Source organism: Talpa europaea, assembly GCF_964194135.1.
Source record: "Talpa europaea genome assembly, chromosome: 15".
In the NCBI taxonomy this organism is placed as follows: domain Eukaryota; kingdom Metazoa; phylum Chordata; class Mammalia; order Eulipotyphla; family Talpidae; genus Talpa; species Talpa europaea.
In genome coordinates this window covers 78,577,715-78,643,967 of record NC_140083.1, presented here as the reverse complement: position 1 = coordinate 78,643,967, position 66,253 = coordinate 78,577,715, and the positions used below count along the sequence as shown (strand labels likewise).

General features: G+C 49.5%; 2 protein-coding genes across 12 annotated transcripts in view; both read right to left on the bottom strand.

The window, feature by feature from the left end:
- Positions 1–5,654: 5,654 nt before the first annotated feature.
- On the bottom strand, positions 5,655–39,247 carry ACVR1B (activin A receptor type 1B; the record flags this gene model as incomplete). Of its 8 annotated transcripts, none has more annotated exons than XM_084256374.1 (9): positions 39,070–39,247; positions 20,192–20,431; positions 19,147–19,395; positions 16,064–16,294; positions 12,663–12,830; positions 11,724–11,880; positions 10,238–10,362; positions 7,649–7,779; positions 5,655–5,780 (listed from the first exon to the last, which is right to left on the bottom strand). In XM_084256374.1, the coding sequence occupies exons 1-9, from the start codon at positions 39,158–39,160 to the stop codon at positions 5,655–5,657; spliced, it is 1,518 nt and encodes a 505-aa protein (XP_084112500.1). In that variant the 5' UTR covers positions 39,161–39,247. The 8 variants fall into 8 exon arrangements, with proteins under 8 accessions (XP_084112500.1, XP_084112501.1, XP_084112502.1 ...); XM_084256375.1 differs by having other exon boundaries at positions 7,649–7,776; XM_084256376.1 differs by having other exon boundaries at positions 16,064–16,153.
- A 24,563-nt stretch (positions 39,248–63,810) lies between these two features.
- ACVRL1 (activin A receptor like type 1) overlaps positions 63,811–66,253 on the bottom strand; it is a gene marked incomplete at its 5' end in the record, with an annotated part of 7,556 nt that continues 5,113 nt past the window's right edge. For all 4 annotated transcript variants that reach the window (XM_084256393.1, XM_084256390.1, XM_084256391.1 and 1 more), the window contains 2 exons: positions 63,811–63,965; positions 65,126–65,256. In XM_084256393.1, coding sequence (XP_084112519.1) covers positions 63,831–63,965; positions 65,126–65,256 — 266 coding nt within the window. In that variant the 3' untranslated portion in view covers positions 63,811–63,830. The remainder of the gene's footprint in view (positions 63,966–65,125; positions 65,257–66,253) is intronic.

The following is a 66,253-nucleotide window of genomic DNA, read 5'->3' as shown; positions in this document are numbered from 1 at the left end:
GGAATGCGTTTTCTTTCCTAAGTCCCGCGTCTGAGCTCCCATTGGCACAGAGTATTGCTGTGATGGGACTTGCCAGCTCCACCTTGTTCTCTGTACAAATCCTGCCGTGAAAGGCAGGAGCTAGATTGGTCACCTCTGTACTCTGCCCACTGCCTCCCATGCTCAGGGGGCGCAAAGGCTCATTAAATCGAGTCCCGTCTGTCCTACTGCTCCTTCGATCTTCCTACCCCAGCCTCCCCACCCAGATTCCAAAGAGCACTCCCCGGTGGACCCCAGGATGTTGTGTGTATTCCCTAAATCCCTTTCTATTCTGGGGGGGGGCCTATAGGATTCCCAACAAGTTTTAGGGTCTGGTGCCAGTTTGGCCAAACACCAGATGTTGCTGTGAAGGTTGTTTTGGATATGAGCGTTTAACTCTGAGGGCTCAGAGCGGAGATTGCCCTCCGTGATGTGCATGGGCTTCTCCCCATCCACCGAAGACCTTGAGAAATCGATGTCCTGAGGAAGGAAGACTTCTGCTTCCAGAGTACCTTCGGACCCAAGACTGCAATATCAATTCTTTCCTGGTTCTCCAGCCTGTGGCCTGCCCTGCCCAGTTTTCAGATTTGCAGCCTCCTTAAGAAGTTGTGTCAACTCCTTAAAATTATCTATTATCCACCCACCCATCCAGCCACCCACCACCCACCCATCCATCCATCTATCCACCCACCCACCCACCCACCCACCCATCCATCCTATTGGGTCTGTTTCTTTAGAAAACCTCAACACACCATTCCTGGCTTACTCCACCGTCACGCTGCATCCCTCATCTCTCTCATCCTGAGTGTCTCCTGAAGTCTACAACTCTGCTCCTAATTTTGTTTCAGTTGTATTTAGCAGACTCGTTTCCCAGACTGTGAACTTCAGAAGACATGAACTGGGAGGACAGAAATTGAAGATGCGGGAAACAAAGGCCCAAGTGACACACCGCTCAGGAATGGCCTGGTGTGTGGGCCTTACAGGGGTGAGCCATTGTTGGTCACCTTCAAAGGCACATGAAGAGGTAGCAGCACAGTTGTCTTCCTGATTTTCAAAATGGTAAAAAGTTGAACCTGCCATTCAGAGCCCAGTGATCTTCAGAGCCTAGTGGATTTTAGATCCATGCCTGACAAGATGACCAGTAAGTCACAGGCTGGTTCTTAACTGGATGAGATTCACTACAAACCACTCATCTATACCTTTTCTCTCTACAGACAGGTAGACCAGAAAGGCAGCTGTCACTTCAGCACGTCTGTTATCTATGTCCATGAAAGGATTATGGCCAGGGCTCAAGAACGAGTGTACAGCTGATCTGGGTTATTAGAGGTAACTTAGAGGTAAGTTTTCTCCAGCTGAACAGTCGCAGATGGGAGAGCAATGCAGAACACTGACAGATGGCGCAACGGACCTGTTCTGTGACAAAATTGAACAGGGCAAACATGTAAAGGCTCTGCACTTCCATTCCAAATACTAGCTTCTCACACGAAGGGTGGAGGGAGGTGGCTGGACTGTGCTCAACCCAGGACATGAGATGCAGCCCCCAGGGGTAGCCTGCAGGCTTGAAGCACGTCCTGGGATTCCCTGGCACCCTGGTGGGAGCTTATGTGCCCTTGCTTGCCCCAGGCCCTCGCTCTGCTCACTGGAGAGCAGCCACCATGAACACAGGACCATGGAGGCAGGCAGTGAGGGGCTCAGAGGCTGCATGTGGGTGGACATCCTGGACCCAAGGTCTTTGCAGCTACAAGGGCTGTTTGTCTTCTCTGACCTTCAGTTTCCTAATGGAGGGGATAATGCTGCCCACTTTATATGCTGGTTTCAGTGTTAAAGCAATTAACACACACAAAGCAAATTTTGGCGCCCTGCTTAGCACACAGCAAGTTTTCAATAAGTATTTGCTAATGTTACCTGAGCAAACTCTGGGCTTTGCACAATTCCTGCCGGCAGGACAAGCGCTCTGACCTGCATGTGGAGACTGCGCAGTTCCACGGTCAGAGCAGTTACGGAGTGAGAGGCTCACCGCGGGGAGTTGTGGTCCTGCTGTCCCCATGAGACCTGCACCCACTTGACAGGGCGCTGTGGGGAGGCACAAGCCTGGTAGATGGTAAACCAGACGTCCCCCAGGGACCCATCTAATTCGGGATTTTGTGATTCTAGGACTTCCTGTCCTGGGTTCCGCGGCCTAAGAAATGGTCTTTTTTTTTTTATAGAGGCATGTTTTATTTATTTATTTATTTGTTTGTTTGTTTGTTTTGTTTATACAAGCACTGGGTACAGTCAGAAGCGCGGGAGGGTGAGAGAATTCACCAGAGCCAGAGCGGGGAGCAGAGCAGGCAGAAGGACCGAAGTACACTGCTGAGGGGAGCAGCGGGCGGCAGGAGAGGTCTGCGCGCCATGTGGGACCCTCCTCTGGTGTCCGGGGAGCAGCCGGGGATCGAACCGGCGCCACAGAGGCCATGGGCAGCTTCGCAACCCAGCGCTCAACCACTGCGCCACCGAGGAGGCCCAGAAATGGTCTATTTCTTTCAAAAAAAACCCCAACAAAACCCACAAACAGTAAAAACAAAGCCCCCCAAATGTGTTCAGCCTGTCTCTTCCCTTCCCTCTCACATGCAGCCCGCCCCCCCCCAAGAACAGAGGACAGTCTCCGAAGGGGCACCCCTCAGATGGCTCCTCTCCTGAATGTGACCCGCTGAATGTTAACACCAACCCCACAGCCAGCAAGGGGGATGTGCTACCTGAGAACAGGCCCCTCCCCAGGCCCCCTGGCAAAGGCGGGGCAGCCCGGCTACAGACGCGAAGCAAATGGCACCGCAAAAGTTCTGTGAATAAAACTTTAATAATGTACAGCAGAAATTGGACAGGCTCATTCTTATATTAAAACAAAAGATTTCCTATATTACACATATTTACATTTGCATACTGAAGAGGTAAAGTGTCTAAGTGGCTATTTTACAGTCCTTTCTAATAAAATGTACAAAAACAAACAGAAGTACCGAGGACGCCGTTCGGGGGCCGTGATGGCGACAGCAGAACGGGCTTGGACTTGGTCGGAGAATCCAGAGGCGCAGGTAGCCCTATGGATCAGGGTTAGCCTCAGGGGCCAACAACCACGGCTTTAGTTTCTCCCCAACTCTCTAACTCCTAACTTGGGGTATTAAGAGTGGTGGGGGGGGTGGGAGCTTCCCAAAAAGCTGCTCAGTCTCCCCCAGAGGTGGAGCTGGACTGCGCGTGTGGTAAGGGCAGAAGCGCCACCTGGCAAGTGGCTTGGGAGTTCCCGGGTCGAGGAGTGTCGGCAGGTCCCAGAGGCTCGTAGTGACGGGGGTGGAAGTCTCAGTTCCGTTATCACCTATAACCCACCAGATTCTGCTACAGGGTGGCCAGGTGGGGGTCAGCAGGATGGGGCAGGAAGGGCCCCCTCATGACACAACTGGTAGTCAAGGGAAATTAGTGGCCAGTAAATTGACCCAAAGGTTTAGGGGAAGATCTCCTTTAACGCAAGGAAAGCAACACATTAGGAAAATAAATAGGAAAACCAGGAGCACTGGGGAGCCCAAGGTAAGCAGGAGAGGGCTGGGCTCCCCTCTCCTCCACAAGCTTTGGCAGAGAATCGCTGGGCTGGAAGGCAGGGGCACGCGGGCGTGCACAGTCTTTGCCTCCTCTGGGGGCAGGGAGGAGGCTCAGCACGAATGCAGTGACGGGGGGGCGGGTCTCGTGCCCACCACCAGTCCCTCTGGCAGGGGGCAGGCAGCCTTGCTCCTCGATGGTCTCACACGAGGACAATCATTCCCGGCTCACAAGGCTCTCAGAATCCACAACACAACTTCTGGTCTCCAAGCAGGCAACCACATACTTGACCCAACCCCTGAGTGCCCCAGGAGCAGGACCACGCCTGTCTCGTTCACAGAGGTATTCCCAGCGCTTGGCACGGCGCCTGGCACCCAACCGGCACTGGACAGAGCACAGAAAGCTGAGGTCCAGCGCAAAAGCCACTCACGGAGTCGGGAGGGGGGGCGAAGACTGCAAGAGACCAGCCCCCAGGGTGGAGAACTCACTGAGGGGGGAACAGGCTCAGGTACAAGGACAAACATTTCCAGTGTGATCGAGCTATGTGCGTTTGGGGAATTTTTTGTGGTTGTTTTTGTAGTGATTTCTTTAAAAACAAACAGATTGAGAGGTAATCGTCACAGAGAGATGGGTTTCTTTTTATAAAAACAATATTAAAAAAAGTTAAAATCCAGACCCTCCCAATAAAATTAAGAAAAAAACAAAAACAAAAAACCAAACCACTCCAGTTAAAAGTTATGGCTTCAAAGTTATTACACAGCTAAGGTTTGCTGACCAGAGCCCCCGCCGCACGGCTACCTGTCATTGACGACGACGTCGGGCTCGAGAACGGGCGCCGCTCGGGCACCCTGTTGGCAGGGCTCCTCAAGGGGCCAGTCCCGCGCCCCCGACCAGGGTCAGGAAATCCAGTCACAGCCCCAGGCAGATGGCCCTCCCCCCCACCCCCCCACCCTGAACCCACCACCACCAAAAATATACACTGCTGCTTCCAGAACCTGGGGCAGGGAGGACAGATGTGACATTCCAATCCGAGTCCCAAGGTCTGGCTTCAAATTCTTGGCCCCTCCTTGCCGCTGCTGAAGCCGCCCTTGGGAGGGTCACCCCCACGGCAGCTGCTGGCCAGGACCCCCGAGAATTCTGCCGAGATTCTTCCCCTGCCCGCCCCACTTCTCCGTGGCATCTGGACCCGACACCCTGCCCGCCACGGACAGCCGGGTCGGCGCTGGGTCCAGCGTGCCGTGGAGGGGGAGAGGGAGAACTGTGCGGGCACAGGGTGAGCAGAGCGGCCTACTGGGAAGGGCCCCGCCGTGGCCCGGGGCCGGGGGCGTCCCGCGGGGAGGGCACCAGGGCAACGAGTCGCTGCTCACTACCGAACAGAGGCACCAGCGCAGACGGCAGGACGCCCACACCCCCGACCCGCACATGCACAAGAAGCTCAAGCAGGTAAGTGTGCACCTACAGACACACACGCGCACACACACACACGTACGTGTAAGGGCGTGGCACGGACCAGGCACAACAAGGGACGCACCTCGGCACATGCACACACGGCTGGACGGACAGGCGGCAGGCTGTCCCGCTGGCAGTCCCTCCCGGTGTCTGCTGCGGGAGGAGGAGCGCAGCCGCCTGCGGAGGGACCGCCGTGGTTCCTCGGGGCCACCTCCGTGTGCTGGGGTTGGTCCCTGGAGGAAAACCCTTAGTGCTGCTAGCACTGGCGCCCCTTGGCTTTTCCTGGCTCCTCCCAGGCTGCCCTGTCACCACGCGCGGCGACATGCCAAGATGCACCGGGGTCTGTGGGACTCCCCACCACCACCAGCTCGAGTTGTGGCATTGAGTTCTCCACACCATTCGCTCTCAGAGTCTCCATGCCATTAGGAGGTAAAATAAAAGGTGTCTGTGTCTCAAACCCAACGTGGGAGTGAGCGAGTCTCCCGGGCTCTGTCCCTCTTGCGGGCCAGGGCTCCTGGCCAGAGGGCTGGGCAGAAACGAGAGGTAGGCCTCCATCGTACGCTCAACACGGCAGCTGTGTAGTTCTCGCTGCCCAGGGTTGCGTGTAGGGGGAGGGGAGCAGGTTAGATCTTCACGTCTTCCTGCACGCTGAGCTGTGAGAGGGTCTTCTTTATGCGCAGAGCTGTCAGGCGGGCTGCACCGTTGGCGTACCAGCACTCCCGCATCATCTTCCCCATCACCCGCAACGCCTGCAGAGAAACCGAGAGGGTCACTTTGGCCCTGGAAGCCTCTCTTCTCGTCCCTGGCTCTTCCTCTCTCCTCAGGACAGTCTGTCAGCATCTCCCCTCCTTCTCCTCCGGCGCTGGGGAAATGCTTTACCACCTTCCCTCACCCAAGGGCTCTTCCTTCCTTAAAGCACAGGGCGTAAAGGCCAAAGGAGAAACTGCGGCCTGGAGGGGGAGGCCTTCTCTGCAAGTGCACTCAGCCATTCCCCGTCCGACGCGGGGGTCTGGAAAGAAGACTGGCAAACAGCCTGTGACCTGAACGTCACTGCTGCAGGGGTTTGAGAATCCATTTTTATGACGACTAACGAGGTTCTCTAAAAGGAGAACCAGGCACGAGAACGACACAGCTTGGCATGTGCATTCGGGTGCACAGAGGCTGCGCGGGATACGATCCCAGGGGCACAGAATCGGGGTGGGGAAGCGGCAGGAGGATAATAGCCCCCAAAGAGTAATTGTGTTAGGCAGGAAGCTACAGTGCCCCTGCCTGAACCACGCAGGCCACCGCGAGGCCAAGAGGTGGATTTGGAAGGCCACCCAGGACTGCTGCTGGTTACTGAGGGTTACAAGTTTCCGCAACGACTGCCCGAGGCCAGTGCTTTTCACAAGGGCTTTTAGCAGCGGAACCCATTTTCTCAAGTCGAGTCCTCACACATGAGCAGCACGGACTGAAGAAGGAGCTAAATATCGCTTCTTTCAGTTTTACTCTCCTCCTCTGAAGTAAATCCTCAACTAAGGGTTCCAAGGAACGTTTTGAAAAAACGCAGTTCCATTATGCAATGAGAAGGCAGGATCTACAACGTGCGCTACGTAACTGTGTTCTCACAGGCAGCAACGCCCTCTCGTGGTTGTCTCCTTAAACGCAGTCTTGAATGAAAAATGAGGCCTAAGTGCACCTGGCTAGGCAAATCACGGTCCCCTTGAAGGCGATGAGACCCCAGAATCCCATGAATCTGTCTTCAACTGTTCCCACCAAACACTGTCCTCCTGCCCACTTCATCTGCCCTCTTGACCAAATCTACACGAAGCATCCACTCCCAATCCTTTCACATGTCACCCTCTTCCCTTCTTCTGATTTTCTAGAAAAGTTACTTCCCTCACAGACATGCCTTCTCTAAGCCCTGTACCCCATTCCACGCCCAGTCTTTTGCTTTTATAGATTTCTCTTCTTTATTTATTTATTTATTTATTTTTTTTTATAGAGGCATGCTTTATTTATTTGTTTGCTGGCTTGTTTGTTTTGTTTATACATGCACTGGGTACAGTCAGAAGCGCGGGAGGGTGAGAGAATTCACCAGAGCCAGAGCAGGGAGCAGAGCAGGCAGAAGGACCGAAGTACACTGCTGAGGGGAGCAGCGGGCGGCAGGAGAGTTCTGCACGCCATGTGGGACCCTCCTCTGGTGGCCGGGAAGCAGCCAGGGATCGAACCGGCGCCGCAGAGGCAGCGGGCAGCTTCGCAACCCAGCGCTCAACCGCTGCGCCACCGGGGAGGCCCTAGATTTCTCTTCTTAACTCTTCCACAGAATTCAGCTCAGCCCTGCGGACTGTCACTTTCCTAGTGAGACAGGTCTGTGTTTGTGCTTCTCTCTTTTGACCTTGTCTCTCTTATTTGTGTCTAGGGACAAAGCCTTTTCTTCTACTAGGTTGTGAACTCCTAAGCGGTCCTCACAGACCCCAGGACCAGGGCCTGTGGCTCACCAGGCTGCTCACATTATATAAGTAGCACCCAATACTACATAATAACTGACCCCTGGGGGTCAGCGCCATCGTTAGTGTTCCCTTTTCCGAAGTAGAGAGATCAGACAGATGGAAAGTCACAGGAGGGGGCTTCCTACCTCATAGCTCTGCCACCAGTTGGGGATGTTAGGACGTAGTTTCTGGTCGCATACGACCTTTCGCATTTCCTCAATGGAAGGGTCTGAGGGCACTAAGTCATAATATGGCAGCTGATATTCTTCATGCACTCCTGGGGGAAAGAAAATACCACGTGAGTTATCAATAGAAGGATGAAATTACTCAAAAGCCCACACTGTGATCTGTAAATACCACTTCCCATTCCTCTGAGAGGTTGGTCGATTCTAGATATGGAATAAGAGATACACAAGGTTAGCCAAGAACATCTTTTTCATACCAAAAGCAAGGGAACCATTAAAGACTACTGAGGTCAGGTAAAGGCATCAACCTGAAAAGCTCCCAACTGGGCAAAAATGAGAACATTTAAACAATAGTTGAGACTAACAACTTCAATGGAAACACATATTTTAAATCTGCCAATTCATAATGATGCTAAACAAACCTCAGTCACCTTTGCAGGATGCTGGGGAACAAATTCATTCTTTTGAAAAATAGTTAACAGATGGAAAGACGAGTATCTTTTCTGACTTTCTGATTCATACTACACATCTTGGTAACCACATGATTAAAAAAAACCTTCTCTTTAAAGAAGAAATCCTGATATAACATGGAAGATTGACAGGATCAGAATATCAGCATTTTCCAACTTGGGTTTTGACAATGATCACCGATGGCTATTAACCTCACAAAAAGACACAGGACTGGCAATACGTGCCTCGTGATGAAAGGATTTTTGGAAAACAAAATATGGTTTCCAGTCACTAGATGTTAACCATTTTAAATTTATTTATTTTTACTTTTGCGTAGAACTGGGGTGTAGGCCAAGGTGTGGGGGGGAGGGAGGGCGAGAGGATTCACCAGAGGCAGAGTGAGGAACAGAACAGGCAGATCTACTGAAATCCACTGCTGAGGGGAGCAGCGGGCGAGACAGGAGAGGTCTGCTGTGCCATGTGGGTAGCTCCCTGGCTGAGGATGGAGGTGGGCCTTCATGGTGGTAGCGCTGAGACTTAACCCCTAGGCACCAAGGAGGCCCTAGATGTTAACTATTATAAGAAATTCATAGGAAGAGCAAGAACATATAAACGCCACCAGAGGCAATCAGCAAAATCTAGACAGCAAAACTTTACAGGACAAATGATGTAGATTCACCAGTAAAAAAATCACAGAAGGAAAAAAAAAAAAATGGAGGTAAGCCTGTACGTCACTTTAAGAGACCTCAAAGGAACATCAATCAACTGTGATGGGTGGATATTATTTGAACTCTTGATTTCAACAAATTAAAAATTAGGTGACAACTGGTAAGATTTCAACTGATGTTAAATGATAACTAAGAATGTATGCTTATTTTTTAAGTGAGATAATGGTATTTTTCAAAAAGTCTTATCTTTTAGAGTTCCAAACTGAAATATTTCCCATAATGTAAAGTTAAAAAAATCCAATATAATTTTCTCATCTTTTTCAAGAAAAAATCCTGCTATCCCAAACTAATGGGACAGATTTTTAAATAAAGTTTGACATAATAATTACCTAAGGGGTGGTTAAGAGCTTATTAACTTGGCCTCAACCCACCAGAATGCGAATCCAATTTATTAGCTGTGTGACCCATTACCTATCCTCTGTGACTCATTTTTTTTCATCTGCAAATGATGACAATCACAGAACCCAACTCATAAGTTTATAGTAAGGATTAAATGAATTTATGTATGACAAGTGATGAGTAAATGTTAATATTATTTTTATATACTTAGTCTCAATTTCTGGATGGCCTAAGAGAAAATCAACTTACTCACATGTAAGACCTGAGTGAACAGATTTTCCTTAATCTGTTTGGTCTGCACAAAATGATGAAATTTTAAAATGTACAATTCCATGAATCATATACCCCGGGTGCCTCCTCCATAATTTGGATCTTTCCAAACATATACACAGGAAGAGGTAATACTACATAAAGGGTCTGCTGGAAGAGTCAATGGTTATTTTTAACTTGACCATTTCCACTGATCTGGAATCTTTCACATCAGAGATAAATGGCTGAGACAGAGTCTGAGAAGTTCTTAAAGTTGATTACACAGCAGAATATTTGGAAGTCACCGTAAAACACTGATGTACTAAGCTGATGGTAAAAAAAAAAAAAAAAAATGCTTTCTACTAAATCGGATACTAGCTTTTACTGGTTCTGACACTGAGCAGTTGCAAAAGTCAAGGATTTAAGAAAAAATTATAGGAGAAAAAACTCATTTTCAGAAAAATCTCTGCATTAGTAGCTTTTACCTGTAAACAGAGAAACTACCACCATTAGTTATCAATGAGGCATGTGGCTTGCGAACAGTGTCTGACTGCTGCCTCCTGGGTGAAGGAGACCCGCATTAGTCCCGTGTTACCCCAACCCAGGGCTTTCCCAACCTCCACAAAACAGGAGAGATGTGCTTAGAGTGTGACCACGGCTCTGCACTAGGCCCCTGACCATGGTGAGGAGAAAGGGAAGGTGAAGTGGAACCCCAGCACCCGCAGGGGATCCAGCACTCTGGCTGAGAGGCAGGTGGAGCAGGAGACGGAGGGAAGGAAGGTACCTCCAGAGTTGCACCTTCGCGCAATCTCCCAGTACACAAGGCCCAGGGCGTAGATATCAGCACATTTAAAGGAGTCAAAGTGCTTCATGTTGATGGTTTCATCAAGCACTTCGGGGGCCATGTACCTGAAATGGCAAAGGAAACATCATCGTGCATGGAAACCCAAAGTCTTGCTCCAGGGGCCCCCTGGATGTGAGAGAGCATCACCCCAAGAATGTCTTTTGGGGAGCAAGAACAGTCAACTCTCTTTATTGCAAACTCCCAAATGTTTGGGATTCGCGTCTAAAAACTTCAGTGCAGATCTGCTGATGCTTGGCTACTCCTACTTGTACCTCTAGTTTTTAGTGTTCAAGATTAAATACTTTTTTCAAAGATTTATTTATTTATGCATACAAGAGCTGGGGTACAGGCCAGAGGTGTGGGGGGTGGGTGAGAGGATTCACCAGAGTCAGAGTGGGGAGCAGAACAGGCGGATCTACTGAAATACACTGCTGAGGGGAGCAGTGGGGAGACAGGAGAGGTCTGCTGCACCATGTGGGTCAGCTCCCTGGCCAGGGATCGAACTCATGCTGCAGAGGCTGCCGATAGCTCCAAAGGTTGCGTCTCAACCCTCTGCGCCACCAGGGAGGCCCCTCAAGATGAAATATTTTAAGCACATTTTGATTTCCTGGCAGAGATATCGTAGTGTGGGTCATGGGGCAGTAGCAATACTTACTATCTGGTTGGTACTGGGGTCTTGGACTTTACTGACTGGAGCCAGAGATAAGCTGAGCTTAAATTTCTTCCTGAACTTTTGTTTTCTTACCTGATCGCAGATAGGTGAAAATTCTAGACAATCACCGAATTCACCCTCAGTTATCAGTACTACTCAAGTCTCTCTGACAACAGTAGGCAAACCAGGGGATCATCCAGGCCTCACACTTTGGGGAGTAGGGAGCAACAATCATTCGGGTCAAAGGAAGGGACAAAGTTGCAGCACGATTTAGTGAAATTCATTTAGACTCCATAGATAAACAGACCTCTCTTCCATCCTTTTGAGAAAGTTCCATTTCCTTCTCATGAAGTCAATCTACAACCTACAATCACAACTCAGGACAATCTTTAAGAAGTGCTCCCCCATCCCCACCCTAGATGACCTCTACCCAGCTTGGCAAACCTGCTCTCTAAACCCTAAGTAGAACACGGACCCTGCCTCTTCAGGGGTCTCTGCACAAGTCACTCCTCAGACTCTAGTATTTTTCCCTCTTCTTGCCAAACCTGCCACCTGACCCCCATCTGAATCTTGCTCCAGATTCTCTCCGGCTGCTGCCTCCCGTGCCTGGCACCATGGCACTTTTGGCACTCGTGTGTCTGCCTGACACAACCTGGGTAGCTTTTGTTGTCTGGGAGTAAGGTCCACACCTTCCTCCCCTGTGCATACAGCAAGGGCACCCACGGGCTGCTCAGTACAAATGCTGGCAAGGGCAGAGTTCCAGGGCCTTCCTACCGTTTGGTTCCCACCCTCTGATTTGGGGCGATATCAATGGTATCGGTGACTGCATCATGACGGACGGCCAGGCCCAGGTCTGCAATAGCACACATGCCATTTTTCTTCACTAGAATGTTCTTTGACTTTAAGTCTCGATGAGCAATTCCAGGCTTCCCTGGCAGAGAAGAAAACAGGGATTATTAAAGAAAGACAGCCGAAGTGTTAAAAGCATAGCCTCTGCAGCCGGTCTGCGTAAGTTCAAGTCCTCACTTTGCCTCCAGCTAACCCTGGAAAAATGACTTGACCACCCGGACCTCAGTCTCCCCACCCATGCAATAAGACCAACACCAGTACTTACTCTGTGGGCATGTTGTGAGGATTAAATGCAGCAATGTAATTAATTAGGAAGGCCAGTGTATTAGCAAAGATTACTGCTGATACGACCACCACTTGCCTCTCCTGTACTGACAGGCTCTGGCATTGATACACTGAGGAATTATTTAAAAGTTGCTTCATTGAAACAGGCAAAAATGGGGACTGCCCATCAGCTAGGAATGGGATCCGACTTAAAGCCAGCTCTGGATCAGGGCCAGCAGGAACGACGACCCTGGTCACCAGGCATCAGGGAACACACCTGCCACTGTGACAAGCTCCAGGACCTCCTGATGAGTGGACACTAGTTACAGCCTCTTTGCTCTGGGAAAATCGTCCTGGGTCAGTATAGCCAGTGTCTAATCCACCAGGCAGTCTTCAAATAAAGTTCAAGCCTCTTTCTTCTAGACTGCAGTTGCTAAAGCCTAGCTCTGACATTCTCAGTAAGAAAGAGTTGTGGAAAGTAAATCAGGTGGTACAAGATAGGATTTAAAGTCTACCTCACCAAAAAAAACCAAAAAAACAAAAACAAAAACCAAAGTCAACCCCACACCCCACTTCACTGCACCAGGGCTGGCCATTTACCTTGCGTCCCCACGATCTCCATGTGTAAGTGCGCCAGGCCACTGGCAGCCGACAAGGCCAGTTTAATCATGCCCTCAATTGTCACCGTGTACCGGTTGAGGTAATCAAAGAGGGAGCCATGCTCATGATAGTCAGAGACGAGCCACAGCTGAGTCCAGGTGCCGTTATCTGCAGAGAACCACAGGAGAGGTCCAGAAAAGGCTCACCCACCAGCACAGATGCCCAGGCAGGTAAGGAAACATATGTGCAACACAAGCTCAGGCTGGACTCCTGAATTTTTACTTTTCACCCCCATATTGCAGCCCCTCAATGTCCGTTTCATCTACAGTTGTCCACAATTTTTAGGTTCCAGTAAGGACAGAACTTCCTGCTAAACTTAGTCCCCGGGCTTCTTGGAGGTGGCCGTAGGATTCTGAACCGCACCCCATTATTACACCAAGTTTGAGATGAAGCAGGTCTCTCAGGGGAAGTAAGAGCTATTTTTTTTTAAAAAAGATTTATTTATTTAAACAAGAACTGGGGTACAGGCCAGAGGTCTGGGAGGGTGAGAGGATTCACCAGAGACAGAATCGGGAACAGAACAGGCAGACAGACTGAAATACACTGCTGAGGGGAGCAGCGGGTGAGACAGGAGAGGTCTGTCGCACCATGTAGGAGTCTCCTCGGCCGGCCAGGAATCGAACCCGCGCTTTAGAGGCTGTGGACAGCTTCACAGCGCTATGCTCAATAGCCTGCGCCACTGGGGAGGCCCGCTATCATTTGTTTTGTTTGCAAAACTGTTTGGGTCCTTGGCCAGGCCTGCCCATCTACTGGTTAGCAAGCATAGCAGCTGCATCCATCACCACCCAGGAGGCAGACTTTTTGTCCAGCCTCTGTGCTCCAAGACCCTCTGAACAGAGCTCAACCCCAGAATCTGTCTTGCCTTGCAGCCCATTACTCTTACCAGGCAGTGAGCTCTTGTGAGAGTAGGAAAGAACTCCTTTATGCATTACTGCAAAACTGTTTTCAGTGTGTCAAGAGTACACTTCCAAGTATTCCAAGTATTTATTCTATTTTTTTAAAGATTTATTTATCTATGCATACCAGAACTGGGGTACAGGCCAGTGGTGTGGGGGGGGAGTGAGAGGATTCACCAGAGACAGAGTAGGGAGCAGAACAGGCAGAATGACTGAAACACACTGCTGAAGGGGGCAGCGGGGGAGACAGGAGAGGTCTGCTGCGCCATGTGGATAGCTCCCTGGCCGGGGATCGAACTAGTGCTGCAGTGGCAGCAGATAGCCTCACAGTGCTGAGACTTTACTCCTGCGCTACCAGGCAGGCCCTATTCCGAGTATTCTTATACGCAGAAGACAGTGGAAGGTGGGCAGCATGCACTTGTATTTTCTCTCTTTTGCACATGGGGGGCAGGGGCAGTGGGAAGGAGCAGGAGCAAGGAGGAGGGAGGAAAGAAGGAAAAGAAAAACCAGAACCTGGCAATCTTCTCACTTATGCTGCTACCAACAGGAAAACTGGAGTGAGATGGTCCAAATGCCGGCTAATGCTAGCTCTGGGACACTGTATTATATACATTATGTGAAAAAGGCAAGAATGAAGGAGTCTGGTTTTCTCCTCCTTCGGCCCTGGCACAGGCCTGGAAGGCCAGCTCTCTGTTCACGCAGCTGCCAGGGTCGATACGGGGAGTGGCTCCTGGAAAGGCAGGAGCCTTTGATTTGGCTTATTTGATTTCAAACAAGGGTCCCACTCACACGCCCCTTTCTCACTCAATAATCAGCCCCAACATCTTGAGGATCCCGCCCATAAGTTAAAAGGGAAGATATCTTGGATCTTTTAAAGCATATGTAAGATTCAACTTCTTTTTTTTTTTTTTTTTTAAAGATTTATGCATATAAGAGCTGGGGTACAGGCCAGACATGCTGGGGGTTGAGAGGATTCACCAGAGACAGAGCGGGGAGCAGAACAGGCAGATTGACTGAAGTACACTGCTGAGGGGAGCAGCAGGTGAGACAGGAGAGTTGCCTCGCCAACTGTGCCTCACCATGTGGGTTGCTCCCTGGCCGGCCGAGGATCAAACTCATGCTGCAGAGGCTGCGGATGCTTCATAGTGCGGTGCCTAAACCCTTGGCCACCAGGGAAGCCCAAGATCTAACTTTTATCCACAGGTGACATTATTTTTTAAAAAGGAACAGCTGGCTTACAGGGAGTGACAATCTCTCTTCCCCTTCTTCCCTTGTGTCCGAGACGCCTGAGCTCACGGGCAGCTGAGGCCATTACAAACCCTACATGACACGAGGGTGAGCAGTCCATTGCCACCTCAGGAAGGACAGATAAACCCTCAGCATCTTCCCGAGTGGAGACACTCAGATTGTGCAGTGCAACAAACTGCCTCATGGCTGCCAAAGACTTCTAAAAATGTACAACCTGGTCTCTCTGATTTCAGGCGCCCAGGAGACTGTTGTCCCCTCTCACAGAGGTTTGGACACATCAATCAGTGTTATGGCATTAATGAAAGACATTCCAATTATTACCCACACCCTTCAGAATGAAATACAATCTTCTCAAAAAGACCCTTCATAAGCCGGCTTCTGCCCACCTCCACCCACATCGCAGTGCTTCAAGCGCCCTCCCTCCTGGCTCTTCTTCCTGACCAATTCCTGCCACCTCTGCTGCAACTAAGCTCAGATGTGACCTCTCTGACCTGCCATTTCACCCCAATTTGTGCTCACCAGAACTGCTGCTGTCTGATGACTTCCCACCGTTACACCCCTGTCATTAGTGCACTTGTCTTTTTGCTAGTGGGCGAGGTCCTCAAATATATAATGACGCGCCTGGACCCACAGCCTCAAAAACTGAAGCAAAAGCAGAAGGGAGAGGAAGGAGGAAACAAGGAACCTCAGGTACAAGCAGACCAAAACGAAGCTTAAAACCACAAAGCAGCATTTCGGTGGCAGTGCACAGGCAGGGCACTGCTCTGCCAGGTCTGCTCCACACACGAGCACGTTTGACACTGGCTACAGCACAGAACGTGGACTCCATTTTACCTTGGGGCTGACCCTTTCTTGGCAGGTGTACAGGCCCCAACTCTGCATTCCAGTGGTTTTCAAGTCAGACTTGCTAGAGCCTCTGCGGGGATTATTCTGGGGCAGGATCAGGAGAGTGAGGGAAGGGAAGGTGGACAGGCGGGACGCGGGGTTTACCTTGTTTTTCTGCTTAATAACCTGGGTTTCTGTATGATCTTTTCATGGGAAAAAAAAAAATGAAAACAATTGTCTTATTCAGATTCCCCTTCTATGGGCACTAACTATGAAGACAAACAGAACCGTGCTGTTCAACTGTCCCATCATTCCCTCTACCTGGGACCGCTACTGCTTCTGGAGACCTTGCGTCCAAGCCTAGACCTTTACCTTTATTGTCAGCGGCAATAAATCCAAGGATGTTTTCATGGCGCAGCATAACTGTCTGGTAGATCTCTGCTTCCCGGAACCAAGACCGTTCTTCTCGAGAAGAGAAAATTTTCACAGCCACATCACCACCCCTCCAGCGGCCTCGCCACACTTCCCCAAACCGGCCCTTGCCAATAATCTCCTGTAAAACGATGGTTCGCGCCACTGTACGCTGGACGAAAAGGGGTAACCCTGTGGACCAGAGAAGAGAAAGCTGACATTGTAAAGTTGCTAAACTCTGCGACCCCCACTCTCCCTGCCACACTGGAAAAGCCTTTCCCACAGCGTCTCCCTTCCATACTGGTCCACTGACCGTGGAGAGCTGTGGCTGCCCTGCCCCATGCCCAGGCAGTCCACCAGAAGGCCAGGCCAGGGAGCGAGTGGGAGTGAGCAGCAAGGATGAGCTGTTCCTTATTGAAGCAACTTCTCTCACTTAGTGTGGATGACAGATTTGAATATAAATGTCTAACCAGATTTACCAATTCTGCAGCCAGTTTCCTGTAGGCCACACCACTCACATCTGCTCTATGCCCAGGGAAGAGGAAAGAGGGCAGAGAAGAGGACAGTGGAAGGAACCGACCGGTCACTGGCCACTAGAGGGCGGTGCTGTGCGGCCTATGAGAGCCAACCTGGGTCAGGGCATGTCAAGTTCCCACTCCAGAGATCACAGCTCTGCTCCCAGGAGCTCCTGACACGGAATGAGGGACTGTGCATGCTTATTCTAAGTTTGCAGGACCCAGCTACTGCTTCATCTGACTCATCAATGTCTCTGTGTCTCTCCAATCCTCCTTATCATCATGACTGATGCTAACTTTCTCCCTCCCTCTCCTTGACCAAATAAATATGCTATTTATCCCTAAGTCTTGTGGATGTGAACTACCATTTACTATGCATTCAGTCTTTACAAAAGTTACCTCATTTCTTCACAACCACCTTTAAGAATTAGTCCTACCCCCCATTTTATATATGGGAAAACAGAAGAGGAATGTAAAATGACTCATTCAAATTTATACAAGCAGTAAGTGGCAAAGCAGAGATTAAAATCTAGGACTGTCTGACTTCAAAGTTTATGCTTTTAACTGCAACAGTACAGAACCACCAAAATGTTTCTCAAATTAGATCCCTCCTCTCCATTCCCTCTGTGCCTGTCCTAGTTCTGGCCCTTCTTTAAGAGACTCCCAACTGGTCTTTCTGCCTCCCATCTCACCCTGCTGCTGCCCTACACACCCACACACATCCAGCTTTACCGCCCCCCAAACAGGAGACTGGTAAGTAAATGAATTCAACCTCTGCACCAGGAGAACTCTTTCCACAGGAAAATATGAACATTTATTTCCCCAAATGTAACCCTTTAGTAGATGCCTCTCCTCTTACCAGATCAAATATGGCACCCAAGGTCCTACACCTGGGCCAGCTTCCTGTTCCCCACGTGGGGGGGTGGTGGGGGGAGGGGGCGGTGGCAGCTCAGCATGTTAGTCTAGCGCGCCTTAAACACAGTGAACTTCATGCCTTTTGGCCCTCAAGGTGTCTTCCTTGGTCTGGAATGTTTCCTGCCCTGTCACCTCTCTCTTAAAACCTCCAACACATTCTTCAAGACCCCTTTAAGCAAACATCCTTCTCTGTGAGACCCTTCCCAACAACCCCCGTCCCTTCTATAAGCCATTTCTCTTTTCTCATCTTTCTTTATCCTATGTCACCCAGAGGGCATTCAACATATATTTGTTAATGTGAATTAAAAGTCACATAAGCAGTATGCACTTATTACTTAAAAAGACACAGTACTTAAAATTCACTACTTCGGAAGTTCAGCATATTCTGAATTCAGGATGGACCAACACACATCCAGAGAGAAAGTTAATAATCATATTACTCCAGAAAACCGCTCCTGAGATACAGGAGGAACACCTTCCCTAGCCTCAGCTAGTTCTAATCTTAAAAAAAGACTCTGGAAAACCTGAGCTAACCCTTCTTGAGCAGCAAATCAAGTCTCAAAGGCAGTCACAGGCAGCTCTAACCATTGCTCTACCTCTTTCAGCAAAGAATAAGCCATATATTTTCTCTCTTCCTAAAAATAGGCAGCTTTTAAATATATCCATCATTCTGGCACTCTCTACTGCAGAGTTTAATAAAGGCAAAACCACTGAAATTCAGGAGATGTCACAGCTCAAAGTACTGCTTGTGTGCAAGGAGGAACGTCTGGCTGTAGGAGAAATAACTGCTGGCATAATTTCCCTACAGAACAATAGTTTTTGCCACAGGCAAGAAAACGCACACAAAATTCTCACAAATACTCTGTATGTTTTAGCTAGACTACCAGCAGTGATCTCTGTGATTTAAAAAAAAAAAAAACCAAAAACACACAGACCATCACCATAACTATCTTCATGAAAAGCCCCCGCCTCTTGCAGCCACACTCGCATCTAGCAGCTGAGTTATACCCCAAGCCTAAATGGGGGGCTCACCTCAGGTCCAACGGTCAGTTCTGTTTTCTCATCTGAGAAAGAGTCGGTAGGGAAAACTGCGCTGAGGCTGTGCGGAGCGCCCCAGCTGCTCTCTCCTAACCCCGCCAAACAATCCCTTGGGCCACACGTCAATGATTCACCAACCCCCTAGCTCTGTTTTACTCAATGTCCTTAAACTCCCCTTGTGGTTGCTCAGCGATCAATGATTAGCTGTCACCACCTCACAGGAACCCGGCACACTCCTGTTTCTCAAAAGGGGCCTGAAATGGAGCACGCAACCGCTCGGGTGGAACCAGTGAATTTTAAAAGACGCACGGTTCCAAGACGTAACGAGAGGCAAGGTTTCTGAAGGGAGCATTTTACCTTTGACTTTGGAATCCCAGGGAATGAAAGATTTTCTGTGAACCCATTATCTTATCTTATTACATGTCGACTCCAAAAGAAGGGGAATTATGAAACCAAATGCCTCAATGCTGGCATAAATAAGGGCAAGACCCAGCCTTCTCCATGAACACTCCAGCTTGCTGGAAATGGTGATTAAGGTCAACGACAGACAGACAAAATGCCTGAAGAACTTAGTACCTGAGCCAGACCCTGATGTGGAGAGATCATAGACGAGATCCTGGAGCGTCTTATCTTTGGAGAGACACATTTCACATGAGGGATCTTCCATATCCAGTCTCTGGCGGTTGTGGTAGACGCGCTGATGATAGTTAATGACAAGGAAAACAATGATGATGATGAGAAACAGGAGGAACACTGGGCCGGCAATGATGCCTACCAGCTCCACGGGGCCCCACATGGAAGGGTGCTCGGGCTCCTTGACATGACCTGTGTCAGGCGAGAGAGGAGAGAAACGGAGCAGAGTGAAAACACAGGAAAGCCACGGCCTCATTTATCCCACCAGCTCCCTCCAAGTGAAAACGGCTCCCTCCATCTCCGTGAGCCCAAGGTGCCCCAATCTCTCTGCTCTTGCTCTGCCAATCTATCTGCAGGGATCTCTCAAATGCCAGTGCTCTCCAGTTCAGGCGCCCTTTTCAACACTCAAACCCACAGCCCACCTTGTACTTGCACAGCACTTCACAGAGCTATTCCACCCTGGCCCCCCAGACAAACGCCAGGTCTTGCCTCTCTAAACTCTGCTCCGGTTGCTCTCCCTTTCGCCGCTAAGCCCCCCAGTAACACTTTCTCAATGGAGACTTGTAAAGGGTGGAGCTCATACTTCTCAGCCTTGATCGCTCTTTTTCTTTTCCAGTTCTAGTCCTCTTCCCCTCTGCCGTCACCCTCGTCCTGCAGAGAGCTCCCTTCCCAGACTCTGGGGCCGTCCATCAGTCCACACCCTCCTCTGGGAACCCTTCCCTTCTCTCCTCACCAGCTGCCCATAGTGGCTCAGTCTCCACCCAAAACAGAGCCTTCTGGGACTACCTTGACAAATCCATCTCTACCATCCACTAATTTACACACCTGTCTTGGGAGGACTCCCAGACCTTGTCACCTTGGGGAACATCAAAAAGGTACCTTTACCTATCATCAAACAAAGGGATTAGGGATGAGTAGAGAAGGATGAAATGACAGGGGTGCCCTACCTCCGAGACGAGCCAATAGTCCAAGAAGGGTGTCCACTCACCACTGGGCACCCTCAGATCAATCTTGTTGCAGAAGTCAGTGTAGCAGCAATGGGTGTTGCGCAGATCCTCGGAGCTCAGGCAGTAGAAGGGCTTCCCCGCAGGGACCAGCTCCACTTTGGGGATGCAGGTGCGCACATGGTGCTCCATGCCATCCAGGTTGAATATGGAGACCATGCAGGCCCCGTCTGTTTCACATGTGTAGTTGGCTTGTAGGCAGCTGGTGCATGCACACAGCAGAGCTGCAGGAAATTGGGGAGCAGACATTGACATCAACGGTGAGATCTTATCCTGCCTTTTTTCCAGACTTAGAACATAATCCCTTCGCATACTTGATGTTCCAAAATAAGGAGCTTTTATAGAGACGAGGCCAGAAAGATGATATCATCAATGGGGGCACAATCTTTTCACCTGTTTATTCAGCTCACAAACAAGGCTTTTGATGTCCCCACCTTTTTTTTTTTTCCTTTAAGTGTTCCATTTTAGGCCTACAGAAAACTACCTTTTTGAACTTTGCCTTAAGATTTATTATAAATTATTTTGTGGCTGGGAAAGACATCTTCCCTTAAGGTTAGATGCCTGAGGATGAAAGGAAGGCACCTTCCTTTGGAGACTATAGGGCCCTCCCTCCGCCCCCCCAAAACCATCCAGGGCCCCTTGGAGGCATCATCAGCCCCATCTCCCTCCCCTGGCGCTCCGCACGTTTCCTGAATGCAGTATGCATGCTCTCACACATGCTCGGGCTGCAATGCTTTTTTTCCTGGCTAATTTTCACAACTCCTTTAACACTTTGCTTCAACGTCACTTCCTTTAAAAAGCTTCCCCTAGCCAGTTCAACACCCTTCTCCTCCTTTTAGTCTATGCCAGGTGCCCCTCTCATGAGAAGCAAAAAGAACATCCTCCAAAGAGGATAATATTAGTGCCCACCTTGTCAAATTATTGCAAGGATTAAACGAGCTAATGCATAAAAAGTGCTCAGTAAATTTAGCCCACACAGAAAGGCCCTGGATATCACATACATAAATAAATAAATATTTTCAAATAGATAGCATATGCAATCATCTCCAGGACTAATGAGTTTTGCTGGGTGTGTATTATACATATGTGTGCACTGTTGACAGGAAATTACCGTAAATGAATTTGGCGCCTTTGAAAGCCAGTTCGGCAGCCCTGGAATTTGAAATCCTTTATTTATCCAGCTAACAAGAATAGCACAGACAGCAGCAGTTGGTTCTCCCCTACACTGTCTCCCATGAGCCTAACCTAGTCCTGACCCTCTGGGATGGGCAGGAGTGTGGCTCTGGCCCGGAGACTACTTAGGTTGGGCCTCAGGGTGCTGAATAAATCAGGGGAGGTGGTAGGGCCGACCACGCCCCAGGCTGGATACTGAGAGAACACTGTCTGGATAGCAAATGGAAATAAATCCAAATGAAGGTCCTGAAGGAAGAGACCTCCACGACCAGTCTTACGACACTTGCAGCGCTAGACTGTAAACAGTCTCTCTCCTGGCTTTTCATATTCGAAGACCAATACTATCTCAGGGTCCAACCTCTCCCTCCTCAGATGTTCTATAAATGACACAACTCCTTGCCATTCCCAAGCAAAGAACAAAGGCGCGTGCACTCGCAGGTAACATGGAGGGTCACTGGATGGCCCGTCATTTTTTTTCAGAGTGTTTGAGCAGATCCTTTCTTCTAGGAGAAATTCCAAAACATGCAGCTACCTGCTGCCGGGCTGGGTAGCGTTGTATGTTAAAGGCAGAAAGTTTAAAGCAGGTGCCCTTTAGACTATAAGCCAAATCATAAAAATAATTAAAGAAGTAAATTCCACCCACTTGCAATTCCAAGGCTTTTAGAAACAAGGAGGACCAAAGAACCTCATTTTTTCTCCCAAATATTTTTATTTGCTCCCTCTTTTATTCCTCTCGCTAACTTAGATCCACTCCTGCAACTCTCAGAACATGCGATCCGAAGCTCTTTTACTCACATTGGTCTCCTGACTACTCATCCTGAGAAAGCCAGTGCCCACTTCTCTGTGTGTCAGTGGGGACCTTCAGGCACAAACGGGGTCCCCAGGGGAGCACACACCTCCTAATACATGAGCTGTGACGTCTGGCGCAGAGAATAGCATTGGGTCTATTTTGGGAAGCAAGAAGGGAAAATGGACAACTCCAGGAGGGCTATTCTGAGCGCAGCAGGACACACAACCAGACCCTGGCCAAGCCGCCCTTTGAAAAAAGCTCACTTCAGAGTCGTCAATTAGCAGGCGGGACAGCCAGGAGTCTCTGATTCCAGATACTTGTTCCCCTTTCGTCGGTTCCTGGCCTCTGTCACAGTGATTCATTCTGGAGACCGAACACGCCCACACGTGGCTCATTACTTTTGGGAAGTACTTAAACAATCTTGGTGTAAGACAGGAAAGAACCAAAGTGGTGAAATCTATGCCGGACGGGCAAAGAAGGGACCCAACCGGGGGGTGGGCAGTGCAGGGCTGTGGTAAGGAACTGGGCAGGTCCCAGAACTGGCAAGGCCGCCCGGGGCCTCCGCCGTCCCATGGCCATACGGAGGTGGCCTGTGGCTGACCGCACAGCGGCCCAGGGCTGCGGTACCCTGAGAAAGGCTCCCTGCCCGCATCTGTGCCCATCTGCGTCTCTCAGAGCACGAACGAGAAGCCTGAAACAGATAGATTTTCAAGATAACCAGCGCTCCCGCCCGCGCCCCTGAAAAAGTCTTGATTGCGATCAGCAGGGCCAGGGCCCGGGCGAGGCAGCGGGACCTGAGGCTCAAATGCCAGCTCCAATATTAACCACAAGATCGTGAGCAAGTTAGTAACTTTCCTGCACCCTAGTTTCCTAATCCGCAAAGCAGGACTATTAATAATTACTTCCTAGGACGACGTGAGAGTCACATGAAATAACACTCGGCAAATAGGTGCTCGGTGACTTTCAATCCCTCCTCTCAAAGCAAGACTCAGACACGCACACACAAGCAAGACGTCGCTCTAACCGCTAATTAGGAAGTGGCAAGTCACAGCAAGACCACAGCAAGGAGCTGCCACTGGCGTCCGGCCGTGCCAGCGGCTCGTCGTGGGCTCAGGGCAGGTCCTTTCACCTCTCTCAACCTCATTTTCCTCATGATTAACCAGAAAGAAGGGGCCGAACCAGATGACCTCTAAACTCCTCCGGCTGAATGTGAATCTAGCTTTGTTTTCAAACTCGTGTTATTTGGATCCCTGACCCAGCACTGGGAAGTTCTGCTCTAAGTCTTACATCCTCTTCCCCGAGCTTCAGAGACAGACATTACGGCCAGTCTCCCGCTAACGTGCGCTTTTCCCTGAAACAAGGTGAGTAGTAATAAAATCAAAAAATATCAGAAGTTACAATAAATTTACTCGTACACTAAATCACAAACCTAAATTCGATTTCTCTGAAAAGCTAAATCTAAACTGATGGTAACAGGCCTTTATTAATCTGTATCACAGTGACTCACCAGGTGAAATTGGTCTGCACACGTGGATGTAAACAATACTAAAACTCTCCTATTCCACGACTGAAGAATTATGTAGTAGAAACAACACGATTTGGAAAACCAGTCCTAGAGGAGTAACAAAATCACTCTACACACAGCCAGTTAAAAAGTGGTCGGAGGGGGAAAGTCTCACTCGCACAACATTTTTGTAATGAGCAGATCATCGAACTTGAATTAAATAAAGACAAACCCATTCTGGCAGGATTTGAACAGGGTTCCAAGACAGGATTAGAAGGGAGGTGGTCTGCAGCAGGACGTCAATGCAAATTTGATTCACGAGACAGGCGTTGTTTTGATGCGGGCTGACAAGCCCCAGCTTGGGCAGGCTCTGTCTGGCTGCAGGGTATGGAGGCGCTGGCGCAGCTGGGTTCCAGCAAAGACAGCCCCACTGCAGGCAAGGCAGTGGGGTTGGGGTCCTGCTCTCCTACCCAGTAGCATGAGCTGAGAGGACGCTCAGGGAGACCAGCACACAGGGCCAGGCGCACAGCCACTCCAGCAGATTTCTACCTCAGCCCACGTTCCCAGGAAGCAGTGTGTGGGTGAATGCAGCGTGCGGCCCCAACCTCAGAAGGTAAGAGGCACACAGCAAAACATCCACCTCCACCCTCGAGAGTAGAGGCCCATGGATGCTCTAAAACTTTTTTAAAGCTCCAGCACTGTGACTTTCAGCGTCTATTAACTGCTCCTTGAGGATACTGTCCCCTCTCTGAGGTGGAGTCTCAGCACACTGTCTCGCTGAGGCGCACTGAACTCAGCTCTTCCAAACGGCACCGGGCAACCTTCTAGTTTTGAGGATCCAAGACTTGGACCCAAATCACTGTGTGCGCCCTTTACTCTTCATGACTTTATAACTTGATCACAAACTGCCTCTCAGCCCTCACTTTTCCAGATAAGAGCATCCATCAGGCGAAACTGATAAGAACCACTTATTGCAACCCATGATTATTTTAATTATTCTTCCCTGGACTTCAGTCAACCCCCTACAACTTCCTTAGGACAGAACAAGGACCACAATTCTAGCCAACTCTGTTTTCTAGGGTGTGCTGTTTTCGGTTTTGTTTCTGGGAAGAAAACCGTGTATAGCTACATGGTGTCATTTCAGCAAGTCCCCACATCAGTCTGTCACGTGGGCACCACAGGCACGCGGAGCGCTAAGGCAGGAGTGGCTGCCAGCCACAGGGTAGCCTTAAAGCCCCAGGATGCTCAGGGGCGCGCAGACCGTCATCAGTAAATGGTGGTGCCACTTCTCCAACTCAAGGCTGAGACACTGGGCGCAGGATGTCCCCCCACACCACCACAGAGCTCTGTGACAGGTCTCTGACCGTGTCCTTACCTGCAGCGCCACACCACACTGACCCATCACCCTGCAAACATTACTTTTACCACCTCGGTGAGCTCTCACTCTGCGCACAGGACACTTGCTCTTGGCTGTCTGACTACAGAGTCTCACCAGCTGCTCTTCTTCAGCCTAAGACACTGCTGCCGAAACCTCAAGATTTTACCATGAACTCCTTATGTCACACTGGGGGCTCTTCCAACATAACAGAAGTGGCCCTTTACCCCGTTTTAAAAAGACAGTTCTTTGTACACAATGCAAGTCTCTTTGATCTTTTTGTTGACTTTAAAGTCGCCATCTTTACACAATTTATTAAGGTCTTTTGAAAGTCTAGATATGTCTCTTGGTTCCCCTTATACCTATACGTATTTTTTTTTCTCCTAAAAAAAAAGGGAGGGGAGCTCCAAATTATTAGACTCTCTGGGTCTTAGAGAAACCACACGCCACCTCCCAAACAAAGGGTGAGATTTTCTTGGGTTCATTAGCACTAACCTTTATTACAGATCCCACCCTCATAGCAACCACGATCTCCCTGCAAATCTCTTGTTACGGGATAGGAATAACCAGTCAATCTAACCGCTGAACAGCCATTTGAAGAAACAGACTGCTCCATTCACCTTTGCATCCCCAGGGTTGGGCCAGTAGGTCCACACTAAACAAAAAATGGTCATTTACTATGATAATCTTAAAATCTTTCAGGCTGGAGGAAAAACAGTATTGTTCCAGTTATGGCCACATAACAAATTACCCCAAAGCGAAGTGGCATAAAATCACCACTTACATGCGCGTAGGTTCTGTGGGTCAGGAATTTGGGCAGAGACAGTTTGTCTCTATTTCATAGTGTCTGGGGGTTTCGGATGGAATATTCGAGGGCTGGGGGCTTAATCACTCACACTTGGCAGCTGATGCTGGCTTGTGGCTGGGACCTTGGTTCCTCTTCACAAGACCTTTCCCAAGTAGTCCCTCTGTGTGGGTTAGCCTAAGCTCCTCACAGCATGAGAGCTGGCTTCTCTGAAGCAAGGCCTCCAGAGGAGTGAATTATGCAGAAACTGTATCCTTTTTATAGCCTCAGAAGTCACATAGCATCTCATCCCCTAGCTCTATAGGTGGAAGCAATAAAGCTTCATCCACATTCAAGGGGGGGGGGGGGGGAAGCACAGACACCACCTGTTAGAGAGGATGTCAAAGTCCAATTATAAGATGAACACGTGGAATGGGAGACAGAGTTGCAGTCATTAGGAAAATACACTCTGCAACAAAGATCTAGCTCTTTAATCAAGCCCAAAATACTCTGTATATTTATCCATTTATTGTAAACTCCCATTTATTGGAACTAAGTATGAACACAGGGTTGGTCTTAATCCCTTAAGCACCTCGAGAGGTTGCTACCTAAGATATCCAGTTCAAGAGAATTTGGGGGGGGTGTATTTTTAAAGGATGCTTCTCAATAAAAATAGAGGAAATTATTTTTTTTCCTTATTTCTCTGCTGGCTCCTCTATCACGGAGAGCACCTTTAGGGAGACATAATTACACAGTGATTAATAGCCAGGCTCTGAGGTCAGACAGCCCAAGTTGGAATCCTGGCTCCATTACTTCCAAGCTGAGCAACAGTGGGCAAGTTCCTGAAGCTCGCCAGCCTCAGCTGCCCAAATACGAAATGGGGCTAACAGAACCTCCTTCACAGCTCTGAGGAGTACGAGGCTAAGAGCAGAGCTCTTAGCAAAGTGCCCACACAGTGACACTGACTCTGCACAAGACAGCCCCACCACTCTCCGTGACTCCACAGGTCTCCCGAACCTTCAAGGCTTTCAAATTCCTGCAATTTCTTTTATTAGTGATAGTAGAATCTTCTGCAGTAATTTATATTTTAAGTTGTCCAGCCTACCACAATATATCATACCTAAACATAATGGACACAGTCTTAACAATCAGTATTTCCAATGTTTAAATAAAATGTTCTCTATTGTCCCCAAACACTTTAAATGAGGTCCTTTCGCTACACTGGGTGGCAGGTCTCTTAAGTCTCTCTCAGTCTCTAGGCTTCCCCTTAGTTGTGGTATTTTTTTCCTCGCAAATTATTTTTTGAAGAGGCCAAGCCATTTGTCGTGTTGTGTACCATAGTCTGTGTTTTGTTGACTAACTCTGTGGTAGCATTCACACGTCCCTCTCTCCCCGTATTTTCTATAAACTAGTTGTTAGTTCTGACTCAGGTTCAAATTTTTGTCTGTAATATTCACAAATGGTGAGGACAGCTGACTCTTGAACAATGTGCACTAACCGGCACACAGTTGAAAATTTATGTGTAATTTTCAACTCCACCAAAACTATAGTCATCCCTTGGTATCCACGGAGGGTCACAAAAGAAATCTGTATGTCCTCTCATTAAAAATTTTTTCAGACACCAGACATATAGAATGCAGAGGCTGAAAGCTCCCTTATCTGCTGCCTCAGAGATAATTACTATTACACGTTTCATGTATTTCCTCCAGGGTTTCTTATGTGGACTATTTAAGGAATTTTGTTTTGCAACACTGGTAATGATACCAAAAGAGCTGAGAACCCGAATTGTCCAACACAGATTAAAATTACATATGATCTATGAGATTCACTGCAATCTCTATAAAAACCCCAAATGGTCTTTTTTACAGAAATGAAAAACTGATCCTAAAATTCAGATGGAATGGCAAGCGATCCAGAATAAGCAATATGAACTGGGGGGGCGGGGGGAAAGAACAAAGTTGGAGACTTACACTTTCTGATTTCAAAACTTTCTACAAAGTTACAGTTATCAGGAAGTGTGGCACTGGCGTAAGTACACACATATAAATAAATGGAACAGAACTGAAATTCCAGGAATAAACCTATACATCTACGACCAACAGATTTTTGAAAACTGTCGAGGACATTCAGAGGGAAACACTAGTCTTCACCAAATGGCACCGGACAACTGGCCCGAGAATGAAGTCAGACCCTGACCAAACTAAAATTAACTCAAAATGGATCAAAGACCTAAACATGAAAGTTAAAACTTAGGTTCTAAAACTTCTAAACTTTAAAGAAGAAAACGGGGAAATATCCATGTCTTTGAACTTGGCAAAGGTCTTAGATATCACACACACACACAAAAACAGAAGCATCGAAAGAAAAATAAATTGGAGGGCCTCCCCAGTGGCGCAGCGGTTGAGCGCTGGGTTGCGAAGCTGCCCGCAGCCTCTGCAGCACCAGTTCGATCCCCGGCTGCTCGCCAGCCATGGGAGGAGGGTCCCACATGGCGCGCAGACCTCTCCTGCCACCCACTGCTCCCCTCAGCAGTGTACTTCAGTCCTTCTGCCTGCTCTGCTCCCTGCTCTGGCTCTGGTGAATTCTCTCACCCTCCCGCATTTCTGACTGCACCCAGTGCTTGTATAAATAAATAAATAAATAAATAAAGCTGAAAATAATAATAATAATAATAATAATAAAAAATAAATTGGAGTTCATCAAAATTAAAAACTTGTGCATCAAAGGATAATATCAAGAGTGAAAATACAACCTAGAAAATGGGAGAAAATATTTGCAAAACATACATCTAACAATGATTTAATATCCAGAATATATAAAGAACTCTTACAACTCAGCAAAAAACCATTTTTAAAAAATGAGCAAGGACCTGAACAGACATTTCTCTAGAGATGATATACAAATGAGAACAGGCCCATGAAAAACTGTTCAACATCACCTCAAGTACAAATGAATTTCAAATTCAAATGCAAATCAAAACAACCACGAGATGCCACCTCACACCATCAGGAAGGCCAGGGAGTGGCCAGGGCTGGGGAAGACCCAAGAGACACTGGGACGGCACACGGTAACTGTCGTAGGGTCGTTCATGATGCAGCCGCTGTGGAAGAGTCTGATGGTTCCTTAGTAGATTAAATACAGAATTACCACATAATCCAGCAATTCCATTCCACGGTACCCCAAAAGATTCAAAATAATAAACAGACAAAAATGAATGTTCATAACAGCTCTACTCACAAAGGTCAAAAGGTGGAAACTGCCCGAGTGTCTATTAAACAACGGCTGGATGGAACAACGCGTGGTGTCTGCACACAGTAACTACTCAAGTGCACAATATGATGAACATTGAAGAAAACACGTAATGTGTGATTCCCTTTCTATGAAATATCCAGAAAGCATATTAATGGCTGGGTGAGGAAGTGGGGAGTCACTGCTTAAAGGACTATAAAGTTTCCTTTGGGATAAAAAAAAAAGTTCTTGATGGGACAGTGGGTACAATTAATAACATTATGAAAACCCTTAGCATCGCTGAATTGGACACGTTAAAGCGTTTAAAAAATACCACAAATCCATATTTGTAAAACAATATTTATAATGTAATCTCAATTATAAAAACCAAAACAACCAAAAACCTAACATAAGCACAGAAAAACAAACAAACTGGAGGTACAGCTTCCCTTCTGACTCTCTAGGCCCGCCAAGACGCCCATCCCGAGGGGGGAATCAGTGTCCCCTCTTCACCAGCTTCTTGCTGGGAGCCAGCGCAGCGCCCAGAAGGTAAGTAACACTGTAGTTAAGACAGGGAAGGGGGCTCTGTCAGAGTGGCTCAGCTTTTATCCATTTTATATCCATTTCTACATTTTCATTTTAAAAGGGATCCGCTGCCTTAGAGACAGAAAGGAAAAAGAACAGCATTGCTCAGTAACTACTGATCTACACAACTGCCGAAGTATTTATGAAAATCCTGAATTAGGTGAGAAAATGGAAGTGTTGGTGCGAAGCCATCCTATCATAGAGGCGATGCCTGGTTCTCCTGGAGTGGGCGGTGGGTGAAGGTGAAGGAAAAATAAATGGGAACTGACACTGTAGCAGCAGCCAAAGTGCTAACTACCCTAAGAAGAAATACTTCCCAGCATTAAAGGAAAGCAATCCGATCGTACTGGTAAAAAGACCAGTTACATTTTCACCCATCATACTCATCAAAATTAGAGTTTAAAAATACATTAAACAGAAAACCCAAAAAGTACCCAAGAGCATTAAGTCAAATTTTACATGTGAGTTGGTGGTACCCAAAAGAACCTAAAATATGTACTGGTAAAAAAAAAACTTATGAAAAAAATACATAAATGATTTAATAAAGGAAGCTATTTGTATGAGGAGGGAAAAAACCCCCACTGATTTAACAATAAGACACTTGATAAACTTGGCATTTAATGGCAATCTGGAAAAAGGTCTCAGAATGGGGTTTGCAGAAGAAAAAGGTGTTTAAAAAGCCAGCTCCACACTATATCTATTCTACAAACTGCCTTTCTGACATTCTACTTGGAGACAAACCCAACCCTAGAGAGCTGTTTAAACAAGTTCACCCTCAAGCCTCAGGTCTAGAGAATGAAAGCTTTGTTCTCACTCAAAAGAGACGTTTGATGTTTATGCTAAGGAGACCTGTCACTGCAACTTAATTTATGGCTGACTGTAAAGACCTGAACATCTAGCGAGGACCCACCTGTTGCCCAAGAGAACGTCACAGTAAAACTGCAATGAGTGACATCGCTATGACAAAGCAAGTTCAAGGTTCCCAGGGCCCGGGTGCACAGACCCAGCCAGCACAGACTATCTACCCAACCTGGTATTTCACCTTCACTCACTTTATAACCAACACACATAACTACTCTACGTTTTCTCTTTGTTGCACTTAAACAGACACATTCATGGCTCAGTAGGGCAGGGGAGGCTATTAATCAGAGGTGTGCTGCGTTTGCTTCCTGACCTATTTAGCATACTATGAGTGAGTGGAGAAGAGTTGGTATACATCGCAGCTTCCGGTGAGAAGAGGGGTAGGAATGATTGTTTCAGGCAACTGGGCCAATGGAGGAGGAAAAAAAAAATCAGCAGGGCTGAGATTAAAACTAATGAGACTGAGTTCAAGTTCATTTGGCCGGAATAAAATGGGGTAGGTGGTAGAATAAACAGAGATGAAAGAAGGGAGATTATGATGTTCCAAACAACTCACAAATGTTTGCAGCATTTTTGAGAGGCTTGGATAAAAAGAGTATATAGAGAAGAAAATAAAGTTACAGCAGGACAGAACTGGAATTATTTACCTAGGAGTTTGCTGAGAGGATGGAAAAGAAATGAATTAATTCAATTAAACAGATGTATTAAGTACTTAAAATATGCAAGGCTCTGTGACAGGACAAGGCCATATGAAGAATAAACCAGTTCCTAGCATCAATTTTTAGGGGACAGGGGGTGGCAGAACAGGAAGAGCAGACAACTACAAATGAATGTGAACCTCTATACTACCAATAAGAGCCACAGAGAAAAGCAGAGAGAATGAAATCCTTGACGGGGGAAGGCAGGACATAAGTCTCACAGGGGAGGATGTTGCATCTGGCTAGGAAGAGAAGGTCAAGGCCATGAAACATACAAGGCATATTAGGTCCAAAGTAAATGGACAGATGCAACAATGCCAAGGTCCCAGCCAGGGACAAGGGCACAGGGAGATTAGATCAGATGAAACTCAATGGGTACAGTATTTAGTATTTAGAGTATTTGGGGGGGGGGGTGTGCTTAACCATTCTGTACACTTTTATAAATGGGGTAGGAGCACCTCAGAGAATAGCTGTGTAAATGATGTAACACAAATGCCTAGCATATTACTTGAGAATATAGTAAACATTCAGCAAATCAGATACTGTTATCACTGTCGTTCTAATGATGAGAAAGGTCTGAATTCTTCATAGTTTTGCGGTTGTTCCAACAAGTCAATTTGTGTGTAAACCTCCAAAGGCAAGGACTCAGTATCCCTCTCCACATTCGGCTTAATCCTAGGTATTAGAAAGGAACGCTGGCAGAATCCGATTCTATTTTATGTACTACAAGCATGGGATGCGGTACACAACGATGCACACCAAGACTACACACGAGGACACTGGGAAAGGCATGGTCACAAGGACTTGCTAAAAATATGCCTTAATGCCAAGACCCTTCAACTCTTCAAACATCACAACCACTTAAAAAACTTCTCCCCAAAGCACTCACAATCTCTTCTCTCCCCCGAACACTCTTAAGTATCTAGGACAAGGTAACTGGCAGTGGATGACAGCCACAGGCGGTTAAAAGATGTCGCCTGTGAGGTCCAATGATGGGACCGCTGGGCCCCAGGCCTCTAGGCCCCTCAAGCCTGTCTTGGGACAGGTCTCTTGCCCCCCCCCCCCGTTTTCCTTCTTCTCCCGTCACCTCTGACTCATCACACACTCACAACCCCCCCCCCCCCCCGCCCGCCACACACACACGTTTTAAAACACCTGTTCACTCTCTCGCAGCTCTTGTGGGTCAGGAGTCCCAGCGCAGCAGGACTGATGTCAGCCAGGGCTGCTTTCCCATCTAGGGCTTTCACCTCTTCAAGCTCCCAGGTTGTTAGCAGAACCCACTGCCTTGTGGATGAAAAGCTGAGGTCCCCATATTCCTTCCACTGACAGCAGAGCACACTCTCAGCCCCTAGAGCTGGCACACAGTTCCTGGCCGCACGGCCTCTGCGGGCAGATGACACATGGATGTTTGCTTTTCCCCAAGCCAGCTGGAGCATCTCTGACCTGCTCCTCTGCATCAGCTGAGAAAGCCTCAACCTCCAGAGGGCTATCTTAATTAGGTCAGGACCACCAAGATAGCCTTCCGAGCTGCATCAACTATTTAATGGCTTAACCACATCTACAGAATCCCTTCACAGTAGTACCTAGAATCACGCTGACGGAACAGCTGGAAGGAGGTGTGTGCATACCAAGGCTAGGAATCTGGGAGGGGAGGGGAGCCAAAGGTGGGCTGTGGGAGGCAGAATCACTTTATATTTTACTTCTTTACTATCTCTCCTGCCACAAGCTAAGTTTCATGAAGGAAGGCATTTTTACCTCCGTTTGTTTATTGTTCTATCTTTAGCACCTACAACAGTGCCTGGCCCCTCAAAGGTTCTCCATAAATCTGTGTCAAAGGACTCTTCAGATCACCACAGTAGTGCTCAAGCTATGTAAACAGACACACACCCATAAGTATGTATGCATGTATGTTTCATTTACTTACAGGTTGGAAATGGGACTTCTAATTGTAAATCCTGAAATCGGGACTCTGGAATTTCACGTGAATATAATTTCATCTCTGCCACAATTATTTTGGCTTTAACAAAATACAGTTGATCTTCATTATCCGTGGGCTCCATCCATATCTGTGAATTTGCTTACTTGCAGTCCCCAAAACAATACTCTGTGTTTTGTGCTCATCTGTGGACGTGGGCAGAGTGGTGGGCCAAGACAGTGCTCTGCCTCCTTGTTTCGGCTCTCCTACTGTAAACGTGCGTCCTTCCCATGACATGCTGAGTGCCAAGGCTTTGCCTTCTTGTGCCTGTTGTTGGTGATCTCACTGTTTACAGTGGTTCCCAAGAGCAATGCTGAAGTGCTACGTAGTGTCCCAGGCTCAACAAGACAGTGATGAGCCACACAGAGAGAAAACCCTTTCAGGCGGGCATTACAGTGCTGCTGGCCTTGGCAGCAGTGTTAATCAACTGTGTGTGTGTATATCAAGTCAAGTGTCTTTAAACGAAAACATACATAAAACAAAATTACGTATTGACTGACAGATGAAAACTGTGATCAGAGGCTCACAGGCACCCACCCTGTGGCACCCCTTGGAGCACTGGTCCAGCAGTCACCAATTCAGTGTGTATGTCGGCTTTACAGAACATAACTACCACAGGAACGGGGACTTGACTGTATTAGGCCTATTTTACAGTTGACAATGAAGTTGACGGAGATGGGGAATGGCAACTTCCACACTTTAGCATACCGGCCTATTTCATCTTCTTCACTGCATTCATGACTGATGACCATGTTTATGTATTTTCAGGCTAAGCCGCTGCTAATGTCAATTCCGTAGCAGGTGGGGATTTCTGTCAAGTTGTCCTGTGTTATTCCCTATGTCAAGAATCAGTCCAGGTACATCCCCAACCAAATAAAGAAAGAAGTCGTCTACATGTTATTGTATAAATATTAGAGGCAATCTGAAACTTTAAAAGGGAAAGACAGTCACTTTCATTATGATAAATACAAAATTTTTAGCAAAAACAAACAAAAAATTGCAGGCTTGGGCCTCACTCACGGCGCAGGGGTTTAAGCACTGCACTATGAAGCAATCCGCAGCCTCTGAGGCAGGAATGTGATCCCCAGCCGGCCAGGGAGCAACCCACATGGCGCTGCAGACCTCTCCTGTCTCGCCCGCTGCTCTCCTCAGCAGTGTGTTTCAGTAGATCTGCCTGCTCTGTTTCCCATTCTGTCTCTGGTGGATCCTCTCACCCCCCGCATCTCTGGCCTATACCCCAGCTCTTGTATGCATAAATAAATCTTTAAATTTTTATGCATACAAGAGCTGGGGTGCAGGCCAGAGATGCAAGGGGCGAGAGGATCCACCAGAGACAGAATGGGGAAAAGAACAGGCAGACTGACTGAAATACACTGCTGAGGAGAGCAGCGGGCGAGACAGGAGAGGTCTGCCTCGCCATGTGGGTTAAATCGTGCCACAACAGAGGCTGGGGATTGCTTCACAGTACGGTGCTTTAACCCCTGCACCACCAGGGAGGCCCAAAAATAAATAAATCTTTAAAAAAAAAAATTGCAGGCTTAAGACTAAGTGGAAGAGAAGAAATTCTAAAAGAACAGCGGAGCTGCCTGAAGCAGCACTGCCTGTGAAAGCCAGAGGGCAGGTCACACTGCTTGGAAACGTCACAGCCACACAACCCCGGCAACGGCAGGGTACCGGACCACAGAGGTACGCTCTCAAACAGCATTTCTGCCCGATGCTGACACCCATGGGGGAGAGGCAAGTAGCAGAGGGACCAGACAAGAGCCAGCGCTGATGATACAGCCTGTGTGAGACGGGGAAACTGAGAAGAGCAAAATCCAAGAGCAGGTAGTCAAACCTTGCTATGAGGTAGCGCCTCAGAGTGAGAGAAATGCAAGTTAGACTGCAGGGGACTCCGGGCCTGAGATGATTCCTTAAAAGGTTCCGGCATCCCTCGTCGGAGCGGAACTGGTGGGCTGCAATGCCTGCAGCACTTCCAGCTTCAGAGGAATTGATGAGAAAGAGACCTGAGGAGTCTCTTCTTATAACCAGAGAGGAAAATGCGCTAAGACCCTCTTGTATCAACTCCTACTACAACAGACAAGCCACCCCAGAACTCAAGACAAAGAGGCGGGATTCCAGAATTAATGTTCACTGCTGCTCTGAGCAAAACTGAACAGCAAACAATAAAGATTTCAAAATTGAAACAAAAGAGGCACTTCAGTATTCTAATGTAACCTTCAAAACTAAAGAAGATCTAAATCTCCATGAGCTGAGAATTCCGTTCCACCTCAACACCCTGCACTCCTGAGTTACTAGGAGGCTAGACGGCAATGCACAAAGCTCATGCTCCAAAATGCAACAAGCAGCTTCCACAGGACATGCTGAAAGAAGCAGAGAGCCTCATCACTCGGTACTGATTCATATTTTGGTAGCAAGGTTACAATTAGCTCACCGGTGGAGAATAAACCTATTTATAACACAGCAGTCCACCTGAAAGACACAATCATCTAAAAAGGGTTTCAGAGGAGCATGAAGTGCAGCTCCTTCCTGGAACTGCAGATCTCCAAGGTCCTTTCAGATGAAGTCCTCAGCCTAACCTTCCCGTGTTCACAGTCACCATTCTGGCCACCTCTCAGCCTCCGTGTTCTTATGTAACATTTACATAGTGCCATAAACATAACCAGAGTTGCATAAGAATTAAAACATCGCCAAACTAATAAAGTCTAAAGCAGGTCACTCCCTCCAGACTGTCTTTGATTAGCACAGGTATGCTGTCCAGTCGACAAAGCAAGTGCCTGTCAAGAGACAGAAATGACCTGGAGGAAATCTGAACCTGGCCTACAAAAATGAACAAACAAGGAGAAATGAACCACACCGAGACGTGTGGTGTTTCTATCAATGGCCAGAGTATGCTATTCTGCCCCATAAGATAAAAAGTAACCCAACATTGCTTGTTCACTGAAGTCAGAAACTGCATCTAAAAATACCTCCCAGCCAACTGGCTATCAGTAAGTCGGTCTTACAAATGTCCCAATAACAGCAACAGAGACGATTTCCTTACTTTACAGAGGGAACATCAGAGTCACAGAAAGGTTAAGTGATTTGTTCAAGGACAACCTGTCAGGGAGCGAAGTTCTGGGGCTGAAAACCAGCCTCCTCCCTCTGTTTGGCCCTAACCTTTAACCAGCATAGCCGTTTTACTATGTTTTAATCACATTTGTTCCAGGAGCCCCTTTAACAAAACGAATCAGAGCTTCTCTTTCTCTCTACAAGAGTTCACTTTCACTGTACTTCACATCCACGTCCACTCAATGAAATTATAAGACTTGGTCTAAAATTAGATTTTTGCTCTGTTCACCAAAATTCAAAATGTTCCTATCTGAACCTCAAATGTCTTCCCTGTTGCTTTTTTCTCAAGAAATAAATGAATGGCATGTTCTGATACTAACTTTACATTTTTAAACACTAGTGTGAAAACTCCAGAGCTGGGCCTTAAAACACGGCACACCTACCTCACGGAGGCTGTTTATACCTGGAACTCATTCTCCTCATCACTAGCGCTCTACGAAGGCGCGGTTAATTGGCTAATAGAAACACCTATCCCTCGCTGCTCTCCTGCCAGGTCCGAGATCAGGCCTCAGGACTGTCTGGCTCTGCCTCCCCTCCTGCCCACCTAGCTGGACAAGGGGGGAGGAGAAGCAGGGGAGGAAAGCAATCAGCTTCTTGTCATCCCACAGCCTCTGTTTTCCCAGAACTGACGTTTGACTTCAAGTCTTTTGCAACAGTGGTCTCTGCAGCATGCGCTATTGGCAACTAGATGTGTCCCGGGAAAAACCGTGCTGTCTGGCCAAAAAGTTTAAAGACCTTCGAGAATGTTTGCTGGACACACAACCTAATTTCCAATTTACCAAAAAAAGAAACTAACTCCCTCTTATGCCCATCCTTACCCCAGCAAACATCCATTTTAGGAAGGTTTCCAAAAGTGAACTCTAGCCCATTCAAAACCAGTTAGATATCAATGAAACCATCTTAACTTGACTCACAAGAAAATCCCCACAGATACGGCACCAAATCAACAGGAAAACGGCTGTTAAGAATCTTGTACAAAGTAGGGACAGGATACAAATTCCTATGGAATTTAAAGATTTAATCATTTTCCTTATTTAAACCCCACTGGAGATACAACAGTGCTATAGATTCCTAACACACGGCCCCAAATAACGTCCAACTCACGCCCTTCTCGAAAACCATATTCTCACTACAAATGTCAGGTCATGTGCATTCACCTTCCCCACGTCAGTCAGATCCCACCTCTGCCACAGAACAGCCAGACCCAGGAACACACACACACACACACACACACACACACGCACACACGGAGGTGCAACAGAAGCAATAGCCAGTGAACAAAGACCCCACCGCACAGGCTACACTGCTGGGAGCAAATACCAAAGCTGCAGAAAATGAACTTGTTTTTGAGACTCCAAAGCGGGGTGATGTCTCCTCTTGCTGGTCTGGTTTTCTCAAGCAGCCTGAGCCCACCTGAGCAGCAGTATCCTCAGCGAGGAGGAGAGCCCAGAGCACACGCTCGCTCTCCCACTGCTGGAGGTGAGGGGCTGCTGAGAAGTCAGAGCAGCAGGCTTTGTGCATCAGGAGCGAACACAATCCCGATCCTCTCCCAGATCCATCTGTGGGTCAATAATCACTCCAACGTAACTGCCAAATATAACCTTCGTCTGCTCCCCCAATGCCAAGACGCAGCTGAGGGCTCGCTTCAAGTAAGAATTTGAGGGCTTCACCTACTCTTCTCAGCCCCCAACGCCTCATAAACAACACACCCAGCTGAGTGTCCCCCAGAAAGGGACACGCCGCGGTGGAAAGGGTGCAATGGGCAGAGCACAGGCTGCGAGGGTCGGAGATAAGGGGGTGTGGGGGGTGCGTGGGGGGAAGGGCCGGGAAGCGGCTGGTGTGGGAAGGTAAATAAGAGCTGACCCCGGGCCAGGAGACAGTCCAAGGGTGGGATCTTTAAATAATCTTGGGGGTTGGAGGCAGGTTCTAGAATTTCACCTGAAAGGCATCCACAAAGTGATTAACTGGATGGGCCCCCTGGGGTGGCGGGGGGAGCGGGGGGTGGGGGAGCAAACACACCTAGATGCGGCTTAACCGTTCGGGCTCCGGGCTTCGCGGGGTGAGGGGGAGCCACAGCCGAGCGCCCCGAAGGTTCAGGGGCCTGTGGGCGCCACTTCCTCCAGCAGCGTCCACGGGGCGCGCGGATCGGGGGCGGGGGGCGCCGCCCGCCCAACTCCCGGGGCCGTGCGAAGGGGCGATGCGGCGCCCTTCCCCGGAACATGGGGGCTCACCAGGAGGAGAGGGAGGGGAAGCGCACCCCAAGTGCGGGACCTGAAGGGCGGGCTGGAGACCCTGCCCGCGGCGCCTCAGGTGCGCGCGGCGCTCGCCAGCCGGGGAGCCCGGGGAGCCCGGGGAGCAGGCGCCCCCCGGCCCCGGCCCCGGCCCCGCGGGGTCGGCGGGAGGGAAGCGCCCCCAGGCGCATCTGGAGGAGGGGACGAGCCCCGCGCCCCTGGCCCCGCCGAGGAGCCGCGGCCGCGGCCCCCCAGACCCGGGGCGGGGCGCCCACACTCCCCACGGAAGATGGGGGCGCCGGGCGCGCGACCCCCGAGCGCGCCCCGAGCCCAGCTCCGCCCGCCAGGGGCTCGGGTCCCGGGGGCCCGGCGCGAGCGCGGCCCCGCAGACGGCCGCGCCCCGGGGCCCGGGAGCCGCCGAGGGGCGCCCCGCGGCCCCGCGCCCCCCGCCCGGCCATGTTGGGCGCGTGGGGAGGGGGCGCGCGGCGCCGGGACGCGGCGCGGGCCTCCCCCCCGGCCGCCATCCCGCCCCCGCCGCGGGACTCACCCTGGGCCCCCCGGGGCCCGGCCCCGCCGCCGCCGGCGAGCAGGAGCACAACAAGGGGGAAGAAGGAGGAGGCTCCGGCCGACTCCGCCATAGTAACCGCCGCCGCCGCAGCCCAGCAGCGCCCCGCGCGCGCGCGCGCCCGGCGTCTCCCTCCCGCGGCCGCGCCGCCGCCCTCGCCCCCGCCCGGCGCCGGCACGTGCGCTCCCGGCGGAGCCGGCGCCGCGGCCGCCGCGCGCGCCCCCGAAGGGCGGGGCCGGGCGCGCGCGGGCGACCGCCTTAAAGGGGAGTGTCCCCGTTAAAGGGGCGGGCGGGGTTCGCGCCTCGGCCAACCTCGCCGGTGGGTGCTGGGCGAGGCGCGGGGCGGGCCCGCGCGGGACGGGCCGCCCGCGCCCTCCCCTGACCCGCGCGGCGCTGAGCGGCCTCTCTGGGCCCCGAGCCGCCCCCCCGCGCCGAGTGTGCCCGGACCCCCGCGCGCGGGCCGGGGCTCGGCGTTCCTGCCCGCCTGGCCTCGAGCCCCGCGCTCTCGCCCCGGCGTCGCCGCCGCCGGCCGCGCCTCCCCGCCCGCCCGGGGCCTCAGCCGCGGGCTGGAGGCCCCACGACCTGCGTGCTCGCCCCGGGAGATGCCGCCTTCCAGAATATTCCAGGGCTCACAGCGACAGTGCTCGATCTGAGAGAGGGTGGGGTGAGGCGCTCCCGCTCGGGTGGGGAGAGCCCTTAGGGAAACGGTTTGGCGTTCGGTATCAGGGGCCTTGAAATGCACGCAGAGACCCGGTGCTGTCCCTTGTCTTCGAGAACAACGGAGTTGGGGCCTCCCTGGGGGCGCAAGGGGTTGAGCACCGGACTATGAAGCAGTCCGCAGCCTCTGCAGCACGAGTTCGATCCCCGGCTGTCCAGGGAGCTACCCACATGGCGCGGCAGACCTCTCCTGCCTCACCCGCTGCTCCCCTCAGCAGTGTGTTTCAGTCAGTCTGCCTGTTCTGCTCCCTGCTCTGTCTGTGGGGAATCCTCTCACCACCCCACGTCTCTGGCCTGTACCCCAGCTCTTGTAGGCATAAATAAAGAAATCTTAAAAAAAATACTGAGGGGAGCCTCCCCAGTGGCGCAGCGGTTGAGTGCTGGGTTGCGAGGCTGCCCGAAACCTCTGTGGCACCGGTTCGATCCCCGGCTGCTCCCCGGCCACCAGAGGAGGGTCCGGTACAGCGCACAGACCTCTCCTGCCGCCCGCTGCTCCCCTCAGCAGTGGACTTCGGTCCTTCTGCCTGCTCTGCTCCCTGCTCTGGCTCTGGTGAATTCTCTCACCCTCCCGCGCTTCTGACTGTACCCAGTGCTTGTATAAATGAATAAATAAATCTTTAAAAAAAAGAAAAAAGAAAAAAAATACTGAGGGGCCGCCCTGGTGGCGCAAGGGGTTAAAGCACTGCCTTATGAAGCAATCTCAGACTCTGCAGCACAAGTTCGATCCCCAGCCAGGTAGGGAGCTACCCACATGGTGCAGCAGACCTCCCCTGTCTCGCCCACTGCTTCCCTCAGCAGTGTATTTCAGTCGGTCTGCCTGTTCTGTTCCCCACACTGCCTCTGGTGAATCCTCTTACCCCCCTCCCCGCAACTCTGGCCTGTACCCCAGCTCTTGTATGCATAAATAAATAAATCTTAAAAAAAAATGACAGAGATGAAGACAACTATTTATGAAAAATGTTAACTGCTACATATTTATTATTGTAAAAAACTGGAAACTTCAGTAGGTAAAAATAGAAGATTTAAATCATGCCCATACATATGATGGAACATTAGTAATTAAAATTTGTTTATAACAACTAATGATGTGACATAATGTTCATGAGATGTTAAATGAAAAAGCAAAATACAAACTAGTCACAGTGTTATTCATGTATCTATGGGGGAAAGATTGGAAGGAAATTACCCAATATTTCAGTAGTTATCACCAGAGAACTTTTTTATGTTTTAAAAAGTATTTTAGGGGCCTCCCCGGTGGCGCAGAGGTTGAGCTCTGGGTTGCGAAGCTGCCGGCGACCTCTGCGGCGCAGCGGTTCGATCCCCGGCTGCTCCCCGGCCACTGGAGGAGGGTCCCACAAGGCGCGCAGACCTCTCCTGCCGCCCGCTGCTCCCCTCAGCAGTGTCCTTCGGTCCTTCTGCCTGCTCTGCTCCCCGCTCTGGCTCTGGTGAATTCTCTCACCCTCCCGCGCTTCTGACTGTACCCAGTGCATGTATAAACAAAACAAACAAACAAATAAATAAATAAAAATAAAAACATGCCTCTATAAATAAAAAAAAAGTATTTTAGCATCTTCAAATGTTTTACAAATAAACAGGTGTTTCTCAAGTTTAAAAGAAATGCTTCTGAAACAAATTGAATAACCTGTATCTTTTTGGAAAGCTTGAAAAAGATCTTGAGATCATGCAAAGGGCAGGATCTTTGGTGCCAGTGTTGTGCATTTGAATTCTGTTCTTACTAACTGATATGAAAACTTGGGTAAGTTTTAACCTTTCTAAGCAGTTTCGTCATCTGAGATCTAGGGATTGAGGATGACCAAAGGTGTGTGTGTGTTGGGGGTGGTGGGGGTGGTGGTGAGGAACAAGATCTTTACCTCCCTAAAGCTGAGTTTACTCATTTGTCAAATGGAGTTGATCGTTGTTCTATCTCATAGATATGTTGTGAGGATATTGTATGTAAATCACTTAGCATAGTCTCTGACACACAGGAAGTGATATAAAAAGAACAGCAATATTATGATGATGATTTGACCTTTACTACAAGCCTATGAAGTGGTTGAGGCATGTCAGGGTGTGTGCAATTTATGGGTGAGGCAACTAAAACCTGGGAAGGTAAGCAACTTGCCTGATGTTTTCCTGAGCAGGTTCAGTGTAAGATGAAGTGAATGGGAGGTGAAGGCTTAGAGAGACTCATCTATTCTTTAAAAGAACTTGCCTGTGATGAGAAAGGGATATTTGGATTTCTTCAGAATGGTGCTCCAGGTTCCCTAAGCAAACCTTCAGCTGCAGAACCTTAAAATCTAGGTAAACTAGCAAGAAAGTGAAGAGTAATACTCAAATCAAAACTAAGGAAAGAGGAAAGCAAAGCACCAGAACTGGCTGTCACTTTGAGAGTATTTGCACACCAGGTGAACTTGACTTTGGTTTTTGTTTTGTTTTTTTCTTAAAGATTTATTTATTTAGACAACAACTGGGCTACAGGCTAGAGGTGCGGGAGGTGAGATAGGCGAGGTCTGCCGCGCTATGTGGGTATCTCCCTGGCTGGCCAGGAATCAAACCTGTGCTGCAGAGGCCACAGACAGCCTCACAGTGCTGCGCTCAACCCATTGCACCACTGGGGAGGCCCTGAACTTTGGTTTATGAAGGTGAACAGTATTCATGGGACAGGAGACAAAGTTCAGGTGTGTCCAAGGTGAGGAGTCTAATAAGCAACATTCTGCACAAAACTGTGACCCACAAAGGGTAATGATATACTCAGTCTAAGTGTGAGCTAGAAATATTTTGTAGACTGTAAAGAAAATTGCCTGACTGAATCTTGGTGAATGAGAAAAATCTCCCCTGAGAAGTCACTTCAAAGTGACCTTCATGGTTTAATTTCATTCCAAATTCACCCTACCTGGGTGGTCTGGAAAACTACACACTGTTTAGATTCAAGTCATCTAGGCTTAGAAGTCATCTGGTAGTATCTGAAAGAAAGGAGAGCAAATCCTCTCTCCAGGGACTCACTCAACTCAGCTACAAGGAATTTCCATGCACAAAATTCCAAAAAATAGGATCTGTATCGTCAAAAACAAAAATGAAGATGTCTGAGAGAAATTAACAGTCAACTTAGAATTGTATATTCATAATAATATATTTCAAGAGTGAGTACTAAATAAAAAATGTGTAAGTTAAATGTGAATGCAGGTGCCTCCCTGGTGGTGCAGGCGGTTGCGCGCAGTGCTGTGAAGCTGTCCACAGCCTCTGCAGCATGAGTTTGATCCCAGCTGGCTGGCGAGATACCCACATGGCACGGCAGACCTCTCCTGACTCACGCACTGCTCCGCTGAGCAGTGTATTTCAGTCAGTCTGCCTGTTCTGTTCCCCAACCCGTCTCTGATGAATCCTCTCACCCTCCCGCACATCTGGCCTGTACCCCAGTTCTTGTATAAAAATAAACCTTAAAAAAAAAAAGTGAATGCAGGCTTACTTTACTGATGGTCGGATATTCACTGATTGAAGACATATAGTGTATAACTTCTAGACTGAGAAGGAAGGAAATAGAATGAGAAAAAAGCTAATCCAAAGCAAGTAAGGGAAGAAAAAGAATAATATTAATGTGGGATTATAAAAAAACAAAATAAGCCAGTGAAAAGAAATTAAAATATATCCATGATTATAATAAATGTAAATGAGCTAAATAATCCAATAAAAAAACATATTTCCAGACTAGACAGGAGAAAGAGGAAAAGGAGTTGCCAGAAGGATACACAGGGCCTCCCCGGTGGCGCAGTAGTTGAGCGCTGGGTTGCGAAGCTGCCCACAGCCTCTGCAGCACCGGTTCGATCCCCGGCCGCCGGGTGAGGGTCCCACATGGCGCGCAGACCTCTCCTGTCGCCCGCTGCTCCCCTCAGCAGTGTACTTCGGTCCTTCTGCCTGCTCTGCTCCCCGCTCTGGCTCTGGTGAATTCTCTCACCCTCCCGCGCTTCTGACTGTACCCAGTGCTTGTATAAATAAATAAATAAATCTTTAAAAAAAAAAAGAAGTGTACACAAGGAATGGGTTTAATGGGTTTATTGCTTTAATAAGAAGGAGAGACTACAACTTAGACAGCAATAAAGGAGCCGAAAGGAGTTCAAAGACACAGGAGAAAAAGAGGAACTGAAGGAGCCGGAGCCCAGGGTGAATGGGGAGCACAGAAACAAGATCCAGAGGCGCAGAGTGTAGCCTTGGCCTGGAGAAAATAGTGTCTTCCCAGAGGCTGGAGGTAGGACACAGAGAAAGTTTATAGGCTTGAGAGGGTCACCCCACGTTTTCAGCCATGGTACAATATGATCAAGAGAGAAGACGGCATCTGATGACAGATGTGCTGGGGGAGAGAGGTGAGTATTTGTAAAAGTTACCGTGAAGAATGGGCGGTGGGTCCAGGGACATGGGTCAGCAGGAAGGGATTGCCAGGGTGGTTCTGGGTGCCAGCCGAGGTTGGAGAATATAGTCGTAGTCATACGAGCCTCTTTGATAGTACCATTTCCTCTGGAAATGCTCAGTGGCCCAGGATGGGAACAGAAGAGGGGGCGTTGGGGGTTGAAGGGCTGGGCGGTGGAGTGTAGGGGCTGTGAGAAGATGGACCAGCGGGGAGGTGAAGAAAGCAGAAGGAGGAGCCTGGGCAATGGACAGAACTTGATGTGTGCTGGTGGCTGAGGATGGGAGGCTGGTGAGAGGGTGAGCGGGACAGCTACAGGCCTGCGAAGCCAGAGGCTCAGTCACCGTCATCACCCGGATACAGTGGTGCCACAGGTGGAGCTGAGCTGTGCTGTTCTGGAAGATAACCTTTCCCAGATTTTTCTCACTTTAATAAGGAGTGAGAAGAGAGCCAGAGGTCATTGCATGGTGTTCTTTCTTTTCTTTAACCCTCACACTGACCTTGTTCCAAGCCAGTGCCTCCTTGGTAAACAGGTCTGTGCCCTCAGCCTTGATGATTCATACTTCGGTTTCTCTCTGAGCATGCCCAGTGTCTGAGCAGGACGGCTCTCCTGTTCACTCGCCATTCGTTGTAAGCCTCTGAGTCTTTGCCTCTCTAACTGCCCCCACCCCCTTCTCCATGCCCGTGGCGAGGCCCCAGGAAGGGCAAGCCTCATCCCACATGCCTCAGGCACACCAGTCCTGTCACCCTCCTGCTTCCTGCTGTCCCCCCACACACACACGGCTGCGTGCCTGTCCTCGGAGAGCGCCTTTTACAGGGTCCTCTGCCTCTCAAGAACACACAGGCTCCCTATTGCCTGTAACACCAAGCCGAACATGCTGGCATTCTAAGAATGGGGGAGATCTTAGAAATTATTTTACAAATGGAGAAACTGAGGTCCAGAGAAGGTAAGTGACTTGTCCCAGATAGAACCAAAGCTGGCAATCGAGACTTCTACATGGGGCCTCCCTGGTGGCACAGGGGTTAAAGACACAGTGCTATCAAACCATCACCAGCAACATGAGTTCAATCCCCAGCCAGGGGGCCGACCCACACGGCACAGCAGACCTCTCCTATCTCGCCTGCTGCTCCCCTCAGCAGTGTGTTTCAGTAGATCCGCCTGTTCTGCTCCCCACTCTGTCTCCGGTGAATCTTCTCACCCTCCGCATCTCTGGCCTACACCCCAGTTCTTGCATGCATAAATCAATACCTCTTTAAGAAAAAAAGACTTCTACATGGCAAGAAGTTAACTTCTTCTGTACATAAAAATAGTGTGCAGAGACTGAGTATTACTCTCCCATGAGCTTGACGTGGATTATTTATTTGCTCTTTATGAGAAAACCACCACTCACCCCACTGTAGAAATGAGTAACTGAGGCATATAGGGATTAAGTAATTTGTCCAAAGTTACACTGCTAATCCACTCCCAGTCCTGACAGTCCCCCTAGTGTCTTAGCTGCCCCTCTTACTCTCTCCCCCTCTTTCACACCCCATGTCCCAAACAGTCCCTGCTCCCTCTTGTCCATCTGGATCATGAAAATCCTTTCTCTCGCCTGCTGGGGTGAGTTTGTACAGTCTGCCCTCTGGGCACAGGGGATGGCCCAGGCTGGGCCTCTGAACCCAGGGAAAGCAATAAATAGATTGGTCCAGCTCTCAGCTTTGCTCTCATGAGCTTTTGAGCTAAGAGGGCATAGAAACTGAGTTAACTTTGATAGTGACAGATGCTACAGAGTAGTGCCTGGCAGCTCCTCTGGGCCATGTGGCAGGAGCGGAGCAGGGAGCAGAGGCAGGGAGAACAGACAGAGATGGAGACAGAGATGGAGCTAGAGAGACACAGGGATGCCCTGGCGCGCCTGTGTGTGCATGTTCGCACTCTCCTGCCTCACCCACTCTTAACAAACTGTCCTCGTCCGTATCCAACCCACTGTCTCCTCAGATCCCAGGAGGCGGGGCTGGATTTTCCTCTACCCCTTTCTCTGAGATTTCCATGTGTCTTTCCAGGAAATCCTCTTTCCACTTCTACTGACTGACTTGAGTGTGATTGTCCTTATAGGGACGGGGCGCTGGCTGGAAACAGCTCAAGGAGCTGTTCATCCTTCAGAACCAGCTCAGGGGCCCACGACTCCTGAAAGCTTTTCCTCACTGTCTATTTCTCTCTCCTTCCCCAGACAGATCATAAATCCTCCCACCTCTATTTCCCTCCTGATGTTCAGTAAATACATAATTTACTTCAGTAAGTACCTAACGATTGATCGAATCTTCTAACATTGGGGTGCCCACTTCTAATTTTGCCATCTAAGTTGGACTACCTTTATTACTATCATTTTATGTTCTAGCAAATTCACACGCCCATCCATCATGTATTTACGCTTGGGGTGTGCATTGTCTATGTGACAGCGACTGGGCTAGGCCCTGGGAAAGATTAAGATGAAGTTCTTACTTCTTGCTCATCAACAGATCACAGAGAAATGCAGATTTCCCTCACCAAGCTGGTCACACTGACATAGACTTTGATTTCATAATCCCAGACACACACACACACACACACACACACACACCCCTGATTAGCCCTGTCTGCCGCACACACTCAGCCCAGGGGTCTATCTTGTTTCTCCTCCCTGATTCTCCATCTCCTTCCTCACACCAAGCGCCCCGCCTAGCCTCATGCTCCCACAGCTCTGCTCAGGACAGTGCCCTGGAGCGTCATTCTACCCCTGATCATTCTGTGGCACAGGAATTGACACTATAGTCTGGGGGGGGGGTGCCTTTATGCTATTTTAAGACCCCAGCACTTTGCAAAACCTGGTGGAGAAAACTGCCAAAGCCCAGGGTGGGGGAGGAGAGCCGAGCAACCTGAGCCAGGGCCCACGGGAGCCAGGTTAGACTCAGCTGCAGGATGGGCTAGGACGGGCTGGAACTACGCTGTGAGCTGCGGCTCTCCCAGCCTGGTCTGGTCCAGCCGGACCCAGGCCTCGCCCCCCTTTACTGTGCCCAACCCTCATTGTTGCTCATGAGTTGCTTAGGAGTTTGCACGCTAGGCAGCATGTAAAATTGTTGTGTTTCTGGAAACACACACACACACACACGCAGAGAAGCCTTGAAATTCTTCTTGGAACAGTTCCAGGGATTTATTTATGAAATTCCCAGGGGGTGGGAGAGACAAAAGTCTGGACTTTGCAGACTGAGTGCTGTGCCGTCATCTCATCAACATAACCGCCAGCTCCAGGGTGCACTTACTAAATGCCCGCCGCATGCCTGGGCCAGGCTAGAGGGGGCTGCGGGGGGGCACAGGTGCTCAATACTCAAAATAGCAGGGACCTCCCTCCACCCCACCCCCACCCGCCGGCAAGAGGAAAAAGACTGAGCGTGGATTTTGGCCTTGCCTCCCACCCCCACTTCACTCTCCCACCAGCCCCCACTTCCTCGCTTTCTCGCTCTCTTCCTGAGTCTGCAACCTCTCTCCCCTTGTCCACTCCGCTTTGGAGTGTTGTCCTGCGGATGAACCTGTGGGTTCTCTAAAGAAAGGCTTCAAGGTCAGTTTCTACACAGCAAGAAAGTGGGCGCTGGCTGTCACGTGCGAAACCTACGATGACCCTTTGCAGTTTGACGTGGAACAGAAATGGGGTTTATGCTAGGTATGGCAGAGTCTGCTGGCTGCAGGAGAAAGCTGGGGTGCCTCTTAGGATGGTCTCCAAATCCTCCCTGAGACTGTACCGCAGGTGCTTCAGAGGGGAGCTGATGGAGCTGGGGGAGAGAACCTTAACTCTGCTTTAGGGGAGAACTGTGTAGAAGCTTCCTGCAGCCAGGCAGGCCCTCAGGCCTCTGGCCCTTGTCAAAGCCACCATCTGAGCAATAACTTGGCAGGACACAAGGCTTCGGTTGCCTCCCTTGACTGTAGAAGTGGGAAAGGGTGGTGTCTACCTGTGTGTCTGGCTCCTCAGGGGTACCCTTGCCTTTGACAGGGAAGAGAGAGTATTGACAACAGTGCAGCCATGGACCTTCTTATACAAATGTGATTTTTCTTCTAACCCTTAGAGGCAAGCTCTGGGTTGGAAACAAGGAACAGTCTATCAGATATAAGACAGAGAGTTAAATTGAAGACAACTGCATTGACAGCTGGGATTATAGGACTTTTAAAAATCAAAGACAACCATCCAGAAAATAATGAAATCAGGGGACAGGTAATTAAATAAACTAAGCAAAAAAATGGAAACTGGATGAACATTAGGGACAGGGTCCTTTAGGGACAACAGAAACTTCCCTACTCTAAGCAGCCTGAGTTCCATCCTCTGATGTTTGGGCTTCCCCCTCTGATTAGGGGAAAAGCCCCAAAAAGTTCCAGTCTGCCTCCCAGACCGCCAGAAATTTCTCCCTCCCTTGAGAAGCCCTCACCACAGAACGAGTTGGGGTGGGGAGATGTGCCTTTTTGCAGCCTCTCCCAGGTGAGGCGAGCAGGTGTGGGCAGGCTCACCCGCCGGGAAGCCTGTTGTGAGGAGGCGGGTCGTTCCTGCCTGGGAGGAAGACCGCGTCAGCCCGCCAGGGCCTGTGTGCATACGTGTGTGTGCTGGGAAAGGGTTCCCATAATGCTGAAGGCGTGGAAACCTCCCCCCGACACACACACACCGCCCCCCCAAAGCCAAACCTGGCGATTGTGACCCAGGTGAAGACATGAAGCCCCAGTTCTACTTCCAGGCAGAAACAGAAAGACCATGAGCTTTGGGCTCAGACAGATCTAAGTTCGAATCCCAGCTCTGTTACTTACCTACTGTGTGATTTGGGGCCCATTGCTTAACCCTCTGACCTGGAATGTCTCACCTGTAATATGAGAATATAAACTTTTATCTTGCAGAAATTCTGTGAGAATAGAGCGAAACTGTCCTCTGCCTATTGCCAGCGGCAGTAGAGAGAAGAGTCTTAACTCCCTAGAGGTATGTGCACAGGCACGGGAGTCAGATTCGGTTTTGAACCTCACCATACCTGTCTCAGGACCACCCAGGTTTGTCGTGAGGAGGGAGGGAGGGCGTCACGCATACACAGCACGGGTGGTGGTGTCTGGCCATGGGAAGTGCTCAAAACCTATCAGGTGTTGTGCGAAGCGCCTAGTATAGAGCTGGCGCTCACACCTCCGTGGTCTTTGTCTCAGGGCCCAGTGCTGCCGCGGAGTCCCTATCCCAGCTTGCCCTGCCTGTGGCTTCTGGCCAGTTTTTCTTATAGTCAAGTCTGGTTTTTTCCCCAAGCTGGTCTTTCCCAGGCTTGCTGTTGTCATGGGAACTTAAAGAGGCTGCCTGAGTTTGGGGGAAGAAGAGGTAAAGCCAAAGAGCCCCACCACTGCTGTTGCAGCCACTGCAATACTAACCACCACGCTGGGCCCCTAGAGTAGATCTAGACTATGGGGGCCACAGGGAGGAGCTTATGGGTGCTCGCTCTTCTCCACCCCACCCCACCTGCCAGGTGGGTGAAATCCCAGGACTCAGCATGCCACCACCACGTCTCCCTCATGGCACTGGAAACGGAACCCTTGTGGAACTGAACAAATGCACAGTTTAGAACAGCAATCTATGATTGACTTATTACTCCCCTTTTCCTTCAAGGCAAACTACACATCTCCGGAGTAGGTATCTATGTCACCAACATATTTGCAGACAGCTACGTGTTACTTCTGTGATGGGGAAACTCAGACCTCAGAGCAATTTAGGGATTTGCCTGAGTCATTTCACTAGCAATATGGAACCAACACTTGGAACCCATGCTTGCTGGTCATTATCCTGAAATGCCCAGGAGTGTAGGGGAGCTTGCTCCAGCAGGTGCAGGGGAGGGGGTTTGTTAAGAACTGGTTCCTTCTACCCACTTCACCATCTCCTCTGGGAGGTAATTCTGAAGGGACAAAAACCCACTCTTCTCTTTTCCCTCACTAAAATTCTACTCTCAGGGCCTCCCTGGTGGCGCAGTGGGTTAAGACACAACCTATGAAGCTGAGCACAGCCACTGCAGCACGAGTTCGATCCCAGGCCAGGGAGCTACCCACATGGCGCAGCAGACCTCTCCTGACTTGTCTGCTGCTCCCCTCAGCAGTGTATTTCAGTCAGTCTGCCTGTTAAGTTCCCCACTCTGTCTCTGGTGAATCCTGTCGCTCCCCCACACCTCTGGCCTGTACCCCAGTACCTGTATGCATAAATAAATAAATCTTGAAAAAAAAATTCTACTCTTGAAAATTAAAGCAGCCCTTTTTAAAGGAGCAAAATATTTAAAGAGCTTTAAAGAATTTCTAAATGTGGACCTCATAATTCTCTTCCTAGAAATTATCCCAAGAATAACCATACACTTTTTGACCTTATAATTCCAACTGCAAGACTTCATATTAAGGAAATACTGTGATCAGACACAAGCATAAAGATTTGACTTGGGAATATAATCACAGATTCAGCTGAACTAGTAAGATATTGGAAATGAATGTTCAAAAATGGAGAAATGTTTATATAAAGTACATCTAAATATAAAGGGGCATAGAAAAGTATCTAATGACATGAAAAGATGTTTATGATATACAATTCAGTGGTGAAAAACAAGTTATAAAATATGTATCGTGTAATCTAATATTTATTTTAAAATCATGCATAAAGAAGAGCTGAAAGGATATTAAGCAAAATGTTTATAAGAGTTACATCTCGGTTGTGAAGGTACAGTTATTTTCCTCTTGATTATCTATATCATCAACATATTCAAAGATGGCTACATGTTACTTCTGTAATGAAAATAATCAAGGTAAGCTCATTTAAAATAGGCTTATCTACAAAGATAGACATTGTGGCGTAACATAGAATAAACAGGATATAGATTCATCTATTGATTTGATAATGTATATAACACACTTATTAAATGTTTATAGAATCATTATGCGTCTGTGTGGAAATACCAAAATGTTTATGATATGTGAAGTGAAAAATACCCAACATACAATGGAAAGTGCAACACTGTAACAAATCTAAGTATGTAAAGTATTAAAGAAAATATGTCCCTTGATGCATTAGGGCAAGGTTATGTGTAATTATTTTCCATTCTTTCAAAGTTACCAAAATATGATATTTTACCTTTTCAATGAAAAGAAATTGTTCATGGAATGATACAGCACTAAGGGGTGGGTCTTGTATCTGAAACTATGCTAGAGAAACAGCACCCTTCCTGGGCCCTCACCACACTCACCCAGTGAATGGATTAATAATAGTATCGCTATTATTTATTGAATAACATATATATTGTGTGTACATATGCATACAAATATATGCACACCGCCTCTCTGATGTTCCCCGTGATGCTGTAAGATAGGTAAGTGACTTGGAATTTGTTGGTTCTGAGTAATGGAGATCCAGTCTAGTTATTGTAGAAAAGGACTTTTTTATTGTAATTTAAGTGCAGCAAATCTCAGTCAGTCACTGGATATAGGATGTCAAATGTATTAGCCTCTCTCTGCTTCTACCCTCTTCCTCTCAGACTTTTGCTTCATCTATGAAACTTTTCCATCTCCTTTACCAGACCAACTGTCTCTGCTTCCCATCTACATAGTGGTGGCTCCCAACAGCGCTTGGGTCTGGGCTTGGTCGAGCCACACAAGCAAGGCTCCGTATGGCAAGAGACGTGACCAGCGTGGTGGGCCAGGTCAGCTCAAGGGATATGGGACTGTTTATAGGGAATTCAGACTTTAACCTGAAGGCAGTGACATTCAGTGGGGAGATGAAGAAATAACAATTTATACTTTGAAGGGGACCCTCCAGCTGCAGAGTGAAAGGTGAGCTGCAGGGGTTAGGATGGAGGCAGGAAACCAGGAAGAGGTCTCACTAACCTTGGTGAGAGATGCTGGTAGCTGGGACCAGGGTAGAGGTGGACAGAAGTGGATGGAGGGGCCTCTCTGGTGGTGCAAGGTGTTAAGACACAGCACTATGAAGCTATCAGCAGCCACTGCAGCATGAGTTTGATCCCCGGCCAGCCAGGGAGCTGACCCACATGGCGCGGCAGACCTCTCCTGTCTTGCCCCCTGCTCCCCTCAGCAGTGTATTTCAGTCAGTCTGCCTGTTCTGTTCCCCATTCTGTCTCTGGTGAATCCTCGCAACTTCCCCCCCGCCCCCAACACCTCTGGCCTGTACCCAGTTCTTGTATGCATAAATAAATAAATCTTTAGAAAAAAAAGAAGTGGATGGAGTTGAAGAGATAATTAGGAGGTAGATTGGACAAGACACTTGGAGTCTGACTAACAGGGGTGGTGGTGGGGAGAAGGAGATCATGATGAACCTCATGTGCTTGTTGGCTAGTCATGCCAGAGTAGGTTTGGGGGACAGAGAGTGAGCTCCATTTTGGACTTGATGAGTTTGAGATGCCTGGAGTCATCCAAAGCACCATCAGGAGCATCTGGTCCGGCTGCCTAGCACTCAGGAGGGAGATGTAGCCCAGGGACAGGGTCTGAAAGTCATCAGCCAGCAGTAAAGCTAAGGTGTGGGGGCTCAACCTGGTGGTGTGCTGACATGGAGGGGAGGGAGGGCCATGACAGGACCTGAGGACCACCAGCATTTAAGGGACAGGCCGGGGAGACAAGTCGGCAAAGAAGTCTGAGAAGGGGCCCCAGTGATGCAGGGGTGAGACCCCAGTGAGTGGCAGGGAAGCCCAGAGGCAGAGGGTTAGCCCTCAAATGTTGCCGAAAGGCAGAGCTAAACAGGGAAGGGCTGATAAGGGTCCGTGAGATTTAGCAATGGGGAGGCCCGTGGTCACCTCCAGGAGATCAGTGTCCAAGGCAAAGCCAGAAGGTGGTGGACTGAGGAGTGAGTGGGAGGTGAGGAAGCAGAGACTCCAGCAAAGGTGAAGGTGAGGGGTGGGGAGAGCTTGGGGTGGTTGGAAGTAGGGGGAGGGGTTGAGTTTTTTGTCTACAGCAAGTTTATACGGGTGGGGGATGTGGGGGGCAGGTGGGGGGGGGCGGAGGGCCTGCCAGACAAGGGTCAGGTTGTTCAGAGTAAGGAATCTGAGAGAGGGAGAGGTGTGGTCACAGGTGAGTTTATAACATGCAGGCAGCAAAAAAGTTTTTGCTCAGTAACAGAGTAAGTCAGAGGTGACCTGGGAGTCAAGAGTCTCCCATTTAGACAACTCTGACAAGTCTGTTTTTTGTTTTTTTTTAACCCCCACGTGATAGGATCAAATTCTCGTCTGAAATTTTAAAAAAGTGCAAATCTGAAAGCATTGTGGGCAGGCCAGTTTGAATGAGTGGATACTGATCTAAAAAAAGAAAGGAGTTTTATTCATTCCAGGTACATACAGTAACACAAAATATTACCTAGTGGTTGGGAAAGCATCATTTGTAATTAGCACAGAAATTGTTTGGAATATAAATGAGCTTTTCTGAAGTACTTGACTATTGCCTAAAAACAGTACTTCAGTATTTTAAGAATTCCCCTTGTAGGGTGAAACCACTTTATATCTATTTTAAGACCTTGTTAAGTCTGCTTAAATGTGGTTAATTTTTTTTTTTTTCTGGAAAAGATACCAGCTACATCAGAAAACCATTTCTGGCAAAGGTACGATTGTGCAACACTGCACTGCACAGAGCTTCCAAAGGCCATTTCTACAGAGTGGATCTGATTGCCGGAGATTGTTTCTAAGGGAACAGTGGGGTGTGACTATAAATTTCATTTCACAAAAGACCTAACTAAAGTATCGATCCAAGGGAGAAACCGGTGAATACAAGATAAGGAACCCCTTTCTAATTGAAATAGACACACACATAGACAAAGACAGACAGACAGACACCTGCATATACACAAGGCTTTCGCCTTGCCCTGCAATGCTCTCCCCTTTAGCTGCTGCCCACATGAGGAGGTCAAGGAAACAAGTGAGCTGGGGGCTGGGGAGAGAGAGGGGCTGGGTCTCCTCTCACTGAGCAAGGGAGCAGTATGGACACCCCACGGGCCACTGGCTCTGCAGACCTGCGGTGGTGAGCACGAGGGTGAGGCTAGTGGACTCCCGGCGGCATTATTATTGTTACTGATGGCACAGCACTTCCAGTCAGGCCCTGTCCCCATCGCGAAGGTCTTCAGTACCGTCCCTACGGCAGCATGCAGGGCCTGGTGCTCTGTGCTGTTTCATGCCCAGAATCACAAGTTCCTCAGCGGCTGAGTCAAGACTCAAGCTCTGCAGGTCATTGGTTTTGTTTCCTTTTCCCTGCATGGGCCTCAGGTTAATCACTGGCATGTTATCAGCACCGGCCTGTGCAAGGCAGCAGGGCCCTCGCGGAGTTTATTTTCCACCTCTTTCTCCAGTTCCCATTTCAGTCTCCATCCACCTTGCTCCCCTCATCGCACAGACTGCCTCGGTAGCCTTAAATATATGCATGATCTTGTAAAGAATGTAGTGTCGTCTTGAATATGTATGAATTCTATTATCATTGTGTGTGTGGGGGAAGAACACTTGACATAAGAGCCGCCCTCTTAGCATATTTGCAGTGTGCCATGCAGGCTTGTTGACAAGGCTCCATAGGGGAGGGAGCACCATGGGACGAGATCTCATATGGCTGAACCTTTGGACTTGAGACTCAGGGTCTTCCTCCCGCCTCCCCTGGCCCTGGGAACCGCCATTCTACTCTCTGCCTCTTTGAGTTTGGCCATTGTAGATTCCTCACCTCAGTGGTATTTGCCTAGTATTTGTCCTTCTGTTTCTGGCGTTTTTTCACTTAGAGTGACGTCCTCTGGCTTCCTCTTTGCCATCACAAATGGCAGGATTTCCTTCCTGTTAAACATTAACTTTCCCATTAATCAATGGCTGAATACCCATTGTAAATGGATGCCGCATTTTCTTTATCCATTCATCTGTCGGCTGGCCTTTAGTCCGCTTCATGCCTTTGCTATGATGGACACTGTTAGACTGTACATGGGGGCTCAGGTGTCTTTTTGGGGTCTTGATTTCAGTTCCTTTGACTATGAATCCAGAGTGGGATCATTGGATCACACAGTAACTCTAGTGTGTGTGTAAATCTTGTTCATTGCCTCTGAAGGATCACATAATATTCTGAACACTCAGCCACATCATTTGGCTGATGGTTCCCTCCGGAATGGACACCAAGGTTGGTAGCAGCTCCCTGCACTGGTGCCTGCGTCTTCACGGCCCCGTGAGACAGGTCCTGGAAATGGCATCACAAGGTCAGAAGGCATGGACACGCCCCCTTTCACCAGGTGATGCTCAGAAGGCTACCCTGGTTTACGCGTCTATAAGAAGCGCATGAGAGCTCCTATTTCCCCACATCCTTGCCAACACTTGGGCGTTACTCACTTTTCTTTTTTTTTTTAAAGATTTATTTATGCATACAAGAGCTGGGATACAGGCCAGAGATGCGGGGGGTGAGAGAATTCACCAGAGACAGAGTGGGGAACAGAACAGGCAGACTGACTGAAATACACTGCTGAGGGGAGCAGCAGGCGAGTCAGGAGAGGTCTGCCTCGCCATGTGGGTAGCTCCCTGGCCGGGCAGGGATTGAACTCGTGCTGCAGAGGCTGCGGACAGCTTCATATTTTGTGTCTTAACCCCTTGTGCCACCAGGGAGGCCCCATTACTCACTTTTCTGCTTGTAATTTCAATGAATGTTAATTGTTACCTCATTTAAATCTGCATTTCTCTGATCCCAAGTGAGTTTGAGAATCCTTCTCTATGCTTGTCAGGCCTTGGGCTTCCTTTTCTGTGAATATACTCATAACCTTTGCCCATTTTTCTGTTGTGTCTTGCTGATTTCCAGGACTTTCTCTTGTATTGTAAGTATGGAGGCCTGAATAGCTTTAGGGGTTGTAAATATCTCCTTGCAGTTTACCATCTATTATTAATCTTATTAAGTTATGAATGTTAAATTTATGTATGGCCTATACTATACTTGTAGGGAGGATTGATATTTTTATATCCATCCTTTTTTGTTTTATAGTTTGTTTAAGTGTTTTGTTTAAGTCTTTCTCCACCCGTAGATCACAAGTATTCTCTTATTTTATTTGCCTGATAGTTTTACCTTTCACATTTTGACTCTTCATCCATATGGAGTCCATCTGTGTTTCTGTGAGGTAGAAACCCAACTGCATTTTTCCTCAGTAAACCAGTGTTCCCAGCACCACCTAAACAGTTCAGCGTTTCTTCATTGATATTTAAGTAGCTCTAGTAAGATAGAATTCATATACCATATAACTCACCCATTTAAACTATATCATTCAGGGCCTCCCTGGTAGCGCAGCGGTTGAGCGCTGGGTTGCAAAGCTGCCCGCAGCCTCTGCAGCGCCAGTTCGATCCCCGGCTGCTCCCCAGACACCAGAGGAGGGTCCCACATGGCGCGCAGACCTCTCCTGCTGTGCCCGCTGCTCCCCTCAGCAGTGTACCTCGGTCCTTCTGCCTGTTCTGCTCCCCGCTCTGGCTCTGGTGAGTTCTCTCACCCTCCCGCGCTTCTGACTGTACCCAGTGCTGTATAAATAAATAAATAAATCTTAAAAAAAATTATATCATTCAATTCAGAGTGTGCAACCATCATCACAATCAATATTAAAATATTTTTATCATGTCCCCCAAAAAACGTTTTTAGCCATCATTTTCACTAATTCTTGATAGCATTTTCATCAGCTCCAATGAAACTACATATCAGTTTCAGGTGGACCTGGATCGTTTCCTGAGCTCTTTGTTATGTCCCACTTGTCCATTTATTTGCCTGTCCACCTGTCTGGTATTATTACAACAGCCTGGCTTAAGCCTCATCTGCAAGGGCAGGTATCTCTTCTTTGCATTTCTTCAAAATCGTCTGGGCCAAAACCCTTTGACCTAGGAATTCCACCTTTTAGAATTTATCCTGCAGATATAATTGAATGAAGCAAAACCATAGACATGCAAGTTTATTCACTGCATCATTGTTTGTAATAGCCCAAATCTGGAAACAAATCAACCCTTGCAAAAATAGAGGAACAGTTGAATGCCGCTATGTTCAAACAGTGGAATACTATGCTGTTGTTGAAAAAGAAAAAAATGCCTCCTTGCAAGGGTACTTGACACAGAGTTGCACCAAGTGGACAGCAGCAATCTGTCTTCACCTTCACCATTTTTCCTTGACCAAAAATGCACTAAATTGTCTCCAAGTTTGAAGCATTCAGAAAACCACGGCAAGATAGTGCCACCAGCAATGGGCACTGATTTCCGTCAGGTAATGATGCTGTATTAGCCAGTGGAGCTGCTGTGTGTGTTGCTGTGTGTACACACACACCAACACAAGTTGGAGTAGAATGGAACCTGCCCCCTGTTGTCAGAGTCACCCCAAAGGACTGGAGAGATCAATCATCACCCCAGCTGGTATAATAATGAATTGTTTCAAAATCAACTCATAATTGATGTCAAGTAAAAAATTGGCACCCATTAAAATATGACATTATGGAGGAAATAAAGTATATTTGAAGCTTCCAAAAAGGAAAAGATATAAGTTCTTTATCTGCTGATATGAAAGAACTCCAAGATATATTATTAAGTGAAAAGTAAGGTGTAAATAGTGTATATAATATGCTGCCTTCATATAAAAGGGACAAGGATCTATATTCAAATTCACTTGTATACATATGAGTTCTGAAGGGATAGAAACATCAGAAACTAAGACTAGTGGTTTCTTTGGGAGTCAGGAGACTTGGGCAGATGGAAGGGAGGCATTTCACTGTCTACCTTTTGGCATGTCTGGTTTTGAGTTACATATATGTATAACCTATTCAAACAGTAATCAAAGATAAGGGAAATTTGGCTTAGATTTTTGTGAATTCATGCTTCCATGCAGAATTTAGAATAAATTTGTTGAATTACTGAGAAAATTCCAACTGAATTGTTGACTGGCCTAAAAACCCTTTACTCTTTCCTAATCTGTTCCTTCCACAAGGGGTCAATGAAATCTGTGGATCTGAGCTAGGAGAAGGCACTAGCCAGGGGTAGCTGGGATGGGAAACAGTTTAGAATTCAGGAGAAAGTCTCCAAGTTGTCTTTCTTTTAAACACTGGCCATTTAGAACCATCTATTTCACTCCAACCTCTTTGCCTAACTTTCCCAAGGAACCCCATCTCTGGGGAAGAGGGAAAAAGCATTACTGAATAGAAATCTTTAAAACACCTTTGTGAGGAATGGCTCCCTAGGTCTCATCGCCCACCTGGTGGTGGATTATCTTAACTGCAGGCTGAGAGCTTGAGAAAACTTGCCTTCTTGGAGCAGGTCTCGCACCTTTGTTTGCATTGCTTATTTTTCTAAAGATCAGTCCAGCTTCTTGTCTGGAAGAACCATAGATTCCAAATTAGTAGCATCAAAATAATGAAATTTCCCAGTAATGAGCCTGAGACTAAAATCATGGAAAACCCGCTAATTATAGACCTAGCCTCCAGACCCCCCAAGAGAGGGTGCAGGACCAGGGGTGGCTATAGAGGCCCCCTGTGCCTGCTGTCCTTTCTTCCCTGGGCCTGGAGGCCTCCTGGCTCTGGGCTCCTGCCCCCTCACCCAGGTCAAGCAAGGTCCTGCCCCCAGGGAGGCTAAATTCCTGGAAACAGCAAAATCAGGCCCACATGAAGGTGGGGGCATGTTTTCTTCCCAGTTCTGGGAAGCAGTGGGGGAAGGGTGCTGGGAGAAGGAAGAGGGTAGAAAAGGGCAGAAAATGCCCAATATACCCAAGCCCATCAATTTCCTTTTTACATCTCTTTATCAGTGTTTGTGACTGAGCTTCTTATCAACAGGAAACGCCTGCCTAACGGGATGAGGTAGGTCCAGGGGGACTGCACGCCAGGGACCAGGAATTCTGGGTAGTGCATTGCTGCTGTCCAGCCTCGCTGACAGCCTCGTGATTTCCAGCACCCACTAGGCTTCCCAGTGTCTTTGCTGAATCATCTGGCGAACGCTTGGATCTATGGAAGAAGACAGCATACCAGACAGACCCCGAGGCCAGAGGGGTCTGCAGGAGGGAGCCCTGATCACCAAACAGCTCAAGCTATGGAATGAGAATTGTCCTTGCCTCTGAACCCCCTCCTTTCTAGCCAAGTAACCTGTCAAGGTCACAGGTGACTTAGTGACAGTCGCCGCAAGTAGTCCTTCTAGTCTGTTTCCCTCTGAGCCCTCTGAGGATGGCGCCTGTGCCAGGCATTAAGGACAGGGACGGTCAGGTGCCTGGTATAGATTTCTAGGTGGAGAGCAAGGGGCCTGATTGACTGACTACTACGTGCCAGTTGCTTTAAAAATATTGGTCATCAGACTAAGATACTGATCTCCCAGATGGGTCTCCCAGGAGGACAGGCTGAAAATCAGATTTCACTGGAGACTAAGATCAAATCTTCCTGCTGAACATAAATGCCCAAGAGGGATATCTGGGCCAAGCAAGGTTTTATCAGTGGCTGAGAGGAACAGGTTTATCTAGACATCTTTCTTTAAATTGGCACAAGACTGACCAGAGAGATGGGAACTGGCTGTTCTGGTAGGAGAGGCTGGAGGAGCTTTGGGAGCAGGAGATGGCCACTTTGCTTCCTGCCTTAGTTGCCCTTGAGCTGCCACACTCTGCTCTTGGTGGTGGCAGTATTAAAGGAAATTCCAGTGTGCCTCTAGCCCTGCCCCCGTGTCTCCCTGGACAACGCCCTCCCCTCACTTGATCCTGCAATTGGTGATCTAGGTCAGTAAGAGTGGGTGGGTGAGAAAGAACAGAGACTCATCCAGACGTGACACCCCGCAGGGCAGCAGTGACAACACTTTAACCTGAAAACTGCCTGAAAATAGACTGTGTGTCTATGACATTATGCAAATCATATGCAAAGTCAAGAAGTCCTCTGTCTCTATTTCTAGCAAACTGAATGTGGCCCTGGTTCCAAGAGTCGCCCACCCAGCATGACAATTGCACAGTTAGCATCAGTCCTTGTCCCAGGAGGCTGGACTCAGGACAAGCACCCCTCCACGACACCCCCAGGACTGAGTCTTTTAGGCATGAGGACTTGGCCAGCTCTCAGTCTGTTAATCTAAATGCCAAGTGAGGACTCAGAAGAAGCAGTGCACCCTCCATGCAGGCCGGAGAGGTGTCGGGTGGGTAGGGAGAGCTGTCCTGGGGGCCTGAGGACCATAAGGCCTCGGCAGGGGGAGGAATGGCCCTCAGCATCCAAGGTCATGTTCCAGGGATCACCCTTACCACCTTGGGCACGCCGAGGATCCTTCAGGCCTTCCTCCCCCTCCTGCGTAGGTAAGGAGGAGGGAGCCTGGGGTTCCCTAGAAAAGCAGGGCAAAACTGCAAAGTCAGTGGGTTTTCTTCTTCCAAAGCCAGGCTCCCCTGGGGTGCTGTGTAGAGATGCAGCTTGGACTCAGTGACCTCAGTGACCTCCAAGGACTGTTCTATTCCCGGAGGACAATGAGCCAATTTCCCTAACCCAGGCCCCCAGCCGGGCTTCTTGTAACTCCTGTGCAATTTTCCTTCTGTCCTGCTCCCACTCTCTAGCCATAGGGCCAGAAGCAAGGACAGGGTGGGGCAGCTGGGAGTTACAGGCTGCGGGCTCCCGCATGCTAGGAGCGTTCTTGTCTCCCTCAACCCTATCTAGGAGGCCCTGGGGGGGGGGGGGGCGGTTCTCAGCTGCGGGTGGTGGTGGTGGGGATTTGGGGGGGCTTCAGAGACACAGGCACCAGGACACTATAGGAGGCTCCAGGGTGAAGCCAACTTAGGGGGCTGCGGGAGCAGAAGAGGTCCTGCGGGGTGTGGGGGCGCCCTTTCTGAGGCTCCCCAGTGAGCCTCTAATAAAAGGCACAGATTTTCTTGGCTGAGCCTTCATATGCACAAGCCCTTCTGCTATCTCAGCACCTGCGTCCTCCATGGCACGTCCTGCCCCACAATTTCCGGGGGGATGGAGTGGAGAAGGGCCCAGACACCGAGGTGGGTCTCCTAGAGGAGGAGGATGTCCTTCCCACTCTGGGGAGCAGCACTGACTCCGGGCAAGGTGGGGATCCTATTTGGGAAGCCACTGAGAACAGGGGTTGCAAGCGGGCAGATCCAAGCTGCCTCTGCGTGAGGACACAGAAAGCGCCATTCCAGCTGGGGTTTTCGGGGGACCGTCCCTGCAATACCCAAGGACAGGCGAGCACACGCACATGACCCCCGGAGGCGGGGGAGGCGAGCCCCACCCTCCAGGAAAGGCCCGAGGGTGCCCGCGCAGGGGCGGGGCCGGAGAGGCCGCCGTGCAGACCCGCAGCCAGCAGAGGGCGCTGTAGCCGGCGCCTGGATCGGGCGCCCAGCCCTGGGCGATGGGGGCGCGAGGCTGCGGGAGCCCTAAATGATCTATTAAGGGAGACCCGGGGTCAGGGGTAGCTGGGGACCCTTTCCTCCCCAGTCCCCTCAGGTTTCCTCTGTTATGGGCCACTGCGGTGGCGCTGCCTAGGAAGACTCAGCAAGAGCTCTGGGTGCCATGGTTTATTGAGGACCTACTATGTGCTAGGCACATGCTAAATGCTCCCACAAACAGCATCTGCAGTAAGAGAAGTGTGATTTCCACCCGACATATCCTCCTGCATCAGGGCTTTATGCAGGCTGCTCTCCCCACTGCCTCCTCCCCATCTCGGCCTTTGGCTGCCCTGGGGCTGCCTGGCTCCTTCACTCAGGCCTCCCCCAGTTACTCTGCCTCCTGCCTCAGTGCTGCTCATAGGGGTTTTCCAGCCCCTGGGGAGTTGCTGCCTTCAATACGTGACTGTGGCCTCTCAGGAGGAGATCTCACTCTGCAGTCCACTGGAGAAAATCCTTCAGGGGCAGATTAATTCCTGGGCTATGCGGGTTCGAGCGACCGAAGACATGAGACTGCCAGGAAGCAGAGTGGCCGTGGTGACTCGGGGAGCCAGCAGGTCCGAGCAGCTCTCTGTTGTCACCCAGTTTCACTTCCTGGTTCTCCTGTTGCACAACCTGGGAGCAGGCCTGGGAAAGTGCCACGAGCCAGTGCAAGAAACATTCAAGAAGCCCGCCTGCTCGCCTGCCTGCTGGGAAGGTTGTGCTGGGTCATTTATGGCAGAAGGGGAGGAGGCTGTGCTTTCTTCACCTCCCGTGGAGGTTCCTACCCCAAGGGCTGAGGGCTATGAGGCCAGTTCTTCCCAAGCTTGGCTCTGTCCTTGTCCCTGGCCTGAGCCCCAGCCCACACTTCTAACTCACCTCCTTCAATCCATCTGGCTGCCCAGGGTCCAGGGAAATGTCCTCAGTGCATGGACACACACCCTCAATGTTCCCAAATGCCAAACTTTGTGTATTCTTCTAGAGGCACCAGGTTCTCTGGGGCCTGGTCAAGAGTATGGGCCTGGACCAAAGGCCAGTGAGGAGCAAGGGGCCGAGTGCTATAGGCTTTTGGCTGAAGGCAAATATCTTCTGAGCCTGGAGGCCCTGCAGGAACCTGATCCTCAGTCCCTCTAAGTCCAGGGCCAAGGAGGCTAAGCCATTGAGGCGGTTGCTTTGTTAGCCAGAAGGCCCAGGACTGTCTGAAGCAAAGGATGACCACTGACATGGGTCAAGGCAAGAGTTGGAGCTTGTAGAACCATACTAGGAAGTGTTTCAGACCTGGCTTCAGATAAAGTTATTTTGAAATCCCCATCTTGAGGCAAATTGCCAGGGGCTAGGCCAGAGAGTAGAAGAGACTGGTTAGCTGAGCTCTGTCACCGGCTGAAACTTGGAGGAAAATTAGAGCTGAAGAACCTCAAAGGATGTCAGGACCAAATCTTTCAATAGGCAGATGAAGAAAAATGGTCCAGGAACAGTGAAAGCCTCATTCCTATCGCACTGAGCAAGGCTCAGGACCAAAACCTGGGCTTCCTGCCTCCCGACTGAGCCTTGCCTAGCCATGCTTGGTCGTAGAACTTCCAAAGGCCTGGCCTTTCCTACCTGCTACCTCTCCACTGGCCTGTGACCCTGCCACACCCTCAGCAGGAACCACTCGGTTAATGCCCTAATAAGTCAGCTAGGAAGTAGGTGGGGCGCAGCTGGCCAGGAAACTGGCATTCAGCTAGCTGGGACCTCTTCTGGAAGGCAGAGACCCCAGGAGTCATGGGGCCAAGATACAAACCCACAGAGAGAAACTGATGGGTCCTGGGTGTCTGCAGCTTGTGCCAGAGGCTCAGGCCTGGCAGGACAGGGTGTCTGCTGAAGGCCAGACGAGGCCCTGTGCCACCCTGGCAGCTCCGGTGGGGCCGTGGGGTTGGCTGAGGGCAGGGGGTAAAGTGGAGGCCTGGGCCTGGGCCTGGGATTCCCTGGCTGGTCTTCCAGGGCTGTGGGGGCCTTTTCTGCATCATGTGGTGGTGAGGGTGCTTTGGGGTAGGGGTGCACCCAGGGTGTTGGGGCGGGGAGGGAGTCAGGCGTCAGGGAGCCTGCTGCTTTGAGCAGACCAGACAGCCAGGGGATCAGGTTTCAGCCCAGCTGTATTTTTGGCTAGATGGGCTAGGGGCCCAGCTGGGCAGGCATAGCCACCCCTAGAGGGGTACCCCTCCCCAGTACACACACTCACACCACCTCTGCCCTGATAGGCCACCACCCACCGCGCTCCAGCCTCCACCCCCTTGCAGGCAGCTGCGGCAGGCAGGCCCGTGGCTAGTGAATCACTTTCCGCCTCTCCAGGCTGTTGCTGAGCTTCTGGAGTGTCTTCTTGATCCGCAGCGCGGTGAGGCGTGCTGAGGGGTTGGGGTACCAACACTCCCGCATCATCTGCGCCAGGCCGGAGAGGACCTGAGGGGCGGGAGGGAGAGGAAGCGGAGTGGGGCAGGGGAAATGGAAAGAAGGCAGCGAGGAGGAAGGCCCAGCAATGGGGAGACACGGCAGGGAAGGGCAAGAAGAGGGGCGTGAGAGGTGGAAAAGGAGCAGAGGAAAGACAGAGCGGGAAGAGGGAAGAGGAGGAGTGGAGGGAACGGGCGAGAACCAGAAGAAAAAGATAACACAGGAGCGGAGGAGGGTGTTGTGAGAAGGGGTGGAGGCAGGAGGCAGGACAGAGAGGTGCAGCCCAGACCTCCAGGAGCACTCAGGGGGGGACTCTGCAGATACTCCCCGCCCCAGCTCAAGAAAGGGGCACTCTATGAGCCTTGGGGCTCTCGCCTCCCCATCTGAAGCTGGACCCCAGGGCAGAGGGCGGAGTCTCCTGGTCCTCCAGCAACTTTGGCCCCAGGGGACCGGTGGGAGAATGGGCACCGGGCACTGCCCCAATATCGCAAGTGTCCAGGGCAAACCCACCGCAGGAAGCTCAGTGGTCCTCAGATGAGGCAGCCCCACCTCCACCTCACACCTCGAGCTTATTCCTGGAGGGAGTGTACGTGTGTGCACACAGGAGTGGGTATGTGTGACTTTCGTAGATATGTAGGTTGTGCAGAAATGTCCATGTATCTATGTGTGTCCATATGAATATTTATTTCTCCTTTCAGTAAATATTTATGGCACCTATTGTGTGCCAGGCACTATGAGAGGTAGCAGAGGTACGAAGGTAGGCAGAGGGGCCATGTCTGTACTTGCGTATGCCTCTGTGAGCATGTTTATGTCTAAGCATGTGCATGTCTGTGTGAGTTTATATACACATGTGAGTCATATGTAAGTATATGGAGTGTTTTGAGAATAAACAAAGATAAATGAGCAGCAGCAACAACAAAAAATCCATGGCAAGAAACAGCAGAGAGCCTCTGACTTTTCAGACAATGCAAAAGGTGCTGAAAATCCTAGAATAACCATGGGGACCCTGGGGGTCCACACCAGGACTGTGAGGGGGGTGCCCAGGGAGGTACCCTAGAATTGATCCCTCAGAGTCTATCCAAGGAGAATCAGGGACCTCAGAGGCAAATTCCTGGACCCAGAAGCCCCAGCCATGAGCCACCGCCCTGTGTCACCCCAGCCAGGGAGCTTACCGGGTCTGCAGCCAGACGGTTGGGGATGGTGGGGGTCTGCTGGTCAACACAAACCACCTTCTTCATGTCCTCAAAGCTGGGGTCATTGGGCACCACATCATAGAAGGGTGGCCTGTAATCTTCCACAATGCCTGGGATGGATGGAGGGGGCAGGAGGGACAATAAGTTGGGGTCCCCAGAAGGCCCAAGAGCACCTGGGGAAGTCCTCTGTCCACTCTCTGTCCCAGGGGCCAGAAGCCACATGCCTGAGAGGGATGCTGTCATGTAATAGATACATTTTTAGTAATAATTACTACCATTTATTTAGAAGTTACTATGCACCAGGCAGTGTGCTAAAAATACTTCACATGCATTATCCTGTAATTCCTAGGAGGCAGGTACTGTTACCACCCCCATTTTACAGCTAAAAAAACTGATACTCAGAGAAGCTGAGCCCCAGCCGGTGCAGCTGGAAGAGGCAGTCAGACTTAATTCACCTCACTGGATTGCTAGGCCAGATCTTGTTCCAGCCTGTCCACAGCTGCCTCCTTCTCAAAGTCCAGTCCTGCTCCCAGGCTCCAGCTAGCACAGATGCCCAATGATACCCAAAGCTTAGTGAGCACCTACTACGTACCAGACATTGAATCCTCACAACAATTCTATGAGTTAGACAGTACTATTCATTTCTCTCTATGGGCAACGCAATTAAGGCCAGCACGGTTTAAAAAGCTGTCCAAAATCACGTAGGCAGTAAGAGACAGAGCTAGGATTTCAGCCCAGAGAGTCTAACCGAAGCCCACACTTTTTTTTTTTTTTAAGATTTATTTTGTTTGTTTGTTTGTTTATTTATTTATTTATACAAGCACTGGGTACAGTCAGAAGCGCGGGAGGGTGAGAGAATTCCCCAGAGCCAGAGCGGGGAGCAGAGCAGGCAGAAGGACCGAAGTACACTGCTGAGGGGAGCAGCGGGCGGCAGGAGAGGTCTGCGCGCCATGTGGGACCCTCCTCCGGTGGCCGGGGAGCAGCCGGGGATCGAACCGGCGCTGCAGAGGCCGCGGGCAGCTTCACAACCCAGCGCTCAACGGTGGCGCCACTGGGGAGGCCCGAAGCCCATACTTTTGACGTCCCAGCTACACTCAGGGGAGGGCA